Source organism: Babylonia areolata, chromosome 12 (genome assembly GCF_041734735.1).
Source record: "Babylonia areolata isolate BAREFJ2019XMU chromosome 12, ASM4173473v1, whole genome shotgun sequence".
Classification (NCBI taxonomy): Eukaryota; Metazoa; Mollusca; class Gastropoda; order Neogastropoda; family Buccinidae; genus Babylonia; species Babylonia areolata.
This window is the reverse complement of record NC_134887.1, coordinates 8,580,286-8,652,190: the sequence shown is the minus strand read 5'-3', so window position 1 is coordinate 8,652,190 and position 71,905 is coordinate 8,580,286. Positions and strand designations below refer to the sequence as shown.

The 71,905-nt window shown below is 41.1% G+C and overlaps 5 protein-coding genes across 5 annotated transcripts in view; 2 read left to right on the top strand and 3 right to left on the bottom strand.

The window, feature by feature from the left end:
- Positions 1–4,739: 4,739 nt before the first annotated feature.
- LOC143288043 (isochorismatase domain-containing protein 1-like) lies at positions 4,740–17,735 on the bottom strand. Its single transcript, XM_076596307.1, has 5 exons — positions 17,570–17,735; positions 11,984–12,031; positions 10,512–10,673; positions 8,601–8,717; positions 4,740–6,892 (listed from the first exon to the last, which is right to left on the bottom strand). Exons 1-5 carry the CDS (start codon positions 17,696–17,698, stop codon positions 6,746–6,748), a joined length of 603 nt encoding a protein of 200 aa, XP_076452422.1. The 5' UTR covers positions 17,699–17,735; the 3' UTR covers positions 4,740–6,745.
- A 206-nt stretch (positions 17,736–17,941) lies between these two features.
- Positions 17,942–32,056, top strand: LOC143288372 (SWI/SNF-related matrix-associated actin-dependent regulator of chromatin subfamily B member 1-like). Its single transcript, XM_076596772.1, has 10 exons — positions 17,942–18,075; positions 20,788–20,893; positions 21,491–21,617; positions 22,099–22,236; positions 23,052–23,179; positions 24,671–24,843; positions 26,387–26,495; positions 27,567–27,648; positions 29,581–29,712; positions 30,570–32,056. The coding sequence occupies exons 1-10, from the start codon at positions 17,947–17,949 to the stop codon at positions 30,607–30,609; spliced, it is 1,164 nt and encodes a 387-aa protein (XP_076452887.1). The 5' UTR covers positions 17,942–17,946; the 3' UTR covers positions 30,610–32,056.
- A 1,606-nt stretch (positions 32,057–33,662) lies between these two features.
- Positions 33,663–44,920, bottom strand: LOC143288042 (uncharacterized). The gene is made up of 3 exons (XM_076596306.1): positions 44,782–44,920; positions 39,495–39,667; positions 33,663–37,647 (listed from the first exon to the last, which is right to left on the bottom strand). The coding sequence occupies exons 2-3, from the start codon at positions 39,596–39,598 to the stop codon at positions 36,402–36,404; spliced, it is 1,350 nt and encodes a 449-aa protein (XP_076452421.1). The 5' UTR covers positions 39,599–39,667; positions 44,782–44,920; the 3' UTR covers positions 33,663–36,401.
- A 1,035-nt stretch (positions 44,921–45,955) lies between these two features.
- LOC143288041 (peroxisome assembly protein 12-like) lies at positions 45,956–61,699 on the top strand. Its single transcript, XM_076596304.1, has 9 exons — positions 45,956–46,060; positions 47,300–47,425; positions 48,307–48,415; positions 49,924–50,033; positions 50,993–51,073; positions 52,968–53,188; positions 55,435–55,606; positions 57,273–57,358; positions 61,090–61,699. Exons 2-9 carry the CDS (start codon positions 47,303–47,305, stop codon positions 61,205–61,207), a joined length of 1,020 nt encoding a protein of 339 aa, XP_076452419.1. The 5' UTR covers positions 45,956–46,060; positions 47,300–47,302; the 3' UTR covers positions 61,208–61,699.
- Positions 61,700–68,339: 6,640 nt separating this feature from the next.
- Positions 68,340–71,905, bottom strand: part of LOC143288040 (nucleoside hydrolase-like) — a 7,313-nt gene continuing 3,747 nt past the window's right edge. The window contains exons 4-5 of the mRNA XM_076596303.1: positions 71,289–71,422; positions 68,340–68,988 (exon numbers count right to left, since the gene is read on the bottom strand). Coding sequence (XP_076452418.1) covers positions 68,641–68,988; positions 71,289–71,422 — 482 coding nt within the window. The 3' untranslated portion in view covers positions 68,340–68,640. The remainder of the gene's footprint in view (positions 68,989–71,288; positions 71,423–71,905) is intronic.

Here is a 71,905-nt window from a genome sequence, read left to right as displayed (position 1 = left end):
CTTTTTACCACACCCACCCCCTTTAACATAGGCCACCAGGCTTGAACGTGCTGGCTTCTTAGTTGTACCCGTTCACCCTTCATTTTGTTTTGTTTTTCAAGAAACGCTTGTTCAGTTTTAGTCGCATGACTTCACCCTCTCGAACACCGAAAACCTTCAGAAATTCAAGACTCTAGTCCTGAACAACTTGGCCTTAAGGTAAAGGGCCTAAATCAATTGGTCGTCAAACTCAACTTTCTCCGGACTTCGTATTTGGGGTATTTTCAACGCTGTTTTTCTTTTTTAAGCGCCCAATAAAATTAATGCTGGGGTGCAGATAAGATCAATCTAAGTGGTCAAAGTCTGGGTAACTTTTAACTTTGCATGTCTGACACAGGCTATTGATGACTCCAGAAGAACGCAGGCCCTGAACGATACATACAATTTCACCTCAAAGCAAACGCCAATAGGTTGTTCAATGTTCATGGGGCCAGTTGTTTACGATCGCTAATGAGGAGTAAAAGGCCATCATTTTTTAAACACTTATCTCCCTTTTGAGGAGCAGCTGGCTTTCAGATGGCCCATTGGAGAGATTAATTCTCGTTGCCTTCTTAATTCCCTCTTGCGCAAGTCTGTTATTTAAGTTTACAAATTTGTACGAAGACGGAATGTTCCTTTGACCTTTTTTGTGCTGGGAAATGTCAGGGCCTGGGTCAGTTTACATCACATGACTTGCACATTAGGGCATTATATATATATAATTTACCTGGCTGTGTCAGAGCGGTACACATTTGTGGACCGAGTAAACTCAAATTTGTATCAGGACAGAATGTCCCTTCGACTTTTTTTTCTGGAAAATTTCAGGGCTTGGGTTTAAACATTACATGCCTTGCATACAGGGACGTTCTGGAAAACGTTAGGGCTTGTGTTTAAACATTACATGTGGAGTGATGGCCTAGAGGTAACGCGTCCGCCTAGGAAGCGAGAGAATCTGAGCGCGCTGGTTCGAATCACGGCTCAGCCGCCGATATTTTCTCCCCCTCCACTAGACCTTGAGTGGTGGTCTGGACGCTAGTCATTCGGATGAGACGATAAACCGAGGTCCCGTGTGCAGCATGCACTTAGCGCACGTAAAAGAACCCACGGCAACAAAAGGGTTGTTCCTGGCAAAATTATGTAGAAAAATCCACTTCGATAGGAAAAACAAATAAAACTGCACGCAGGAAAAAATACAAAAAAAGGGGTAGCGCTGTAGTATAGCGACACGCTCTCCCTGGGGAGAGCAGCCCGAATTTCACACAGAGAAATCTGTTGTGATACGAGGGTCATTCAATAAATAAGGTGAATTTTTCGGTATAAGGACTTCTAATACAGATAGAAGCTTACTTTTTTTTCTTTTTTTTTTTTTTTTTACTTCTTTTTCACATGGATTTAATTTGTTTTGCAGATTAAAAAAAACTTTGAGAGTTTTGGCGATTAACAAAGATGGCCGACCAAGAAGCATGCTCCAGGATTGAACAGCGGTCAGTTATCAAGTTTTTGGTTGCTGAAGGGTGCAAACCAGTTGAAATTCATAGGAGAATGTCAACTGTGTATGGTGCCACATGTTTCAGCCGAAAAAATGTCTACAAGTGGGCTAAATTGTTTAAAGAAGGACGGAGCAGTGTTGAGGATGAAGACAGGCCTGGAAGGCCTACAGAAGTGAGGTCTCCTGAGGTGATCGAATCAGTCAATGACCTCATTCAGTCTGACAGAAGGGTGACAGTGGATGACATTGCAAGGACTTTGAGCTTATCTGTTGGGACAGCACACAAAATTGTCCATGATGACCTTGGCTACTCGAAGGTCAGCTGCCGGTGGGTGCCGATGAAGTCAAAAGTGTTGTGAGCGACTGGCTGAGACATCAGTCCAAAGATTTTTACGCTGAGGGAATACGGAAGCTTGTGCACAGATGGGAAAAGTGTGTGACAGTGCTGGGAGACTACGTTGAAAAAAAAAGAAAAAAAAAAAAAGTAAGCTTCTATCTGTATTAGAAGTCCTTATACCGAAAAATTCACCTTATTTATTGAATGACCCTCGTACAAAGAAATACAAATACAAATGCCTTGCATACAGGGACGTTGTGGAAAACGTTAGGGCTTGGGTTTAAACATTACAGGGACGTGTTTACATAGCATTTGCCTGTCTCTTTCTGCCACAAAAAAATGCACACACACATTACTTTGTGGACCAAGTACACACAAATATCATTTAGCTCATAGATCAGTTATGGTGTCTTCAGTTCTTATCAAGAAATGGCTAGAGTTGATTAGCTGAGAGCACAATATAACTTACTTCTTTACTTAGCCTTCATCGTGCCCTGTGACACATGAGGCCGCCACAGGAGATCTCATCTGCTGTCTATCTTGTGCTAGCTTAGTTAGGTATACGAAGTGGGGATTGGGGGGGGGGGGGGGGGATTTTGTTTAATGTCCCGTCACACATATCGGTGATTGAAGACATTTTGTTAAAGTATTTATGAATACATTTGAGTATTATCGGTTAGAAGGGGTGGGAGATGTGAATGAATGGAGGGTTGGGGGAAACTGGGCAAATGAGGGTGAAATGTGGGTGAAATTTGAAAAAAAAGAAAAAAAAAAATCTAAATACAATTACAGGAAATTACTTAAAGGACTTCGTAAAAGAGAAGTCGTCAAACTGACAAGCGAAACAACTGATAATGAATGCAAAAAGTCAAAAACATCAACGTTCTCAGTCACTTGTGAAGACACACTTTCGTGTACATAAGGCTTCATCAAGCTACAGTCAAAAATTATATGCTCAATTGTCAGGTTACTAAAGCATATGCACTTGACATTAGAACAATACTTAGCCCGTAATGAATTTGATTTAGGTATACGGATTCCTCCTCGTATATTCGCTTTCCTGCTGATTGAAATAACGAAGCAGTGTTAATATAAAAAAATTTTAACTCACTCAGTACGGCCAGTCCTCTCTTCTCCTCTACACAGACCCCTCGGATGTCCAGTGGGTGTCTGAATGACCCAACCTTTAGCTTACGTCGTCAGAATCGTGGTATTCTTTGTCAACATTCACCTCTTCAGTATAAGAGCCTTCCGCTTGCAATATTTTGATGATGGTAATTGGGGTGAAATGCTGTTAACGTCGTCTCTTTCGCCGTTCGTATGGAGAGAGTTAAAGTGACTGAAGAAGTGACCACTGCCATGACTTTGTTGTCAATACGGTTGTGTCTTGGTTTTGCTTTGTTTCTAAAATCGGTTACTTGGGCCTATTTGCTTTCGTTTGAGATGGATTTCTGTTGAGCGGAATGTGCTTCCCCCCCCCCCCCCCCTTTTTTGACTCACTTGTGTAAACAAAGTGAGTCTATGTTTTAACCCGGTGTTCGGTTGTCTGTGTGTGTGTGTGTGTGTGTCTGTGTGTGTCCGTGGTAAACTTTATCATTGACATTTTCTCTGCAAATACTTTTGTCAGTTGACACCAAACTTGGCATAAAAAAAGGAAAAATTCAGTTCTTTCCAGTCATCTTGTTTAAAACAATATTGCACCTCTGGGATGGGCACAAAAATTTTTTAAAAAGAAGCCTAATTATATGCAAACTGCATTTACTGTTTTATATAATTATTTTTTTGTATTCTCTAAACTTGGCACTTTGACCTCTTATTCTGACACAACAACTAGAGGAGTCATTATTATCATTTTTTGTTCAAACAGGAACTTCTTTTGCTAAGCATGGAATTTTTATTTATTTTGCAAACGTTTTGGTCCAGATAGTAAAAAAGGGAAATTACTCTGTAATTAATGCTAGGGGACGTAATTTATCACAAGTGAGTCTTGAAGGCCTTGCCTCTCTTGTTTAACCTTGTTGTGGAGCAGATTCAGTACCATTCATCACCACGCTACCTCTTGATTCCAGGATCAAAAGGATCCACGGTCTGCTCTGGCACCATGAGCAGTTCTTGGGTTCACACTGTCACTTTCTTCTCTTCCCAACTCAAAGCGACTTTTGTGTAGCAGGTGTTTTTTGTTGCTGGTTTTTGTGTGTGTTTTTTTGTTTTGTTTTGTTTTGTTTTTTGCTGCTTTTACGATATTAAAAAAAGTTTTAATTCTGTATCATACAATTACACATATGCATTCACCAAATGCACTTTGACATTGCAAGCAACACACACACACACACACACACACACACACAGATGTGCGCGCATGCACACACGCACACACACACACACACACAGCAAACACATCTCAAGTGGAAACCTTGACTTATCAGCCATGCACCTGCTTCATGTGTATGTGTTAGTGTATGTGTGTTAGTGTTTTGGTGTGTGGGGGGGTGGGTGTATGTGCGTGCATGCTTGCATGTGTGTGTGTGTCCAATATGCAGAAAGACACATTAACACCATTTTGCTGAAAGTTCACAATTCCATATTCAGTATGAAGATAATCTCAGAGGAAAGACAGAGACAGTATAGGCAAACAAAAACACACTGATAGACAAACAGTACATACAGACTAACAACAACAAAAAATACAGGAACAAGAAAAGTCAAACCAACCACACTAAAAAATGCATGACAACATTTGCACGCTTTCATTCATCTCATGCAGATGTTGTGCTGTATACTCATTCATGAAAGGCATCAAAATGTCTTTATCAAAAGAAAAGAAACAGAAAATGCATGCATATCTGTGCAAAATACAGACTCATCATTTCATAAAAACTCAAGAGAGGAAATAAATTCATTTCAATGATCTGTTTAATAATATCTTTTACACAATACACAAAACAATTTTAACATCATCCATAACAGGCGTCTAAATGTCCTTTTTTTTTATAAAGATAAAAGGAAAAAAAGTGTGTGAAGACACAACATTTCATGAAAACTCAAGAAATGAAATATTTCAATGGTCTGTTTAATATCTCTTAGACATAATGTACAAACAGTTCATCTTCACATCACAACTAACATAACGTATGGAAATTTCAACCACAAATGCCATCCATGAAGAGATGTTGTTGTTTTTTTTTTTGTTTTTTTGTTGTTGTTGGTGGTTTTTTTTTGGGGGGGAGGTTGCATTCAATTTTCCAGTCACCACCCATATATATATATATATATATATATATATATATATATCTTTTCTTCTTTTTTCTTTTGTTTTGTTTCGCTTTTTCGAATTTGCTGCTCACCAGAAATCCCTCCAAACACATTCATTGCTGTGCTGTGTATAATAACAAAATTCCCCCACTCCCCCACCCCTTCCCACCCCCCCCCCCCCAAAAAAAATCATCGCTGTGCTATGTATACTTACAAAGTTATTTTCAGGTGTGTTTATTTCACCTTGTGGTGGTGGAATGGACCACACCAGATGTGTACCCATGGTTCTATCTGCTTGAAGTGTGACTGTGATTGCACCCAGTTCTTCCCCTCCAGGTCGTCTTTCCCCAGATTTAATCAACCTGTTTGTTTCTGTTGTCTGATGATGTTGTTTTGTTTTCTTGGTCAGTTCTGTGGTATAATGAGTGATGGCCTAGAGGTAACGCGTCCGCCTAGGAAGCGAGAGAATCTGAGCGCGCTGGTTCGAATCACGGCTCAGCCGCCGATATTTTCTCCCCCTCCACAAGATCTTGAGTGGTGGTCTGGACGCTAGTCATTCGGATGAGACAATAAACCGAGGTCCCGTGTGCAGCATGCACTTAGCGCACGTAAAAGAACCCACGGCAACAACAGGGTTGTTCCTGGCAAAATTCTGTAGAAAAATCCACTTCGATAGAAAAAACAAATAAAACTGCACGCAGAAAATTTTTTTTTTTAAAATGGGTGGTGCTGTAGTATAGTATAGCGACGTGCTCTCCCTGGGGAGAGCAGCCTGAATTTCGCACAGAGAAATCTGTTGTGATAAAAAGAAATACAAACAGAAATACAAATAATAATGTAAATTTATATAGCGCCCTTTCGCTCTAAGAGCTCAGGGCGCTTTACAGAAAAGAAACATATTACAAGTTACATAAAACATCCATGACCACTCTTTCTCAAAAACCCACCACAAACACTCCCTCCACCCCTCCCCCACCCCACTACATACATCCAAAGTGAGAGCTGACATGGGTGGTGTTGGAGAACAAGGAAGCTGAGGGTGCTTATAGATAGGTTTTAAAAAGATGAGTTTTAGTGATGAGCCAAAAGCAGAAATAGAATCAGATGCATGGATATGGTGAGGTATGTTTTCAGTCCTCATAATTATGACCCTGTGTACCATCAGCTGGGCTGGAACACAAGTATAGCTATCTAATTCTTATCTTTGCATTAAAAAATGTATATATAAATATACTTCTTTTTTTTCCTCTTTGACCTACTGAGCACTTCTTCTTTGTGTAAAATGCGCTGAACAAGCAAATTCACTGAGGATGTAGTGTCAAGGGAAAAAAAAATTATTCAAATGTCTATATAATCCTTTCTTTTTTTTCTTTTTTTTTCTTATATTATCATTATCACTAATACTATCATTATTAGTGAGGACTACGACGGAGTCTAACGGAACTAGAAGTGAATAGAAAATAGCAGCAGACACAGACACATACAGCAAAACCTCTCTCATGAAAAACGCTCTTCACGTTACCTCTCAGCCCTTGCAGATACTGTCAGTCATCATATAAACAACACTGGAGAGACCGGGGAAGTTAGATTTGGATTAGGGGGTGGGGGGGTGGTGGGGGGGGGGGGGAGTGTTGAGGCAAGGGGTGGGGTTACAAATTAGGGGTCAGTCCTGACTGGGGGGCACTGACTTTGATGAGCGCCTGCACCTCCTTGAACTTGGGGTGGTCTTTGTCAGCCACCAGCTGCAGCAGCACTGCTTCGCTTGTGGTCACCGTGGCCCCCATGTGTCGGAAGCGCTAGGGAAAACAAGAGAGGCAAGGCCTTCAAGACTCACTTGTGACTGAGAGTAAAACACACAAGCTTTTTATGTATTGAGTATAATTTCAAAATGTAATGTTTAAGATGAAAAAGATCAGTTTAAAGCAAATTAAGTCCCCTAGCATTAATTACAGAGTAATTTCCCTTTTTTACTATCTGCACCAAAACGTTTGCAAAATAAATAAAACTTCCATGCTTAGCAAAAGAAGTTCCTGTTTCAACAAAAAATGATAATAATGACTGCTCTTGTTGTTGGGTCAGAATATCAGATCAAAGTGGCAAGCTTAGAGAATACAAAAAATATAAATATTACAGTAAATGCAGTTTGCATACAATTAGGCTTCTTTTTTTTTTCTTTCTTCTTTTTCTTTTTTTTGTGCCCATCCCAGAGGTGCAATATTGTTTTAAACAAGATGACTGGAAAGAACTGAATTTTTCCTATTTTTATGCCAAATTTGGTGTCAACTGACAAAGTAGTTGCAGAGAAAATGTCAATGTTAAAGTTTACCACAGACACACAGATACACAGACACACGGACACACACACACAGACAACCGAACACCGGGTTAAAACATAGACTCACTTTGTTTACACAAGTGAGTCAAAAATGTATATATTATGATGTGGGCTTATTTTGCTCTTTTTTTTTTTTTCTTAGGTGTGTGTGTGTGTGTGTGTGTGTGTGTAAGGGGAAGGGGAAGTTTGGCGTGTGTGGGTGAGTATGTGGATGTGGATGTGTGGTGTGTGTGTGTGTGTGTGTGTGTGTGTTTATGTGTGTGTGTGTGTGTGTGTGTGTGTGTGAGTGTCTGTGTACATGCGCGCATATGCGTGTTTGTGTATGTGTGTATGTCTGTGTGACTGTGACTGTGTGACTGTGACTCGGTGTGTGTGTGTATGTGTGTGTGTGTGTGTATGTGTGTGTGTGTGTGTGTGTGTGTGTGTGTGTGACGGCACTGCTTCGTTCATGGTCACAGTGGCACCCATGTGTTGGAATCGCTGGAAGATAGTTACATATGATGTGGGTCTATTTCAGGGTTGTTTTTTGTTTTTTCTGTTTTTGGGGTTGTTGTTTTTTCACAATTAAGTGTGTGTGTAGGGGGAGGGGGGGGAGGGGGGTCTGGGGGAAAAGGGGAAATTTAGAGTGTGTGGGTGAGTTTTTGGATATGGATATGGATGTGTGTGTGTGTGTGTGTGTGTGTGTGTGTGTGTGAGTGTCTGTGTACATGCGCGCATATGCGTGTTTGTGTATGTGTGTATGTCTGTGTGACTATGACTGTGTGACTGTGACTCGGTGTGTGTGTGTGTGTGTGTGTGTGTGTGTGTGTGACGGCACTGCTTCGCTCGTCGTCACTGTGGTCGCCATGTGCTGAAATTGCTGGAAAATAGTTACATATTATGATGTGGGCTTATTTCAGGCTTCAAAACACACACATACGCACACACATGCATGCACTAATACACATGCACACACAAAAGTATGCATGCACACACTCAAACACACACATACGCGCACACACACACACGCACACACTGGCACAGTCACACCTTCCCCACCCCCCTCTCCTTCCCCCTTCCCCCTCCACCTCCACACCTCTCTCCCACCCATCCAAATATCACGGAAGACCGGGAAAGACGCAACACTAAAGACTACTGCTGCGTAGTGGAATAAGAATGTCAGTGCTCACCTCCAAGGCAAACATGCGGTCCATCTGGCTCCGGGAGCTGCATCCGTCCGCCACCACATGGACCTCAAAGCCACGGGTCAGCAGGTCTATCACTGTCTGCTGGATACACACGTGGGTCTGTACACAAACCACACACACAGCAATGTGACTATCGTTACACTTCGCCACACAAACCACACACACAGCACTGTGACTATCGTTACACTTCGCAGCTAGCCACGCAGACCACACACACAGCAGCACTGTGACTATCGTTACACTTCGCAGCTAGCCACGCAGACCACACACACACAGCACTGTGACTATCGTTACACTTCGCAGCTAGCCACACAGACCACACACACAGCACTGTGACTATCGTTACACTTCGCAGCTAGCCACACAGACCACACACACAGCACTGTGACTATCGTTACACTTGGCAGCTAGCCATGCAGACCACACACACAGCACTGTGACTATCGTTACACTTCACAGCTAGCCATGCAGACCACACACACAGCACTGTGACTATCGTTACACTTCGCAGCTAGCTACGCAGACCACACACACACAGCACTGTGACTATCGTTACACTTCGCAGCTAGCTACGCAGACCACACACACACAGCACTGTGACTATCGTTACACTTCGCAGCTAGCCATGCAGACCACACACACAGCACTGTGACTATCGTTACACTTCGCCACGCAGACCACACACAGCACTGTGACCATCGTTACACTTCGCAGCTAGCCACGCAGACCACACACACACAGCACTGTGACTATCGTTACACTTCGCAGCTAGCCGCGCAGACCACACACACAGCACTGTGACTATCGTTACACTTCGCCACGCAGACCACACACACAGCACTGTGACTATCGTTACACTTCGCAGCTAGCCGCGCTGACCACACACACACAGCACTGTGACTATCGTTACACTTCGCAGCTAGCTGCGCAGACCACACACACACAGCACTGTGACTATCGTTACACTTCGCAGCTAGCCACGCAGACCACACACACACAGCACTGTGACTATCGTTACACTTCGCAGCTAGAAACGCAGACCACACACACGGCACTGTGACTATCGTTACACTTCGCAGCCAGCCGCGCAGTTTTTGTTAATCTCTGTCACCACGAAATCAACAGGAGAGGGGTATGTGGGGGAGGGGTGTGGGGATATGTGCATGCTCACATAAACACACTCGGCACCTGGAGCATTACATACACAAACACCACATACACACATAAACATGTACACTCTACAGATTCTGTAATTACAGTGTATGGCTGTTTTTAACCCGATAACATAAGCAGCGACACTCTGTTTTTGGGGGGTTATCTCTAAGACACCCAGTCTTTCTTCTCTTACAAACTTTTCTGTTCATGTGTGTGCGTGTGCAGGTGTGTTTGTTAGAATGCTAGAGTGTGCAGATGCTTGTTCATGTATGCATGTATGTGTATGTGCAACTTTTTATTGTAAATCTCATGAGCTTCTTGCCTGGGATGTGTGAGCATAAGTTGGCATTGTTATTATTATCATCATTATTATTCCTGTCATTACTATCATTATTGTCATTGTTATATTATCATCATTATCATTATTATTGTTGTCATTGTTATTATCATTATAATTGTTACCATTTATTATTGTTATTATCATTATTATTTTCATCGTTATTACTATCATTATTACATCTTAACATATTCCTGTGGACTGACAACCATGGGACCGGACTGTGACAAACTAACCGGGTGTGTGTGTGTGTGTGCAGGGGGTATGAAGTGGGGGGAGGTGGGTAATCGGATTGTGCATTGTGGGAGTAATGCCACTGAAAGTAAATGATACAGATGATGGGGCAGCAGCAGCAGCAGCAGCAGCAAAAAAATCCACACACACACAGACAAAAATCTCACCTCGATGCCAAAGAGCACGATGTGCTGCACCTTCCCGTCGCACAGTGTCTTCAGCGTGCCCTCCACCTCTGGCAGCAGCATGCTGAACTTGGTCTTTGGCACTGTGCACACTGCGCTGCTGATGTCCAGCTCTGCCACCGTGCTGCCCAGGCCCTTGGGGTACTGCAGTGATAATCATGTCGTTGTTGTTGTTGTTGTTGTTGTAAGGTTTGCTCATTACATCCAGTGACCGTACGGTCGTAAACATAAAAGGTCACCTCAACCACATTTGTATTTTGTATTTGTATTTTGTATTTCTTTTTTTTATCACAACAGATTTCTCTGTGTGAAATTTGGGCTGCTCTGCCCAGGGAGAGCGCGTCACTACACTGACTACAGCACCACCATTTTTGGGGGGGTATTTTTTCCTGTGTGCAGTTTTATTTGTTTTTCCTATCAAAGTGGATTTTTCTACAGAATTTTGCCAGGAACAACCCTTTTGTTGCCGTGGGTTCTTTTACGTGCGCTAAGTGCGTGCTGCACACGGGACCTCGGTTTATCGTCTCATCCGAATGACAAGCGTCCAGACCACCACTCAAGGTCTAGTGGAGGGGGAGAAAATATTGGCGGCTGAACCTTGATTCGAACCAGCGCGCTCAGATTCTCTCGTTTCCTAGGCGGACGCGTTACCTCTAGGCCATCACCATAGTACCATTATCTATCTCCACTTATCATCCACATCATCATCAGGGTTCGAATCTAACTCTCTTTTTTTGAGTACCAGTCTGGCACTCTGGACAAAACATTTGAGTGCCCAATTGTGGTTTTGGGAGCCAGCATAATAAAATGAAATAAAATGTACCAAGGAAAGTCTTTCTGCCAGGCTTCACTGTACACGCGCTGGCGCTTTGATTCGTACTCCTGCTGTTTATTCTTTTTTGTTATCCTGAGCTTTCATCTCTGTTTCGGGAGCCTTTCTTTTAACACTGAATATGGCAAACATCGTTCGTTGCTAACGCGCCATGAACGTCAACCTCCGATCGCGCACGAGCAAAGATGCTGCTACGCGAAGCGAGCTGCAGCAGGTGACACTTTACATTTCGAGCTTGCTTTCTTGGTGTGTTTTTTAAATAATTTTCTTTCGCCTCTGTCAACTTTTCAGAGCCAACTGGGCACTCTCGACAGAAAATTTGCGTGCCCGAGCCAGCTTTTCGTAGCATTCGCACCCAGGCACCCGCTAAATCCGATCATGATAACAAAAGCACATGTATGCACTCACACATACCTAACTGAACACACACAATTTAGTCATGGACGTTGATTTTTTTTTCTGTATTCAAACACACTCTCACTCTCTCTCACACACACACTGAGTCACAAACTGAAACACACATAGTCATACACTCACACACACATAGTCACATACTCAGTCACACACACACACACACACACAATCTGTAATGATTTTTTTCTGCCCTCAGATCAATCAGTACCTGTTCAGTCACAACAAGTGGAATGTCCAAAATCCGTGTAGCAGCTATCTGAAACAGGGAACAACAACAAATTTACCAATCTTTTTTCCCCCCGTGTCAACAGCCTAATAAAGTAATTTTTAACAAACAAAATGTCATTTCTTCAAACTTCAAAAAATGCACACTGAAAGTTCAGTTTCTGGTGACAAAAACCTAACAGTCACAAGGCTTCATCACATGTCATCATTTTCGTTCCACTCCTACTGCATGGATTATTTTTCACCCTTCATGTATTTATTTGTATCATTGGCAAATCTGCTGTCAGCCTCTATTTTTACTTCATGGTTCAAAATGACCAACACACGATTACATAGTATACACGCAGGGAATTTGAGCAACAAACTTGTACTTAACGATCTTATAGTGATGAAGAATACTTGTACATGTGTGCATGTCAGTGTGCATAAGTCTATCCCGTCGAGTTTCTTCGCATTGCTTCATCGTTTCTTTAAAGCACAACAAGCAAGAGTTCTACACTGCATTATGGGAGAGCGCAAAAGAAATATTTCTTCATTATTATCATTTGACAAGAGAGAGAGAGAGAGCGGGATTCCGGTTTATTTTTGTCCTTCCTGTGTGTGCACTTGTCAAAACACTGCTGTGTGGTTATCATTTTCAGTTAGTTCCACGGGAGGTCTTTCCAGTCTGCTTTCCGTACTTTATGATTTGGCGATTATGTCATATAGCGCTGTCAGCACAAATCATGCTGAGGGGTAACAGGCGCTGTGGATTACGGTCTTATCTGTTAGTGTAAGCAGTGATGATAGCGAGTCATACAGGTGTAGCCCTGCCCCAAGGGAAGCAAACTGAGCACAAGTTTTCTGTCTCACAGTGTTACATGTTTACGGAAAGCAATATGATTCCCACAGTTTGTTTAGTTTTTGCTTCCATTGGCAGTACGGTATCTGATGGAATGTTGCTGAATTGCAGTGCACACACACACACACGTGTGCACACGTACATGCACATATTCATGCGCGCGCACACACACACACACGCGCGCGCGCGCACACACTTCAGCACACACACTCACTTTCATGCAATTTTCCACACTTTCTCCAACGATCTTTTGCACACAAACTTCCCTTCATGGAAACATGTGCACACTTTCTCTCTCATGTATACACAAACATATACACACAAACACATATACACAAACACATATACACAAACACACACACAAACACTAGAGAATGCACACTTCCCTTCGTGAATACATGCACACACTCATACACAGACACACACACAAAAACACACACACACTCACTCATAACCCCCACATCTACCACTACACAGACTCTTATCATAAAGCTGTAACCCAGCCCAAATATAAATAATCTGAACATGTTTTCTCTCTTACATGTTATTCATAAACAGAAATATTGATTTCAAAGGTTATTTTCTTACCCTCTTTTCTTTTTTTGTTTCTTTTAAAATGTTTTCATTATCAGGGTCACACCCCACAGGCAGTGGTGCAGAATAATATGTGTACATTTAGTGATACACACACATATACACAAACGTCACACACACACACACACACACACACACACACAGACGCATACAACATGCAACGCACAGACATACAAACTCCACAGCTGAAAGCTGTAGGAATGGAGCTCACTATTTTCTATGTTCTTTAACTGATCAACAAAAATAACTCATCTTTCAATAAATCATTTCTAAGTCTAACTTGTCTAAAACTTAAGTACAAAGAAAACAGATTTAATACATAAATATATACAAATAAAGAATAATTCTTACTCCAAAAGTACATTGAAGGCTAAACATTTTTGGCTTTTTTTTTGTTTTTTTTTTTTTTTTTTTTTTCAGAAGACAATAATTTTTCAAAAGAAATTTCCTGACTCCATGACAAACAAACAACAAAGATGAAACAGGGAATGACTGACTGACATGTCCTTAAATCCCTTCTTTCTTTCTTTGTTTCACTGTCTCTCATAATGATTCCCACTCAGAAATTCCCATGCAATATCTATATTTGCATTTTCTTCTCCTTTTCTTTAATGATACTCTTCTTGATTTTTTTTTTTCCAATCTGATACATTAAAATCAGCCACAGTAGAGAAGTACTTAGCATGTTACACTGGTGACCGAAAAGATGTGTAGGTCCAAACCCTGTCAGAGACATGTGTCATTGTGGGGTTCTTCAATCCCTGATCACCTTCTACCCAGGACTGAGTGTGCTATGGGCATAAACAGTAAGACTGGGACCACACAGTCAAGCAATCATCCACTTCATGATTGCATCTGTGGGTGTTGCTCACAGTTCCTAACCAACATTGCAGGTCACTGGAGGTCACTGGACGTCTCTGCATCTCTTGGAGCCTGGCAAACGCCAGGACATTACAAAAGTATCCGTTGAGTACAGCCTTTGTCGCACAGTCAATAACTTTAATGCCTGAGTGTATCTCCACACCAGAAGCGATGGCAGTCTCTTCAACCTGGCCCACCTTCGCGCTAAAACCAAAGTGCGACAGGTTCTCATACGCAAGATGCTTTTCGCAGACGACACAGCTCTGACAACTCACTCTGAGGAGGCACTCCTACAACTCATCAACCGCTTCGACCAAGCATGCAGAGAGTTTGGTTTGACTATCAGCCTAAAGAAGACCAACAACATGGGCCAGGACGTGAACAGCACCCCAAACATCTCCACTGGTGACTTCACACTTGAGGTCATCGAGGACTTCACTTATCTTGGCTCTACCATCTCCAGTAACCTCTCCCTGGACACCGAACTCAACAAGCAGATTAGCAAAGCAGCTATAGCCATGGCCCACCTGGCAAAGAAGGTTTGGGACAATCCCATGCTGACCATCAGCACCAAGATGCATGTGTACCAAGCCTGTGTGCTCAGCACTCTGCTGTATGGCAGCGAGACATGGACTCTCTACTCTCGCCAAGAACGCAGACTCAATTCCTTTCACCTGCATAACCTCAGGAGAATTCTGGGCACCACGTGGCCAGACAGTGTACCAAACAAGAAAGTCCTTGACCAGGCTGGCATCTCCAGCATGTCTGCACTCCTGACCCGGCGCTGTCTGCGGTGGCTCGGCCACATCAAGCGAATGGATGACAGGCAAATCCCCAAGGACATCCTTTATGGCGAGCTCGCCACTAGTTCCAGACCTGCAGGAAGACCTGTCCTACGCTACAGGGACATCTGCAAACGAGACATGAGGGCAGGCAACATGGACCCGGCAGGTTGGGAGGTGGTGGCTGAAGACCGTAAGTGCTGAAGAAGGACCATAAAGGCATGCATCCAGAGGAACGAGAAGAGAGAACAGCACTGGGAACAGGGGAGAAAGCGCACACAGCAGAGGGCATAATCCGTACCCTCTGAGCCAGACGTGATTTTCACCTGCAGCAACTGCAACAGAACCTGCCGATCCAGAATCAGACTGTACAGCCACAGCAGGCACTGCAACTCAACAACTTGACCGAACTAGGCGCAGAGTTCCATTGTCTCCCGAGACAGACGGACGCCAACAATAATTTTAATGCCATGGATCTACAAAGCAGCAGCAGCACCATCCACATCTTGACCAATCATCATTAAAAAATCTTAAGGTAAGGTAAGGTAAGGTAAGAATCTTTATAATCTCAAAAGGATAAATTACACAAGGTAGAGGAAAACAAATTAGGACAATTACTCAGCATGAGAATATTATGCAGGTAAAGTAAGGTAAGATAAGATAAGAATCTGTATTATCTCAAAAAGATAAATCAAATGCAGACAATTGCTTAACATGAGAGTATTACACATGACTTTCAAAAGCAACATTAAACATTCAGACATGTGTGCACATCATACAATTTATAGCATTGCATATCACTTTAAAACATCATAATAAAAAATACAATAATTTTGAAAGACATGAACCATGAGATTGCACAAGTCATATTGCACACTCATCATGCACATTGCCACAACCCCCTAGTTTGATGATATCAAAAACAGATTATTCAAGAAAATAAAACAATACAACAAAACATATGCATATTGCAAACACACACACACGCACACACACACATATGCAAACAGGTCTTAAGAAGTCAAAAGGTGTACTTACAAATATTGTCTTTCATGCCTTTATCTAAAAGTTATACATGTGTGCGATAGTCGGGTGTGATTTGTTTTCGCGCATGATTTAGCACTATGTAAATACATAAATCTTTATCATTATTTCTATTATCATTATCATTATTGCTACTACTGCTACTGCTGCTGCTGCTGCTGTTGCCATTATTATTATCATTATCAGCTCCCTATGGACTGTGAGCCATGACACGAACAAAACTGTCTGTGTGTAGCTGTGTGCATGGGATTCAGGATGAGCAGTTAAAAAAAAAGGTAAAAGATCCCAGCCTTTTAGCCTTTTATGGCTATTGGGGCACTGAATTTAAAATCCGCTGTGTCTATGGTTCTGCATAGGATGGCTGGGCCCAATCCTCTTCTTCCACCATTTTACCTTCCCTAACCAAAGTCCATTACCCATTCACGCCTGGGTGGAGTGAAGACCATCGGAGTAAAGTGCCTTTCCAAGGGACACAACACCATGCCTAAGTGGGGCATCAAACCCTGATCACTGGTGAACACTGGATCAGAAGTCAAACACCTAATCGATTCCGCAACGGTGCCTCCTGGATGAGCAGTATCAGTATGTGGGGCCAATGCATGAGAGATGGCTCAACAACAACAGCAACAGTAAAAAATATGAATCTAGTTCATGAAAGCACTGGACTGGCATGCCAATTTGGTAAAAACAGAAAACATGCATCACGCCAAGACAGAGATGCATGAATGGGGGGACATCTTGCTTAAGGGCTTTTCTCAAAACACACACACACACACACACACACTAAGCATGATACATTGTACAGAACCCTGAACCAAGGACTTGTACATTATGTATATAGTTCATGTGAAAAGACAAAGCTGGAAAGTGTCTCTTATTTTCATGCAACAATAAGTAAGTATGGGACATTCTCTTAACTGAAGTGGCTTAACTAAAACTATCAAGTTACCCTGAACATTAGAAATTGACTGACTTCAGTTCTGAGTCCATTTCATCCGTCCTTCCACCTGTCACTATAATATCAGTTCTGCCTCTGGGTTTGTCACTGGAGAGGAGAACTGGAACAGACTCTGTAAGGGGTTGGTTTGTTTCTTCTTTTCTTGTGCTTGGGGTCGGGGGACCAGGGGGTGGGTGGGTGGAGAGGGTCAGCAAACATAACCCTGTTTGTTGTCTTTCCTGATCTGAATGCAGTTACTGTAGTGACTGCATTTTGATTTTTAAAATATATTGTCTCCTGACATATCCATTAATAAAATTAGAAATTATGATATTCTTATGTAAACCCAGCGTGTTACGTTAAAAAAGGAAAAGAAAAAAAGAAAGAAGAAGTAGAAGAAAAGAAAATGACGAAGCGGTCTCGAACAACCAGTCAAGACTTCACTCCCCTTCCAAAGTCCACCCATCCATTGAAATGCAACTAGCGTGTGACAAAATAAACTACAATTACCAATCTTTTGGCCACTTCCAGAATATCATCAAAATACTTGATAGCTGGTCTAAATCTTTCTTGCATGTCGCACAAGAAAAATACTGTTTTGTCCACTTTTAGGTCTCCAAGCCTTCTCGGTTGAGCCATGATTGACCAGATTCGATTGCAGACGATCCACTCGTTGTTCCGGTCGAGGGAGTAGCTTAGTGTTTGATGCGTGATGTAACGTTGAAATTATGACAGATCCTCTTCTTTTCAAAGTCATGCATAACCAAAGTTATCTATTATAATTCTATGTACAGTCTAATAAAATGAAGCTGGATTAATTCTTCTATCATTAAAGAAATTATTATCTTAACGTAAAGTACAATGGATGGGGAGATTACGAATCAAATATGGCTTCCAGCAGTCCGTCTACACCGGTGGCAGGCGGCACATCTGGCTTGACACCTAAAACGTTTGGTGAAAGACCGAAGCCGTTTAGTTTGGAAGATGGAGGTGAAAAGTATTACATCGGTTCTGAGGTAATGTTCCTGTACTGCGCTTATAATAGAGTTCTAGATTGTTTTCCTTGTGTTTCTGTGACTCTCCATTTTTTTTTTTTTTTTAAACACACACAAAGGCTCAACCAACCAAAAAAAAAAAAAAAAAAAAACCACCTTTAGAACGGTAGTAAAATGGACGAGGTTCCAGTTAGACCTCTCTCTCTCTCTCTCTCTCTCTCTCTCTGTGTGTGTGTGTGTGTCTCTGTGTGTTTCTGAGTCTCTCATCAGATATGATCCCCTCACCATCTCTCCCGCCCCCCTCACCAGTCTGTTCTGTCTCCAGACGCCCCGGCCCAAACACTGCTTATTGTCTGTCTTTCACTTTTACAATATTACCAAAACACTTACCGTATAAACTGTATCAGCATTTGTAATTTCTTTTGTTTTTCTGCATGCATGTTTTAGTTTTAAGAAGATAAAAACTGAAAGGTGCGGGTCCACTGATCCATGACATATATCACATCTGCTAAAGATATTGAAAGAATAAACAAGATAAATAGAGATGGATATGGAGGATGTTTGATTCATGCATGGACCAAAGATGATCAGGCCTTGAGTATGAGAGCCTACCAAGTGCTTCAGGAATTAAATCATAAATTGTTATGTTTGTTATTTTAAAGTTGAAATTAAATCATTGTATTGTATGTAATATATTTGCATATTGATATTGGTTTGGTTTTTTTTGTCACAACAGATTTCTATGTGTGAAATTTTGGCTGCTTTCCCCACATAGAGCTTGTTGCTACATTGCAGCCCCACCCTTTTTTTTTCTGCCTGTAACTAGTGTAAGTGTATTTGTTTTATTTGTTTTCCTATCCGAGTGGATTTTTCTACAGATTTTTTTCCAGGGCAGCCCTTTTGTTGCTGTGGGTTTTTTTTTATGTGCACTGAATGTATGCTACACACAGAACCTCAGTTTGTTGTCTCATCGGAATGACTTGCATTTATACCTGCACTGATGGTCTAGTGAAGGGGTAGAAAATACTGCTGAGAGTAGAATTCAATTAAATGCACCCATGTTATCTGGATTCCTCAGCAGACATATTACCATTAGGTCACTGCACTAAAAAAAAAAAGGTTCAAATTTGATCACATTACTCCTCTCTTCCACTCTCTTCACTGGCTACCAGTTTCAAAAAGAATTGAATACAAGCTTTCTGCTCTGACGTTTACTGCCCTCTCAAGTTTTGGCCCTTGCTACCTCTCTGACCTCCTTGAAGTGTACATTCCAACTCATCACCTTCATTCTGCTTCTGATACCAGGCTTTTTTAAAACTCCCTGTTGTTAAAAAGAAGCAACAGGGTCAAAGATCTTTTTCTTTTCGGGCTCCATCATTGTGCAACAAATTACCAGAAAATTTGCATCATTCTGTCCCTCTGAAATCTTTTTAAGTCTGCTCTGAAAACACATCTTTTCCAGCAGCAGCAACAGCAGTTGTGGAGAGGCTGTTTGCCGTGTTTGTGGGGGTGTGGGGGGTGTTGGTGAGTGTCCGTGCATTCATGTGCCTGTTGCAGGGATGCGTTTTTTGGAGGGCATCATAGGTGTGGGTGGGTAGTTTACCAATGTTTAGTTGCATGAGTTTTTCATATGCCTCCGTGTGTGTGAATGGGTGGGGGAAGGGGGTGGAGGGGAGTATTGATTGAGGGGGGGGGGGGAGGGGGGGGGAATGAAATGTAGAGCACTTTGAGCAGTATTTCTGGAGAAATGCGCTATATAACTGTACATTATTATTATTATTATATTGTTATTATTATTATTATTATTAAAGAAAACATTAATGAACATAAACAGATTCAGAATGTTTTAAATATGATATTAGTTATAGAAAAAGATTGATAAAACTTTTGTCGTATGCAAACAGTGTACTCCGTCAAGTTAAAAGAGATAGCACACAGGATAAACATAAGTGTATGCTCGTATGGACACACACACATACACATTCATACCACACACACAAGTGACACAAGGGCAGTCACTACTCTTTTTCTTTTCTTTTCTTTTCTTTTTGTTTTGTTTTGTTTATACTCCACACATGTGAATTGTCATCCCTCTGCAGGCCCATTATAATCAGTTTTATTCTTAGATCACTTTTATTGTTTAGGCCCTGCAAAAAAAAATGTTTTATCAGTCATTCAAGAGTTCAATATTATTAATAGATCTATCTCTTTAATTGTTGAGGGCCTGCAGGAAATCTGTAGTTACTGTGTCAGGCAGAATTCAGTGTTTATTATCAATACAATAATAGATCACCTTTATTGTTTTGAGGAATGTTCGATTTGAATAAATGAAATAGATGTGCAGTGTTTCTTCTTCTTTCACTCCTATTTCATTTCAAAATAAAGTTTGCGAGAAGGGCCATTGTGGGTAGATGTCAGATAATGAGATATGTCTTAGTCGTGTGTCTAGTTTGCATCAGTTTGACATGTTAAGTATATATCACCAAACAGGAAGCATAATTCAGACTCTTCCTTTTACTTTTGGATGTACAGTTCACATGCCTTTAGTTCAAGTTTGTATTTTGCGTTCCAAACCCTTGTCTGACTATCACTCAGTATCAGTATATTCCCCTGGGCACCCTCTGCTATTGCTAAAGTATCCTGCTCTTTATTTCAACTAACAACATTATCTGAGAATTATTTGTTTTTACATTTTTGGATTGAGATTATTCTATGTTCCAAATGATTGCACAGGTTGGCACATACCTGCGCATGTTTCGTGGGTCCCTGTACAAAAAGTACCCGTCAATGTGGAGACGGCTGATCTCACTGGATGAGAGGAAAACTCTTAATACCATGGGTAAATTGTTCACTTACAGTTAGATTCTTTTGCATTGCCTCTGTTGATATATACCATTATAGTGCTTTATATTAATTATAAACATACAGTGTTGGAATTCATGTTGACAGCAATCTGCATCTTTCAGCTTAGTGGGGTTGTTGTTTTTTAATTATTGTTTTTTCTTCTGATAATACACAGGAAAAACTGTAACATTTTTTACTGTAACATTTTTATGTATATTTAATTTTTATGTTTACTTTGTCAAGATGACATTTGATAGTAAGTTAAACTGGATTAAGTTTGAATATTAGGCCCAAACTGTTCTCTTTTGAGGTGATGGCATTTGACAAGCTTGTTCAGTTGATGTTTGATCAGACTGCAGCCTCATCAGGAGTGCCAGTCCTACTAGACTATCAACAATTTCCGGGGAGGAAAAATCAGTCTTTCTTATCTTTTTGTTTTCACTCACATTCACAATGAGGTATTCTCTAAGATCTACAGTATCTGAAAGCGGTGTATTTTTTTTCAAGATTTATTGTTGGTTTTGCAGTCATATTAATTTTATGAAGCTTCTTTAGTTTTAGGGAAATAAGTCGATGAATAATGTCTATGCAGGCTTTGGGATGCACTCTCTGGCTGCAAACATCACCTTGTTGAGGGCTAATGAAGTGGATGAAATCTTGGATGGGAATGACGAGAAATACAAGGCAGTCTCCATCAGCAGTGATACCTCTTACTCCAGGTAACAAAAAGGGCTGGTAAAACACACGCACACACACACACACACACACATCAGTGCAGTAGCATTTCAGAGATTTTGTTTCGCAGCCTAATGGTGATATTGCTCCTTCTCATTCACTGAATGTATTGTTTGCACATCAGACCTGATTGTGGTCTTCTGTATATGTATGAAGAGGATTGAGGCCCAAGCAGGTCTGCATGTTTGTTGACCTGGAGATTGGGAATATATCTACTCTTAATTCACCAGGTGTGGACACCAGGATCAAACCCAGGACCCTTAAATGTAATCCGGTGTTCTGACAACTTAGCTATCACAACTGTGTTTGTGTCTTTGTGTATGTTTGTGATGTTTTTAGTTTGGTAGAAATCCTTGTAGTTGTAGGAATACTTGTCTAATTGTCATTAAATAATTGTTGTTAATGTGTTGTTGTTGTTGGGTTTTTTTGTATGTTTTTGCTGTATATTTGGAGTAATAATTTCAGAGATGGCAAAGCCAAGAGGGGAAATAGCTGGGCCCAGCCGTTGCCAACCAGTTCCCATCACTTAGATGCTGTCCCCTGTTCAACACACATCAACCGCAACCGTCTGGGAAAGCCCAAGATTCGGACATTCCCTATGTGGTAAGAAATATAGTAATGGTATGTCATCTTCAAATAGATACCCGCTCGTTCTTTTCTTTCACTCCAGTATTTGCATCATTGAAAACTTCATATTTGGTCATCAAAATCACTGGGGAAAAGGATTGATAAGGTTATTATGTTGATTGTTGCTATTTTTGCAACAGATCATTATAAATCATAATTGTTGAAAGAGATCTGAAAGTCAAGTATTTGAGACCAAGTTGGTGCTATCAGCTCAAGTCATATTTATGCATATTTTGAATAACAAAGTAATGAATTAAAAGCGAGTGCAAGTAAACAAGCTTTTAAAAATGACTGCAAATTTGACAGATGCTTCCAAGATTCCCCCTCCCTACAGTCATTTTCAGCTCTTTTTTTTTTAATTTGCACAACTTTCATGGAGTGAATATTCTGAGTGTGTAAAATATTTAACATACATTATCCAATATGATTGTGTGTGTGCTTGCGTGTGACTGAAGCCTGACTGAATGACACGGGAAATGAGGAATGATGGGCTATTAAAGGCGCCTGTTAGTCGGCACTACCCAGATAGCCAGCCTGTTTTGCAAATGACTCTATAAAGTGTTTAGAGCTTGAACTCTGATTGTAAAAAGGCTCTATATAGTGATAACTAGAAACTCAAGGGAGAGCTGGACGATACAAGGTCAATTGTTTCAGCCCTTAGCTCATAAATATCGGTAATGATAACAATGATATTAATAATGTGCGCAGTGGTTTGACAATTATTATTATCATAAACAGAGGGTGTGTGACTTGTCACTCAGTGTTGATGGGTCAGTGAAAACTGTGTGCAGTTTTGACGACACTGACCCTGCCCAGATCCACGAGAACGCCAGCCAGCCAGAATTGCTGATCCCCATCCGTCTGGACATGGAGCTGGAGGGCCAGAAACTCCGGGACTGCTTCACCTGGAACAAAAATGGTCCGTCGCTTGGTTTTGTTGCTTTTTTTTTTTTCCTCTCATATTTCATATTTAGCATGTAATATCATTAAAGGAAGTAGAAAACTTGCCAGTTTGGAAATGGGACAGCAGCTTTTTTAACAAACTGAGGTTGGTTGTGTTGGTTGTTTTTTTGGTGTTTTTTTTGGGGGGGTGGGGGGGTCTCTTTGTTTCATGTTTGCAAGGTAATATCTTTAAAGGAAATAGAAAACTTGCCAGATTGGAAATGTGACAGAGCTTTTTTAACAAACTGAGGTTGCTTACATAATTTTTTTTTCTTTGTTTCATGTTTATCAGGTAATATAGAAAACTTGTCAGATTGGAAATGCAATAGCAGTTGTTGTTTTTCAACAAACTGAACAAAATAAGGAGCAGCAAGAAATTTTTCCTGACACTGAAGCCGAAGTTCTGTAACTGGAATGTTCTATCCATGCTCCGCTACAGCTGGGAATGTTTGTAACTCAAGACGATGCATGACAAAAAACTGGATTCCTTTGACACCAAATGCCTCCGCAAAATGGCATGATTGTCCTTCAGATGAAAAGATCAGAGAAAGATTCTATCAGCCGTTCATGTCAGCCATCATCTCTGCTGGCTGGGATATGTATTACAGCTCCCCGTTACAAGAATTGCATGCCAAGCTGAGAATCGGACACCTGCAGGTTTTTTGATCGATTGATATGGATACTTATATAGCGCCTATCCTCGGTTGGAGACGGAGCTCTAGGTGCTTCACAAACACTGGGTCATTTACGCAACAGGCTGCCTACCTGGGTAGAGCCAACTGACAGCTGCCATTGGGCGCTCATCATTCGTTTCCTGTGTCATTCAATCAGATTTCAGGCACGCACACATGCACACTCAAACATGTAACATTTTAGGTAGGTTTTTTTTACAGGTTGTAGAAAGAAGGGACAGCCCAAGATGAACTGATGGTATACAGTCAAGAGAGACCCCAGACATATGGACAGGTGATGGGGTGACATCAGAAACTGGCTGAGGACCATGCACTATTGAGCTCTTTGACTGCTTCATGTATCCAACAATGCATGTGCAATTAAAATACCAGGCATAGAAAAAAACGCAGTTCGTTCCATAAATGCCAATATCAAACTGGAAACACCCTTGCTTCAGTTTTTGTATTCCTAGTTTTTTGTGTGTGAGTTTCCATTCTGTCTTCGGATATATCAGTACACCCTAATTATGGTTCCAAACAGTTTATTTGCTCTTTATCCATTCTGTCTTTCTTTTTTTTTCTTTTCTTTTTTTAATCTCTTAATCTCTTATCCATCGTGTCTCTGCTTTCTTTTTTCTCTTCTCATTTTCCTTTCGATAGTTCCTTTTCCATCTTGGATCGTTTTTTTCCTTATCCGCCTCAACTTTCTGCTCTTTTTGTTTTTTGTTGTTTTTTTGTTGTTGTTGTTGTTTTTATTCTTCACATATATTATCTGGATGTGTTTCAATGACCAACAGAGATGCTGATCACACCTGAGCAGTTTGCGGAGATCCTGTGTGATGACCTTGACCTGAACACGGTGCTATTTGTGCCGGCCATCGCGCAGGCCATCCGCCAGCAGATAGAGGCCCACCCCTCCGCTGACATGCTGCCAGAGGAACAGGCGCCTGACCAGCGCGTCATTCTCAAGGTGAATCTCGATGACGATAATAATGATAATGATGGAGTTGATATAGCACCTTTCCATGTAAAATATGCTTGAAACCCCTTGACCGCCGGGAACAAAACAGTAGAAAGAGATGTTTCCAGTTATATATCAATATCCAGAACGCTCAGCCAAAAACTGAGAAAATAGTAAGGAGGTCTACTACTCTAGATCAGTTTTGTGAATTTTCATCCTTCACAAGAAATGTCCCTTGTTTTGATGATGTCACTGTGGATGTAAGTGCTTTGTCCTAAGGCAGTCAAGGGGATGTGCTGTACAAGGTAAAAACTGATGAGTAAAACCTGTGTTTAAACACCAGAATTTTCAGAAAAATTTACATCTTATGAGCAGAGTGGAGGCCTAGTGGTAACGCATCTGCTCAGTAGAGGAGAGAATCTGAGAGCGTGGGACAGAATCCTACACTCGACAAGCTCTGGGGTTGCCACAGCCAGTTGTCCGACCCCCTTTTTTGAATCTGTGTGTGGGTCGATCAGCGAACACACACACACACACACACACACACACATTCACTCACTTTATAATGTCTGGTCACTTTGTGGAAAAGTGTGATCTGCTCATTGGTGTATCTCTCTCTGCTTGATCTCAGTGTGTCCTTGGGTTCTCAGACAGCGCAGCCAAAGACCGTTTGTAGCTTTTGTTTCCCCTCTTTCCGTCTCTCAGCTTTCTCCATCACTGTCTCTTTTCTTCTCACTTCATGTCTGAACATCTCCTTCGCCATCCCCCACCACAACTGCTCACCTGCTCTTTTTCAGCCTGCCATAGACTCTTAGTTGGAATGTTTCTTTCAGTGAGACTGTGTAAATGCATGTGTGGGATCCAACACTGGCCAGAATTTTCTCACTCTTCACTGGACCTTAAGTGGTGGTCTGGATGTCAGTCATTCAAATGAGACAATAAACCGAGATCCTGTGTACAGCATGCGCCTAATACATGTAAAAACAACTTTGCAACAAAAGCGTTGTCCCTGACAAAATTTTGTAGTAAACTTCACTCTTAACACAGATGTGTGTGTGTGGTGGGAGGGGTTGGGGGGGGGGGGGCATGCGTGTAAATGTGACTGAAACCTGACTGACACAGGGAACAAATTTTGAATGCCTAATGTCAGCTGTTAGTTATCTCTATCCAGATAGGCAGCCTGTAGTGCAAATGACCCTTTTTTTATAAAGTACTTACAGCTTGGTTCCTGTTTTTGTAAAGCCCCTAGAACTTGGTCTCTGACCGAGCCTAGGCACTTTGTAAGTATCAGTAATTTTATATTAATAGTACATGTACATGTTTGCATCACACTGCTGTAAGTGTAACATAAGGACACGTGTTGTTTTGCTATTGATATGAAACACACTTCTGTAAGTGTGACGTTAGTACATATTTTATTTCGCTGATATTGACTCGCATCACATTACTGTAAGTGTAACACAAGAATGTGTATTGTTTTGCTGGTGTTAACACGAATCACACTACAGTAACCATGACATAAGGACTTGTGTTGTTTTGCTGATGTTGACAGCTGAACATCCATGTGGGCAATGTGTCGCTGGTGGACCAGTTTGAGTGGGACATGGCGGAGCCTGAAAACAGCCCAGAGGAGTTTGCCACCAAGCTGTGCGCCGAGCTGGGTCAGACTCTCAACGTTGTTCCTCATTCTGTGTTTCTGTTGTTGTTTTTTAAGTTACTTATTTGACAGTTTGTTCATGTACAAAATACACACATTCACAAATATGCAGCCACAGCATACCTATACTTAGCTTTCATGTCCACATCACATTTTCAACACAGGATCTTCAGTTCAAACAAAGAACTCTCCTCGAGGAGCACAGAGCCAGAACAGCGCTCCTACAGAGGACTGTTCTGGGTTGTCCTCTTCAGCTGGGCCCATGTCCATCCAGCTGCCTTCATCTCATCCTCCGTGCATCTTCTCCACGCCTGCCTATGTCTGTCCACTTGTTTTTCCCCTGAAGGTCCCACACCAGTGCTTGTCCTTTTCCTTTTTCTGTTTCCTTGATGAAGGGAAGATGGTTAGTTTGTTTTTTCCCCACAGGTTGGTATTTGACACTGTTTCTGGCCACTAAATGCCTGTAATGCATCTCATACACGTGTTGATGAATGTCTGGAGTTTGTCAGTGTTTGACTTTGTTAGTCTCCAAGTCTCTGATCCATACACACATGTATGTTAACTATCCTCATCATTTTATGGCTGGAGAAGGCTGTGGTGTTCCTTATACTAGTTATAGGCAGCAAGATGTTGAGTGCATCCTTGCTCTGTGATTTTTTTAAATATTTTTTTTATGTCTTCATCTGCGCCTCTGTCTTTGTAGACTTCACTATCTAAGAAGACAAAACTTCTCTGTTTTGTTGATGTTATTATCTCACATATAGATTTGGTCTTGTCTATTGTTTATTGTCATGGATTCTATGGATTTTTTTTTATTGTAATAATGTTGGCATAAGGTAATCAGCATTATATGATTTTTGTGTGTGTGATTTTAGTGCAAAAAGAAACAAGGACAACATAACACATTTTCCCATAATGTCTGTACCAGTTCAGCTAAGCATTACTTCCTTCTCATATTATAAGTCTATAAGTTGTGTGTGTGCGTGTGTGTGTGTGTGTGGCATAGAGAGTTAGGGTCTGAAAGAATAAGGAGATAAACATTTTATCATCTTTTTTTCTTTTCCAATATCTTCAGGTCTGGGAGGTGAATTTGTCACTGCCATTGCCTACAGCATACGTGGGCAGCTGAGCTGGCATCAGCGTACATACGCTTTCAGGTAAATGTTTTGTCTGTTGTTGGTTTTTTTTTATAATGGATTCATTTTGCCGTATAAAAATTCTTGTTTCTTTGATTTTTTTAAAATCTATTTTATTTCATTTTTTGTTACCAAAAAACAAGGGGGTGCGGGGGGTGAATTAAATGGAAATTAAAAAAAATATACATACATATCAAGTTGTTTTCTTTTCTGCTTCTCTGTTCCTTGGCGCAATTCCCTTTTTTGCTCATACCTTTGCGTGGGCTTTTCTGTGCATGACAGTTTTTACCCCTACCATTTGGACAGCTATACTACTGCTTGACTATGTGGGCAGATGAATATATTATATAGTTTTTGTGTTTTTAAAACAAGCTCATCCCTGGAATACATATTACACAATAACACTAACTGTCAATCATTTTGAGTAAGTGAAGCTGTATGTGAGAAGGAAATACAGGTAAAGATGAATAGGGGAGAGAGAAGAGATGGTTTTAATTGCCTTTTTAATTACACATACTTAACCGTGACCCAACTAGTGCAGACTCCGGCAGGGGTCTGACATTCCTGTCCTGTGCAAACTACTATCCGCCTATGCGGAGCAGACGAAACTACGGCCGATAACCTCCCGGAAGTAGGTAACCTCCCCTTTGTCCCGCTGGTTATCGCCCTCTTTTTCCGGCAGCCATCATGACTCCTGTACCTGTGCTCTTCATACGGCTAAGTTTTTTCGTATTTTCTGTCTGTCTGTCGATCCTCTGGCGTTCTTGTTTGTGGTCAAATTATGTCTCTAACCAGGTCACATAATTATGTAGCTCGATTGGGGAATCGTGCTAAAATTAAGGCGCGATCGCAATCGATTCGCTGACACTCTGGGCCCTCTACTACTGGCCCTCTAAACAACGCCAACCCGCCGCCTTCTCCACTTCCTCCGCTCCCTCCGGTCGACTCCAGACCTCCGCCACCTCCTCTGGTGACTTCTAGAGGTTTGTGGTCACACACTCAGGTCAGTGTTACCTTTCATGTCATTTTTATCGATCCGCGAACTCACTCGACGCGATCCGCGTTTTCTCGGCCCTGCCAGTCGGCAGTGTACGAGTCGATCTCCTCTATCTCTTTATCATACCCACAGTTGCACCAATGGAATGGCCACAATCCCTTGGGGACAAAAAAAAAAAAAAAAAAAAAAAAAAAAAAAAAAAAAAAAAAAAGAAAAAAAAAAAAAAAAGAAAAAAAGGCAGCTTGTCTTGGATCCGCACGTTAGACTGGGCCCTATGTGCGATGCGTCCGTGGTGGCGGCCGTGACATCGGATCACGCGACCCCCCACGCGGCTTGCCTCGACCGTCTCGGATCCAATAGCGACCGAGGCGTGTAGGGATGCCCTCCCCTGGTGTAGGGAGGAAGGTGGACCACTAGGGGACACGCTTGCCCATACGCGTGCACCCCCCCTCCTTGTCCGGATCACCCGATCCAAGGGAGGCAACCCCTGCTTCGGCACCCTTGCCGGTGACTGCCGCAGTTATTTCCCTTGCACCGGCACTGCTCCTCGCCTTCAGTGCGAGCGTGTGCACGGTTCTTGGGCATGTTTTTATGTTTGTGTGTGTGTGTTTCTTTGCTGTTGTTTTTTGTTGGGTTTTTTTTTCTCTCTGCTCTGTTTTAACTGGCAGGTTTTTCTGTTGTTGTTGTTTTTTTTATACTGCCAATTGTTCTTAGATATGTAAAATGTTCTCAAATGTGTCAATATATCTTTTATGATCTCTTTGATTGCATAAACATTATGATTATGAGCAACATGACCACATGTTAATTTTCATAAAGAGATAATAAGGTTGACTTGAGCTGACATGACTTTAGCGGACGAGTGTGATGACGTCCAAGAAGAAGGAAGAAAAAAAGTGATAATGTCTTGGAAAGGAGGTGACTTTGCATTGTCAGCTGTCGTCATGATGTTTCAGCGAAGCTCCTCTCCCCACTGTGGAAGTGGCCATCCGCAACCAGAGTGAATCAGACGCCTGGTGTCCATTCCTGGAGACACTCACTGACGCCGAAATGGAAAAGAAAATTCGTGACCAAGACAGAAACACACGGTGAGCTGTTTTTTTGTTGTTGTTTTTTTCCGCCAGCTGCCAAGGGAACATGGAAAGAGAAAGGGAAAGCTGTGATAGAATTTAAGGCTGAAATTTCATACTGAAGCCATTTTAAAACTAGGAATATGTTATTGAAGTCAGGAATAAGCACACACATGCACACACAGAGTATGCATACATCTTTTCTTTCCTGTTTAAAATCACTTTTGTGAATAGATGTTCAAATAATGACCAACCAAAAGGAATATATGAAACACTTTTTGGAACTGTTAACAATTGAATAATTGGGTTGTTGTACATGTTTATTTATTTGCCTTGCTTGTTAATTTAAGGAATGTTATCTTTCGCTCTGTTGAAAAATACAATATTTCAGGCTGTTATGTTTATTTAACAAGTGACTCATCTTTTAAATCTGAATTTATGGAGAGAAAAATATATGATGCAAAAGAGTTTATTGGTTAGAGATGGGAGGAGGAGAATAACATGTGTGTATGTTTGAATATGTTTTAAATGTGTATACTTTCTTAACTTATTCTGAAATTGCTCAGGTTTAGCTTCTTTGAATTTTATTTTACTGATCACACATGTCGAACAGTAAATTTCTATACCCGTGTATAGATAATAAGCCAGTCTTGAGTCTTCAGGTTGCACTTTGCATTCAGTACAGCTATACAGAGAGCTGTGAAGAAGTTAAAACAGATGAATTTACGGAAATAGAACAGCCTTCTTTGCCTTCATCTCTTTGTCATCTATTTTACAGATGCTTGTGTATGTATGGGCATGTGTGTGTGTGTCCGTGCATGCACATATAATTAGTTATGTTCCCATCCTTATTCCGGTCCTGTTGCATTTTCCAGACGTATGCGGCGACTGGCCAACACAGCCCCCACATGGTGAGGAAGATGAGAGTGGGGGTGCCAGTGTACATATCTGTGTCGTCGCCAGCACGGCTCCCACACAGAGAAGAGGAACGACCACTGTACATATCTGTGTCGTCGCCAGCACGGCTCCCACACAAAGAAGAGGAACGACCACTGTACATAGATTCATCGTTGCCATCTTGATGTTGTCACCCAGCCAACTGTGTTCAGTCATTTTTTTTTTTAGAAAGTCAGCTTTTATTCTGTTTTAGACCCTTCATGTGTGTATGCGTATTGTGTGTGTGTGTGTGTGTGTGTGCGCGGGGGACGTGTCTACGCATCAGAGTTCAGCTTAAGCAGGCTTCGTTACTGGAGAGTCATGGAAGTCTGGAAAATTCATTTTCATTTTCATGGAGGTGTCAAAGTGTGCAGACTGATCCTTAATATTACATCTCATTTTTATAAAAGAAAAAGAAAAGGAGTAGATGCCTGACCTTTGCACAAACCCAACACGCTGGTCAGGCCTTGAGAGCCAGCCCTTTGTATAAACCATTAACATAAAGTGAAACAAAATCAATAAACAAAATAGACTGAATGAATAAGTAAATGCACTGAAATATAATATATACATATATAGATATAGATATATATACATATGTATGTATAAAATAAGTGAAAGATACGTAGTGATACATAGCAATGTATTGGAAAAATGAGAGGGCCACTTTCTGGGTTGAAAAGTCTTTGAAAAATATGTTTTCCCCATAATGGTCTGGAAAAGTCTTTGGAGTTTTTAAAAAACCATTAGCCATTACCATTCACCAAATATGTTAATGCATAAAAATTTTAAAAGACAGTATTGAAAAAAAAAAGTGCAATATAATACTGGCATATCTGCCAATTTGTCAGTTGTTTTGCAGATGAATTTTGGATTCAGGTTGGCCTTGTGTTTGGAATGGAAAATTTTCTGGTTTAGAAAAGGCTTGGAAAAAGTGAATTTTGTTTGCCACCTCGGCTAAAACAAGCACAATCTACTAACTCATTCAACAACCAACTGGACAATTCTACAAAATTCTTAACTATTTTTGGAGAGTTTGACAAATAAATAAACTGTGTATTAAGCGTCAAACCTTGACCAAAATCTCCACTAAAACATGAAACAAAAAAAGGGACTGTGTTAAAAGCTTCAAAGCTTGCTTTGTCCGTATCCTACTACTACTACTACTACTACATCTGTAGTCACCCTGGCATAAAGTATCACTAACGGCACAACTGAGGTCAACATCATTTCACAACAGACCTATGAAGGAGTGTGTTTTTGTGTGTGTTTGAGAGAATGCATGTGTGTTTATGAAAGGGTCAGTGATTTTTATACACAAATGTGTTTTATGATTACTCACAGTGAGTGCACATGTGTACAACAGCATGTCTATAGGCTTTGGAGAGCGTATATTTTAAACAATAAACAGGTTCATAAGCAGTCACCACAGTGAAAAGTGTTTTCTAAAACTGTCTTTCAAAGGAGCTTATGTGTTGTGTCTTGTTACTCTCTCCCTCTTGCTCTGTTTCCCTGTCTCCCTCTTTCCTTTAATCTGTCTCTGTCTCTCCCTCTCTTTCTGATGAAGTGGGGGATATTATTCAAAGATTCATTCTACTATGTGGAAGATGGCTTTTAGTGTATTTCCCAAAGAGCACAGCATTCCATTGGATGGAAGATAGCCATACCCTTGAGAACACAGCCTATCTACTTTGGCAGACAGCTGTATAACTCACATAGCACAGAATTTCTACTTTATGGTTTCTACCAGAGTAGATCCTGCACAGCTGATTCAGCACATTAGCACACAGAAAAGAACTTGTGGCGACCAAAAAAAAAGAAAGAACTTGTGGCTACAAAAAGGGCTGCCTGGCAAAATTCTGCAAAAGAAAGTCACTCTGATTGACTGTGTGAACATTTGTGCTGCTCTTCCCAGGGGAGAGTGTCATTACACTGAACTGCCACCCACTACCTAAAAAAATGGTATGATGTAAGTGAATTTGTGTTACTATCGAAGTGGACTTTCCTCCAGATTTTGCCAGGGAAAACCTTTTCGTTGACATGGGATCCTTTATGTGCGTGAAGTGCATAGTACACATGGGACTTTGGTTCATCGTCTCATCCAAATCACTCAAGGTTCAGTAGACAGGGAAAAAATTCTGGCAAGAGTGGGATTCAATCCTGCACACTCAGATTCGCATTTCATGCATGTTGAAAACAGAATGCTTTGCTGCAATTCTTTTAACAAAAATAAAAATAAACAAGACAGATAAAGTTTAAAAAATTTTTATTTTGCATCTTCAGTGCAACAACAGCTTCCACTGAGCATACTCATGAAAAAAATTTGAGCACAGCAAATCATTATCAGAATATCACATCCACTTGACATGCTTCTTATCACGAATGTGAGTATTGCATTCATTATCATCATATTCATATCAATGACGAAGTATTCAAGTATTGCTGAAAAAGATCCACACACACATACCTCAATGTTATGTGTGACAACATCAACTACATCAACACAAAACCCGTCACCTCTACCAAAAAACTCATTTGGACAAAGCCAGTTCATGATACAGTATCCCAACCATTTAACACCTGGCAATGCTGAGGACGCCATCAATTCTGCTTGATTTATCATCCCCAGATTACAAAAAATTGTAAAAAAGGAAAAAATATTTGAAAGCCAAACCAAAAATTAAAAAATCCACAAAAAAGGCCATATCAGAGACAAATTACACTGCAGAATGGGCAGCTAGTGCCCATCCCAGTGTTCACATCTCACAACCCAATCACCAGAGATTCTAGTCGTATATACAGATAGTCGTGTCAAGGCTTGCTTGAAAAAAGAAAGAGGAATGGGCTGGGAAGGCAGAAATAGCAGACAAAAGGAGACAACAGTGAAAAAAGAAAACGGACAGAAATAAAGAGAGTGATAGAAAAGAAGAAATTTCTAGCACAGAATTTCCAGAAGGCTGGGATGCTATTTGCACTGAAAGAACCCTGGTATTCCCAAGGGGAGGGGGGGGGTGGGGGTGGGGGGGGGGAAGAGTGACAACGATTTCCAACGCTCCTTCTCACACACACACATGCACACACACACACACGCATAAACTGAAGACAAGGGGATCTAAGTTCTAACTTCTACAATTTTTCCAGCTGTGTTCACACATGTCAATATAAATTTGGAGGAGAAACCTGCCGATTATATATTTTTTTATATCTAAAATTTCTGCATTTTTCTGCATCAACATGACAGGGCAGCCTGCAAAGGCTGGTATCTCCCTAGGGCTGAATGGGTTAAGATTAGCCAAAATGCCAATTTCTTTATTTTCTTTTTAAAGTTGGATGTCTGTGATTTGCATTCACATCAAATCGACTGTAAGCTTGGTGCTCACCCAGTTCAACCAGCCATGCACCTGTCATATGATTGCATGTCCAAACAGTGCACCTGTGTGTGAATGTAATGGATGCATTGACCTGTGCTTTAACCCTTTGAGCCCTGAGTTCCTCAGCAATTTTAACCCTTCTGCCTAAGCTCCTGAGCCAAAATTTGCAAATAATTGGTATTAAACCCTTTGAGCCCTGATCGCTTTACCGGTGGCAGAGAAAAATGACATAATGCCCGGCCACTGGTTGAGCGGTGCGTAAACACTTGAACTAAAGCGTGCAGTCTCAACCTGGCTCGTCAGGGCAGAAATCAGGGACAAAACGTGTGAGAAAACAACTGTACACAATGCAGCAAGTAATTGATATGCTTGATAATTTATCGGAAGTAGAGTATGACAATGATTACTCTGATAGTGAGGTGGAATTCGAATCGGATGATTTTGCTACAGATAGTGATGTTGAAAATGAATCTGAGCATGCAGAATCAGTTGATCAAAGGAGGCGTGTCAGGTTCAGACTCTGCACGCTTCATGGTGGAAATCGATCTTTTTTATCCAATCACATGCACAAAACACAGTGAAAAGGCGCAGTAATGTTGGTACTACGTTCACTGACGTCAGAATATTACGGTTTTTCTGATTGGCTCTTCAATATAAGTCAACCAATAGCAAAACATGACACAAGTGTTTACGCACCGCTCAACCGGTGGCCAGGCATTATGCCACCCCTCCCCACCACCGGTAAAGTGGTGGTCAGGGCTCAAAAGGTTAAGCTTCTCTGGCTATCGTGGGTTGTACACACCCAGAAGGGTACAAAAACACAAATATCTCAGCCAATTCTTAATATTTTTCTACGCAATTTCAGAAATGCTTCCTACACCTAGAAGGCCAACTTTTGCCAAAAAATGAAAAAAAATTCATTCAATGAGTAATTAAAGGTGGCGTTTTAACTACACACGGACGCTTGTGTGGGTCGTGTATGACCCATGCTTTTTAAAGAGGAAAAAATGTGGTCACCCCTCGAAAGCTCATGTGGGTCATGCACGACCCATACCTTTTTAATAGTGATTTCAGAAGCCTTAATTTGCAATTAGTGAAGGAAAATAAAGAAGTTTGACTTTCAATAGCCTCACTGCCCCACTACTCTCCCATTCCCCCCCACCTCCCCGTCCCATCCCTTTCACCTGTCTTTAGCTATAACCCCCTTCCATCCCTTTCTCTAACAGCATGTACCTGTGTGACTGAATATCTTTGATTGTGTGTGTACAGGATGCTATCAGTCATCTTTCTCTCTATGTCTCGCTGTCTGTCTCTCTCTCTGTCTCAGTCTCTCTCTCTGTCTCTATCTCTGTGTGCATAAGTAGGGTTTGTATGTATGTGCATGTGGTGTTATGCGTTGTGTGTGTGATCAGTTGTGTGTGCGTGTGTGTGAGTGTGTGTGTCTGTGTATGTGCATGTGTGTGAATGCGTGAGCATGTGTTTCTTCTGAGCGTATGTGTTTGTGCGAGTCTGTGTGTGCGTGTGCGAGCGCATGTGTGTGTAATCAGTTGTTACGATATGTTTTCCTTTTCTATATTTTGTTATAAGCTTTGGAGGAATATACAGGTTTTTGTCTCTTTAAAGGGTTATGGGTCGTGGACGACCCACATGAGCTTCCGTGTGTAGTCAAAAGCGACAGCCAGCGAAGGTTAAACAAACTTTTAAAGACTGTAATTTTGCCATGCAGTTTCATTTCATTCATCAGTTTATGAATGGTTTTGCAAGTGAAAGTCATTCAGGATGGGTTCATCATTTCATGTAGCTGTTAATCATACTCACAACCTCTCCCCCCAAAAACCCCACGCTAAACCTTGGCACTTAAACATCAAAGGCCATATATGAATGTGAACAGCGATTCTAGTTGGTAAGATTTTTTTTTCCCATTATTTATAAAATTATCTTACTTTTCATTTAAACTTAGGAGGGAGATTTTGCTGCTGCGCTTCATCACTGACAGAAATGGTGTATAGCGTTTTGTTTCAAGAAGACTGAGAGCCAAATTTTTAAACTTTTTAACAAACCAAGGTCATTTACAAGACTTTCAAGGACTTTACCTAAATTAAGAGTATGATGCTGATTAATTTCTCCTTTAGTATGTATACATACATATATACATATGTGTGAGGAAAGGTATTTTGAAAGTCTTTGTATGTATGGAATAAAGATGCCTAAATCCTTGCTTGTCTTCATTATTATTCAACGCTTGAAATCTCCACACTCATTTAAACAAATTAAAGGCCAAGTGCAGATGAGGTGTAAACGATGCTGCCATCCGCAGACCTCGAGGAGTACACCGGCACCATATGCACCGGAATCTCCAGCACCCCTGTGTCGGCGGCGGAGGCAGCAGTGGTGGTGGCACTATTCCTCAGTCTGTGCGTTTTGTTTCTTTTTCGCGCCATGCTTCTGCTTCTTGTGACTGTTCAGACTGCTGACAAAGGCAAACTTCTTACTGCAGACGTCGCACTGGAAGCGTTTCTCACCCGTGTGCGTCGTCATGTGCTTGTTCAGGTAGTCCCTGCGGGTGAAGGTGGAGGGGCACTGAGGGCACTTAAAAGGCCGCTCACCCGTGTGGCTGTACATGTGGTGTTTCAGGGTCTGCGCTTTGACAAAACACTGCCCACACCGGTTGCAGCGGAAGGGGTGCTGCATCTCCCCATGGCGAGATTGCCGATGCTTGTTCAGCTGAGAGTTCGTGCGGAACGAGCGGTTGCAGCTGAGCAGCTTCTTGTTCCTGTGCCGCCGGTGGTATCCACCCCCTTCAGTGTCAGTGTGTTCTTGTCTCCTGATGACGGCACGTCTCTCCCCCACAGCACGTCCGTTTTTCTGAATCAAGGCATCACACCTCTCCAAACTCACTTCCAGGCGCTTCCTTCTTCTTTCTCGACCAGTCATGGCCCACGCATTCTCCAGAGACTGGGGATGAGACGCTGCACAGGCAGATGTCTGCTCTGCCGAAGCTGCAGCTTGCTGCTGAACAGGCAAGTCTTGCTGCTGAGGCACAGCCAGATGAACCGCTTGGAGCACAAGTGTCGGGGTTTGCGGCAGACTTCCCACTTGTGGCACCAGCTGAAAAGAGGGAGTTGGATGCAACTGTGGATCTTCAGCCACAGCTTCAGTTCCACCCAGGAACCCAGGGTGAGGAAGCACTGGATCTTCTGGCACAAACACGGCCTCAGGGGTGTGTCGCAGAGACGACAGGTGTTGAAGCAGGTCTTCTTGGAGCTGTCTGCTTTCCTGAGTGCCTGGCAACAGCAGATCCCGCTCTTCGACAAATGCGGCCTGTGAAAGGGGTCCCTGCTGAGGGGCCTCACCCTCCACAGACGGCTTCGCTTCCTCAGGGGGCCCGCCTCCATGCACCAGCAACCTCTCCTCCTGCTGCAGGAGCAGCCCTTCCTCCTGGGCTGGACCCTGGGCCAAGGTGTCACTGTCCGCAAGGTGCGGCTGGAGGGTCTGTCCTGCCAGGTACCCTATGCTCAGCGTCACGGAAGGCACCGTGTTACAGCTGGCGCAGTGTAACGACAGCATGGAGTGACACTGTTCGCATGTCAACTCAGTCACGTAGTAGCACTCCCCCTGCTCTCTCGTCTCCATGCGGCGTAGGTAGCTGAAGCAGAATCATTTGAAAATGCATCATGCCTGAGCTGATGTAAAGGACATGTATAGTTTTAAATGTCAACATGTCTGTCACAAGCATGCCCTATGCTGTAAAACACATGGATAGTTTTGTTGTAAACATGTCTGTCATAATAATGCATGCCCTCTGGTGTAAAACACATGGATAGTTTTGTTGTAAACATGCCTGTCATATGCATGCCCTTTGATGTAAAACACATGGATAGTTTTGTTGTAAACATGTCTGTCATCATATGCATACCCTATGCTGATGAACACATGGATAGTTTTGTTGTAAACATGTCTGTCGTATGCATGCCAAGGCTGTAAACACATGGATAGTTTTGTTGTAAACATTCAAGGTAATACCTCAAACACCGAACGAAAACGTAACTGTGTAGACTTGAATAATTTTTACAAAGTATACATCAAATGGCAAGCAAGGATAGCCAATGCTCAACATCCACAGTAAGCGGCGCTGATTTTTGAGACAAAGACTCATCCATGATCTGTTGGCAGGCCATTTCAAACAACTTGCTCTTTTCCTTCTGTCAACCACAGAGATGTCTTCACCTTCTCCACTAACTCGTGCTAGATAAAATTCCATTTTTTTAGGGTGAACTGATTTCAAGGCACAAACTTTATTTCATGTACCCACTGGCCGCACTGAAACATTACACACATGCACCTTTTACACACCACATACAGAGCGGTCTCAGAAAAAAAAGTCCATTTGAGCAAACACAAATTGTCAAGTCACGTTTCACACTTAGCAACACCAACAGACAAAACTGTTTTCCCTGAACTCATGTCAGAGAGCAAACCAAGTGTTTGGGTACAAAGTCGCACAATGCTCATGTACGCACAAGAATGCAAAAGAGCACAACATAGTGAGAGAAGGAGTGAGTCAAGACAAGACACTGGAAGCGAACGGAGGTATAATTAAAGAGCGCAACTCAACTGCACATCTGTGTGTGTTATTTGTCTAGCACCACATGCCAACATTACACTCAATGACTGAGAAAGCAGAAAAAAAAGCATCATAATGTGAAAAATAGTCTCTCAGTTTTAATTATCCTTTTATGGAATATTTCTCCACCTCCACTGAGCTTTATTTAAAAACTGCACACACAAGGAGGAAAAGAAATGTAAGGTCTAACAAACAGATATATATATAATATATATATATATCTTTCTGGTAGAGTGTGTTTGTGTATGTGTCTCTGTGTGTATCTGTGTATTTATTTGTGACGCAAATAATGCAGTTAAATTCAGTCTCACTTCTGGCTTAAAGTTAAACTGTGACATATGAATTATGATGCAAGGAATTCCAACTTAGTTATTCGGATGAGACGATAAAGTGAGGAACTACATGCAGCAAGGAACTTAGCGCACATAAAAGAACCCATGCCAAGAAGATGGTTCTCCTTGACAAAATTCTGTCGAAAAATCCACTGTGATAACTGATAGAAAAACAAGTACAAAAAGTGTAAAAAAAAATTTTAAAAAGAAGGAAAAAAAGGGGGGCATCCCTACACTGTCACTGTCGTGATGTGCTTTCCCCAGGCAGAGCAGACTGATTTTCACACAGAGAAAATACATCGTCATAAGTGAAAAAAGTAACAGAATAGAATACAATTCAACACAAAACAATATAGTCCAGCCAAGTCAGTATCCAAAACCCAGTTCTATCTCCCATGTGGCAATCTATGCCAGCAGCTCAGCCAAGTTAATGGGATTTCAACAACAAAAAAAGAGTGGACACAAAACTTTTTTCTTTCCTTCTTAAATTCCTGTTAAGAATTCTGCAGCAAAACAATACTAGACCTGTGTACTTACTCAGCCACCAGAAATTTGGCGATCTCAAAATTCGAAGTAAGGTTCTCTGCCAGCCCAACAGCACGCCAGCCGGGCAACAAGGTGCCTAGCCCCTCCAACACCATGGCTCCAACTCTCCCACAGCAATCAGCCACTCAAGGAATCCAAGGCTTTGCAGCGTACAGGAGCACAGCCTGCAAGAAATCAACAAATTAACTAAGCACCCTGTCATTATTATCATTATCATTATTGTTATCATCCATTTTCACACACACACACATATATATATAGTACAAATCCTGAGTCAGGTACCAAGCTCTAAGCCCTTTACCAACATTGCAGCATTTGCACAATGGGATGCCTGCCCAGGCAGAGCCAGAGCAGATGATCATCATTCGTTTCCTGAGTCATTCATTCAGACTTCAGTCATGCACAAGCACACATGTACAGTCAGGGTATCGGTTTTGTGTCGGTCATCGGTAACTGACAGATACAATTTTGAAATGACCCATTAATGTGGCAGCCGGTCAGTCACATGACTGTATTTTTTTTTGTAAAATTGGTCATGCAAAAACTCAAAAGGACTTTTGCAGATTTCTCTTGTTCTCCTGCAAAACAATTGCAATAATTATTTTATTTTGTATAATTTCAGACTCAAAATAAAAAAATCAAAACTTGTATTCAGCCACTAAACGTAATGAGATACGTTTACATAAAGGCCTTTTTGCTTGTGTATTATCTGCGGCAGAATGCATTGCCAATTTTGCTTTTGGCTTTCCCACCAGTCTCCTCAATTTAAATTGAGAATGGCTTCGATATATGCAGAACATTTTTCCGTAAGAAATCATCTGCATCATTGAGCATGCTGCAGAAAGGAGCTGCCTAGTGTTGAAAAAGATTGAATCAGTGTTAAAAACAACTGCAGTCTCTTCCGTTCTGTACACCTCTGGACAGTCGGACTCTGAGAAATTTCTTCGGCGCTCTTGGGCAACTTGCAAGTAGGCCTGTATTTCAATGATGTAATGCAAGAGTGTGGCCATTTCTAGTAAAACCGAGATCCAATGAAGATATGTACAACAACGCTTACGTTATGACCCAACATACAAGCACTGACACAGATTATAATAATAATAATAATGGATACTTAGTTATATACCACTCTATCCAGAAACCTGCTCCAGGTGCTTTACAAAAACACTTTTGTTTACATAATACATTACATCAATGTTACATACACAAACCAAAATGTGACTTAACACACACACACACACACACTCACACACACACAATGCATACATGTATACATTTTAACATACATGTATACCTAACAGCTACCTTCAAGTTCAACACATATGCACTCTTATCTGTTAAGGGCATTTGATCTTTTTTCTTGAGCATACAGAATTAAACAGTTAACAGAATAATGTTGTATTTTCCTTGTTCATCATAGCACAGCAAACATTAGCATATAGTCTCTCTCTCTCTACACACACACACACATGCGTGCACATGGGGTTTAGGGTGACTGAAGGCGGGAATGAGGGTACTTTTTCCTGATCCATCAATTTTCAAAATGACCTATTCAGGCTATTGATTTTGTGGTGAACTGGTCAAATGGCCTATGGTGTCCTGAACCAAACCTTAATGCATGAATAATAATGGTTAATACCAATAACAATAATCATAATTAATAATACATTACATACACGTGCAAACTGTTCCAAAGGAAAACCACCCTATTTGAAAAAAAAAAAAAAAAAAATCCTCTAACATTGAGCCTGTGTTGGTTCTTCTGGAGCTTGAGGCTGTGCCCTCGTAGATCTCTCCTGCAGGCAAGCTCAAATTTTGGCCGGTCGACTTTGTAGCAACCCTGGAGGTAATTATATGCCTCTATCATATCTCCTCGGTGGCATCAATGTTCTAGGCTTGGCAGTCTCAGAGTTTTCAGTCTCTCCTGATATGATTTATCCTTCAGAGATGACAGCAGGTTTGTTGCTTGGCGTTGCACATCCTCTACTTCGCTGCACAATGTTTTCTGCTGTGGCTGCCAGACACAGTGACCATATTCCAATAGTGGTCGGACATGGGCCTTGTATAATTGTACAAAGGTCTGATGTGTCTGGTGGTCTAAGGATCTTCGTATAATGCCAAGAATTCTGTTTGCTTTTTCTGTACACTGTGCGATCTGTTCCCTGAAGGATAGTCCATTATCAATAAATACTCCTAGGTCCTTCTCAACCTCACTTTCTGCCAGGATAAACTGTGTCTCACTTCCTTTTGTGTCGCTGGCTTTCATGTTGTATTTCACATTGGATGCTTTCCCTCCCAGCTTGAGGACACAGCATTTCTGTGGATGGAAACTGAGCTGCAATTTGTTTGTCCAGTTCTGAACTTGGTCTAGATCATCCTGTAGGCCTTGGTCAGTGTCGGTGCTGGCACAGAGTTTTGTGTCATCAGCGAACATCTTTACGTTGCTTTTCAAATGTCTAGGGAGATCGCTAATGAAAATGACGAAAAGGATGGGACCAAGAACACTGCCTTGAGGTATTCCACTGGTCATGTCAGCTTCTGATGAATGTATTCCATTGACCACTACTTGTTGGTGTCTGCCAGTCAGGAAATCAGATACAGTCCAATACTTAGCCCCAGATTCCAAGAGCTGCTACTTTTGTCAGCAGTCTACGATGAGGTACCGAGTCGAAGGCCTTCTGGTAATCCATGTAGACGATATCTACGCTGCCACCATCATTTAAGATTTTGGTCCAGTCATCCATGGCTTCCAGTAACTGTGTTATACTGTCCTCTAGTTCTGCTATCTGTTCCTTGGATTTTGCTGAGATCATGTCTTCCACAGCAACCTTTGTTGTAGCCCTTTCTACTTCAGTACTTGGTCCCCATTTTGATGAACTTGGTCAGTACTTATTTCCTTTACTGTGTCAATCATTTCTGCTGTAAACTGACACTGCTCAATTGCTGTCACTTTATTTTTTCACTTCTGAGACCTCCATAGTCAGTTTTTCTGTCTCTTTCTCCAGCTTGAGAATGCTGCCGAGAAACTTGCTTGCTGCTTTATTGCATGACTTTGAGCAGTAGAAATGCAGCACATAGTTCTGTTTCTGACTGTCCTTTTTAAGTAGCTGGTATGTATCATCCTCAATGTCCTCACAGGCTGAATGGAACCATGTTTCACAAAGCTCACAGAAAAGAGCTTTTTGATTATCTGTACATGGAAGTCCACAACTACCACAGTCAGTGTCCACTGAGCACTTTGTACCATCTACTGACCCTTTTCTGCTCTTGTCCTGGCCTATGGATGAATTTTTTCTTCTGGCGGAACCCATATTTTGGTGCTGATCCACGTATGGTCACACTCACAGCCTATTTGCAATATGAATGGATAAGTGGACCTATGAAACACTTGCTGAAATCCTTGGACCTTATAGTTTGGACAATGTCAATGAACTTGCACAAATGAACACTCTTATGAGTGCACAACCTAAAAAGAAAATGTAAATTTATCTTGACTCAAATATCTACTCAGAAGAAGTTGCATGCCTTAGACCCCTACAAAGCACAAGGACCAGACAAAATACCCTCAAGAATATTAAAGGAACTGATCAGAGAGTCAGCTCTTCCTTTGAGTATGATTTACAATAAAACACTTGAATCTGCTTGCCTACTGAAAAATTGGAGGTAACAGCTATATATATATATATAAAAAAAGGGTCAAAACATGAATCAGGAAACTACAGACCAGTGAGTTTTTGGAGTCCTTTATCAGGGATGCTATAGTATCACACATGACAACAAACAATCTGTATGCAGACTGTCAACATGGTTTTAGACAGAGAAGATTGTGTACAACACAGCTCCTAGAAGTAACTGAAGATCTCACAAAAATGATAGATATGGGTAAACCTGGAGACATAATTTATTTAGACTTTAGAAAAGCATCTGACTCTGTACCACATCAAGGACTTTTATCAAAATTAGCTTCATATGGTATTACTGGAAGCATCCTGAACTGGACAAAAAACCTCTTGTCAGAAAGAACACATGTTGTTAGAAGTTGGAGAAAAAATGTCAACAAATGAAAATGTTGTTAGTGGTATACAACATGGTAGCATACTTGGCCCAGTGCTTCTTACAATATACATAAATGACCTTCCTGAAAGTATAGAAAGCAAATGCAAAATATTTGCTGATGATACTAAACTTTATGGCAATGCACAAAATAATACATCATTACAAAAGGCTTTTGTAAGTTCCAGGACTGGACTGATAGATGGAATCTGTATCAAAGTATCAAAGTGTAAAGTAATGCACATGGGAAGAAAAAATCCAGAAAACAAATACCATATGATAATAGATGACACCACACAGGACATTGAAAAATGTTAAAGTGAGAAAGACATTGGCATAATTTTTTATAATAAACTATCATTTGACATACATATACAGAATATAATAAATAAAGCCAACCAGATGATAGGAATAATCAAGAGAACATTTACCTATTTAGATAGAGATATATTTCTTAAACTGTATAAAGCATTGGTTAGATCACAAGTGGAATATGGTAGTATTGTGTGGCACCCATACCTCAAGAGACAATCTATGACTATAGAAAGGGTGCAAAGAAGAGCAACTCATTTATTAAAAGAATGCAAACCTATGAGCTATCAAAGAGATTTGTATACTCTCATATACGTAAATGTGCATTCATTAAAGGGAAGAAGGCTAAGACTAAGAGGGGATTTAGCAGAAACATACTAAACTTGCACAAAATACTAATCTGTTCAAAAATCTCCTTGACATGAACATCAATTTAAAAGAATAATTTACTGACTTTGACAAGTGATTTACAGAACGTGTAAAAGAAAACATATATGTATCCCACAAATAAAAGGAGACTGATATTGAAGGGGGCATAAAAAAGGCTGTGAGGCCCAGGCAGTCAAATGCCAGTCCCTACACTACTACCACTACTACTAACAGTTGCCGAAACCGGTGCCCACCGTCTTACCTGCCTTGTCAACAACAAATTAAACTCTAATAACTGGTCTATCTTGAAGTTTTAGCTAAAGAAAAAACCGTAAATTAACAAGTCCAGCGTGTACACTGTGATTTCTCCTGTTCTTCCTACTGAATAGTTCTCATTGAATGGAAATAAAATAGTTGAGCTCTGCTAAACTGGTACAGGCTACTTTTTACAAACCGGTGAAACATGTGCATCATGACACACAAAGAACCAGGAGCTGCCCTTTGATTACAGATTAGTTCGAGGAACACATTTGATATGACCTACCAGTAACGGAAATAAGGTGTCGATGCAAAACGTCACAGAGCGAAGATGGTGGATGACAAGCCCAGAGGAAGAATATCCACATATAATATGTTGTCAGACTTTTGCACAGTCAAACTCCAACAACGAGTTTGAACAGTCGTCCTTTGTCCCGGGGTTGTCTTCATGTGGAAAAGTCACCGTATGAGAACAAACAAATTTGGTAATCTGACATTTGGAGAATAATTCATTTTCAAGAATAGTTATTTGTTTAATTCTATGTAGCACTAATCAACTCTTTTGAATTAGTTCTACTGTTCAAATAATTAAATACGTTTTCAGTCCGATTTCCTTTTTTGTGTAGCTTTTTCAAAGGAACCAGTCGAAACTGTTGCTTACGACGTAGATCCTTATTTGGGTTAACTGAAAATGGCACGTTCCTAGTATTGTAGTGGTAGTAGAAGTGTATGGACTGGCATTTGACTGCTAAGGCCTCACGGTCTTGTTTTTTTATGTTCCCTTCAATATCGGTCTCCTTTTATTTGTGGGATGCACATGTTTTCTTTTACATGTACTGTAATTCACTCGTCAAAGTCAATAAATTTTTCTTTTAAATTGATGTTCATGTCAGGGAAATATTTTATCAGATTAGTATTTTGTGCAAGTTTATTTTAGTGCATTCCATATAAATTATGTGCAATTCTATTTTCGAATGAATTATTCCTGAGGTTAGTATTACAGTGCTCTTTACATATTTCCATCATTGTGTTTCTTGTACTCTCGTAACCTGACGTTCTAAAAATATTATTCACATTGACTTCATTATAGCAATTTAACATTTTGTACGTTTCTGTTGAATCCCCTCTCAGCCTTCTACCCTTTAATGAATGCAGATTTAAGTATATGAGTCTCTGTTGATAGCTCATAGATTTTCATTTTTTGGTTGCTCTTCTTTGTACCCTTTCTGTAGCTGTAGATTGTCTGTTGAAGTATGGGTGCCACCACATTTCGCGGGGGAAATAATTTGGTAAGTTAAAATAGTATTTTAAAAAAAAGAAAAAAGAAGAAGATTTTTTAACACGAAAAAGGACAAAAGAAGGAAACCAAGAAAAAAAAGCATTGGTCTGAAACATTGAAATCGGCAGTTGGATCAGACCAGAAACAATTCAACCATTTGAGAATATTTTACAGAGTTCCGGTTTGTTCAAGGGGCAGTTTCACTTTCTCATCAGACCTACAAAAAAATATTACTGTTCCCAAATAGTGTGCCATACAGGCGCTGTCATCAGTGCTTGATCAGAGAGTGAGTCATAACATCAGTGTGTTTATTTTTTCATCTGCATTAGTCCTGAATTAGTATTCATTCAGTCTGGTACAGATGTAAAATGTACACAAGTGGACACACTGCCACTCTGAAACAAACTTGCGAGTTCGATTTTATTTTTATAATATGTATATATATATATGGATATGTTTGTATGTATGTATGTGATAGTTCAGGGCTACTGTTACTGTTCCCTCTCTCTGTCCTATTACACAGCTAGGCCGACAACATATTCAGGTAGATGCCTATCGTTTTTGGAACTTGCATCTTCCTGAAAACAGAAAAGGCTGAATCCAAATTCCTCATTTGACAACCAGAGCTTTGCAGGTATCCAAAATGTGGGCAGATTGTGTATACATATGACTGAGTGGTAGTGCTCAACTGTGGCTGAGAGACTGTGTTGTGTAACCCACAAGCCTGTAGTGTTGATGCACACATAATTTCCAGTCAGGTTAATAAAGATGTATTGTAAGCAAATATGTGCTTGTAGCTATAGAGAATGCCAGTCATATACTGTGGACATTTGAATTTCCTAGAATTAGAAAATATATGTAGCAGTCATCTCTTTAGTAACCACCCCACACCCCCACCCCACCGCCAATTTTTGTTAACTTGTGGATACTTTTAACAATGCAAATTATATTTATGTATAGATTGATCCAAGACTTCTGACCTCCTGCAGTTTATGAGGAACACTTCAGAAGTGAAGAGATGCTCTGTGCAACAATGACATTTTAGCTTTAGTTTAAGGTCTTCAAGACAAAGACTTTCTGTAGAATTTGTGTCTCTTTTTGTCCACTCCTAATTAAAATTATGAAATGATTATATCTTGAACCCCATGACTCCTGAACTTTGGTGGAAAGATATCAGTGTGACATGATTTGAATTTGCAAATATTACTTATTCTCTAGTCTTATGTAATGTCATTGATTTTGCTGAACAAAAGTAATGTAATCCCAAGAGGAAGAATCCAAATAAACTTCTTCTTTTTTTCTTTTTTTTTAATAAAAGATGGTGACTAATAGTGAAGCTCAGTCAGTCTCAGTGAAGTAACAGCCCTTCACTGATGAGCATATTTATCAGCAGCAGTCAAGAGGTTAATATTCCTGTGCTTACTTAGGCGTTGGGAGAGATTTATACATAAACAGAGAATGAAAAAAATGAAAGAAAGGACTAGAAAAAAAAAAGAGAACATACTGTTAAACTGTTTGACTCCAGAACATGGCAGAACATGCCACCCATCTTACCTCAGCCACAGACGTTGGGCAACCCAGCATATTTGAAGTGCTCGCACAGGAGAATCTCATGACGACTGTCAGACCTGCTGGCAAGCATGCCATTAGGGTAAAGTGTGTGTGTGTGTGTACTGTAAGTTAGTGTGAGTTTGTGTGAATGTAGTTGTGAGAGAGAGTGAGAGTGTGTGTGTGTTTGTGAATGTGTGTCTGTATCTGTGTGTGTAAATGAGTGTGTATTTGTGTTCATGTGTGTGGAGGGGTGGGGAGGAGAAGTTACATGTGTGTTCAGGTGTCTTCATCCTTTTTTGACTCACTTGTGTAAACAAAGTGAGTCTATGTTTTAACCCGGTGTTCGGTTGTCTGTGTGTGTGTGTGTGTCTGTTTTCTGTGTGTCCATGGTAAACTTTAACATTGCCATTTTCTCTGCAAATACTTTGTCAGTTGACACCAAATTAGGCATAAAAATGGGAAAAATTCAGTTCTTTCCAGTCATCTTGTTTATATCAATATTGCACCTCTGGGATGGGCAAAAAAAAAAAAAAGAACCCAAATTATATGCAAACTGCATTTACTGTTATATTTATATTTTTTGTATTCTCTAAACTTGGCACTTTGATCTGATATTCTGACACAATAACAAGAGCAGTCATTGTTATCATTTTTTGCTCAAACAGGAACTTCTTTTGCTAAGCATGGAAGTTGTTTTGGGTTTTTTTCTTTTTATCTCCCTGCTAAATTATTCTTGTTGTCCTGTTCTTTGATATTGTTCAAAAGGATCAGTGGTATATGTTTGTATACATGTAGATTGTATTTTGTTGTTGTTGGGGTTTTTTTGTGTTGTTGTTGTTGTTTTTCTGTCTTCCAGTCTGTTATCTATTTCATATCTGTCTGTCTGTGTGGGTGTGGGTGTCTGTATAGATATATCACCCTGTTTATCCATTTGTATACAGAACGATATATAGACTTTCTTTTTTCAAATGGTGGTCATAGGTTCTGGCTGAGAGTCGCCCTGAGCGGTTTGGCTGGTTGCTGCAGTGGTACGATGAGATCTACACACTCTTTGACTTCATTCTTCAGCATCACTATCTCAGTCATTACAGTGAGCATGGACATTTGATTAAGAATCATTACTAACGTATGGAGAACTTTGTAAATTCAAACATTGCGCCTAGTTAGGATTCACTGTCAGTGCATTGTTTTTTTTAATGTTTTTTTGCATCATTTTTATGAGATATTCAATATTTACAGTGATGTATGTTACAGTATTAGTTTGCAATATTGTATGCAGTTTTGGTTTTTGCGACCAGCCTGTCTGATGATGTCTTTGTGTGTTAATGAAATATGTTGGCTAACACTGTTGTTACTGAAAGGAAATGGTGCCTGCTTTCAGTTTTTATTTCATTTTCCTTGCAGAAAGATCTGTAGATCATGCAGTAATAAGTATGCATTGTACCACTGCCTATCCGTGGTGCAACAGGTATGAACGAATGAATAGGTAGTCCTCAAACAGGAAAAAAAAAATTTTCATGAGTTTATAATGGATATTTTGTTTGTGCCAGGAAATTTGAGTAGATATATATGATTTCTGCATTTACTCCCTGTGTCTTACCTCTGCAGAACAACAAATAGTAAAGTCACTGTTTTGGCAAGTCTTTTGTTTAATCACTACCTGTTATTTTTGTTGTTGTTGTCGTTGTTGTTGTTTTTTCTGAGATATACAGACAATTAGAGAGAAGTTTATACATAATAAACAGACGACAGAGCAGGATGTTTTATCGAAATGTGAGATAGTTTTCAACCCAGGTCTTACTTCAGTGTTTTCTTTGACAAAATACTGTATAAAGATAAAGTAAGAGTGCAGAAATTACAAGGTGAGTGCAAAGTATAGGTGTATATTTCTCTTGAATGTGTTGTGGACAAAATTGATCTTGTCAGTGAGTACAGGTCAGTTTCTACATCATATCAATCAGTATTAGCCTTTTATAAATTTGGGGATAAGAATTGTTTTTCTTCATTTATGATTAAGGTATTCCATTCCATATCTGTATTCTGTGGATCCACATCTCTTTCTTCCATGCCTCTGTGTGTGTGTGTGTGTGTGTGTGTGTGTGTGTGTGTGTGACTAAAATATTATTGTAAAGCACTTTGAAAGGTTTGAAAGCGCTGTAAAAATGTAGTATTATTATCATTATTGTTATTATTATTACTATTACTGTTTTTATTATCATTATGATTATTCTTATTCTTGTCGTTGTTATTATTGTTTTTATTATGTTTTTTTGTTGTTGTTGTTGTTGTTTTGTTGTTGTTTTTTTTGCTGCCCCATCAACTGCATCGTTTCAGTGGCATTACTCCCATGCCGCTCATTTAGATTTCCCCCATACACGGCCACACCCGGGTTCGTCCTTCGCAGTTCCAGCGTCAGCAGTCCACAGGGAACCATTGATGTTAGGTCGCCAGGAGGCCACACACCAGAGGAGACCCTGCACTGCTGCTGAGTCACTTCGGTGGTGTTCAGTTATGTCTGTTTTGATTTAACGTACTTAGGACACCACTGAGTGAGCATCCCTCCTTATTCTGTTATTATTAATCTTTCCATTTTTTCAGGTGCATCCTTTGCGGAAAATTTTTATGACCTGAAGCGTGTGGTTTCTGAGGAGAAGGGCCCATCAGGCCAACTCAGCTGGGGAACAAAGTGGAGATCATTGATTCTCCTGGTGAGTTCCTACACATTTTTTTCCTTTGCGTCTCAGCTTACAAGAAGTGTGTGTGTGTGTGTGCGTGTGCGTTGAATGTGTCCGGTGTGTTGTGTGTGTGTGTGTGCGTGTGCATGTGTGTTTGGGGGGGGGGGGGGGAATCATGCCAGCATTTTCCTGTATGCAAATGTGAGTCATGTGCGCACATGCGCATGTGTGTATTTTTCCTCTTCATATATGCATTCAATCACATCTAATGGTCATGTATTCAACATCATCAAAGGTGTACCAGAGATGTATTCCGGATTTGCAATGTTTTACTCAGTGGACTCTCAAAACCTGATCAGTGCACTGGGTCTATGCATCGGTTAGGCAGCTGCTCCCCACCATCCCCCTCTTTTCTTTTCTTTTTCTTTCTTTTTTTTTAGGATAGATTTTAAAGCAGATGTGGTGCTGTCTACAAGGATCTGTTGATATTAAGCCTCCTCAAAACTAAAACTGTCCGAAGAGTTTTTAAATTTCCTATATTTGTTTTCAGTTGTTTCTTTTGTTAAATTAATGACTGCCTTTTTATGAATCCAGTTTTCTTCAAATTGTTCTTCTGCCTATTTCAAATATTTAAGATTGAAGAGTAAAATAGTTTATTTTTTCTTCAATTTGACGTCTTTTCACTTTGAGTTATACCAGACATTGGTGCAGAAATTCACTGTTCTTCTGTGGTTCCTCCACCCATCTGTCCTGAACCCTCCAACTCACTATGAAATTGCCCCCACCCCCCCACTACCCCCACAATCCCCCCCTACCCCCACCCTCCCCTCCTCCCCCTCCCTCCCCTCCTCCCCCTCCCTCATCTCCTAACTTTTTGTCGATTTTTAAATGATAACATGTAACAGTGAACGTTTTTACTTTAAGTTACTAGATATCTACAATCGCCAGTAAGCGTGACAGCACATTAAACAGAATTCCCCCTGTCCCTACAGGTGGGTGTACCCTATGTGAAGCAGAAGCTGGATCAGACTTTTGAAGACCTCAAGTACAGGGAAGACACGTTGTCAAGACGGGTATGTGTTGGAAGTCTTGAGGTGTGGAGGGAAATCACACTGATGTTAATGGGTATTCATCATGTGCATTAACTCCTTTACACAGGGGCTTTGAGCACTGACAGTTAACATCAACATGGGGGTGAGAGTGGGGGCGGGGCGGAAAGATGGTTACAAATATTAACAACCGAAGGCATTATAATCAAGATTTACAGTGTTACAAGAAAGACAAATGAAATGTGTCAATGACGGGCGCAATAGCCGAGTGGATAAAGCGTTGGACTGTCAATCTGAGGGTCCCGGGTTCGAATCACGGTGATGGTGCCTGGTGGGTAAAGGGTGGAGGTTTTTCCGATCTCCCAGGTCAACATATGTGCAGACCTGCTAGTGCCTGAACCCCCTTCGTGTGTATATGCAAGCAGAAGATCAAATACGCACGTTAAAGATCCTGTAATCCATGTCAGCGTTCGGTGGGTTATGGAAACAAGAACATACCCAGCATGCACACCCCTGAAAACGGAGTATGGCTGCCTACATGGCGGGGTAAAAACGGTCATACACGTAAAAGCCCACTCGTGTGCATACGAGTGAACGTGGGAGTTGCAGCCCACGAACGCAGAAGAAGAAGAAGAAATGTGTCAACGACAAAGCATACATGCACGCACACATGGTACAGATGTCTTTTGAAGCCAGATTTTGTTTCAGCATGACAAATTGAGTACTTGTTGTTGTTGTTTTTTTTCAGGTGACAGGTCCAAGATATGAAAAGGCACGCTTCTTTGTAATTTCTTTTTATGATGTGGAATACAGAGAACACGGATCAGCAGATGATTGTAATGAATGAAGTGGAACAAGATCAGACAAGTACTGAGAGGATGTGCGAGAAAAAGTAATGAGACACATGCAACAAATTTTGTCTTCAGTTCTCTGAGCTGTAGAAAGCCAATGGAGTTTAGCCAGCATCATATCAGGAATAGTTCCTGTGTCATGTGGGAGATACCATGGTTTTTTTTTGTTTTTGGTTTTTTTGGTTTGTTTGTTGGGTTTTTTTGCGTGTTTTTGTGTTGTTTTTTCTCCTGGCTTCTCTGATTATTTGCTGATACAGGTCTGTTTTAAATTTGGTCTTCAGTGAGAGATAAAAGGTGCAGAACTTTAACTCGTGCATCAATCAAAGCTTTTACTTGACCTGAATATGAGCATATTTTTCTTGCCTGGAAGGTAAGAATGGCCCATCTTAGGACCTGTACCAGATCGTAACTTTTCTGTACCAAATGTCTGTCAAATCTTTGTGATGAAAGTATGTGGACATTTCTCATATCACTCCATCAAATGACTTTTGAATTTTGAAAAATGTTTTTGCTTAGGCACCGAGCAAAAATCCAACCCCCAACAGAGAAAGGAAAGACAGGATCGACTTAGAGGTAGAGAAAAACGAACGAATCGAGGGGGCCGAGTCGAATCGAGTACACAGAATGTAGGAATACAATACAGACAAGCTGCATGCAGCAAAGTAAGGCCAAATGAATACGCTTAATAGCCAAAAAAAGCGTAAGACGAGACAGAGTGTAAACCTGACAAGATGGCGTGGAGAGCCTTGGCCAAAGGAACGATTCAGCGCTTATAGCTTTTAGAGGCGTTTGATTGGCTAAGAGCGGACTGGGCAAGACGGCTCGTCTTTTCACTGTTAGCCGCGTGAAATTTGGCCAAGCAGAGCAAACCGATAGGCCTAGTTTGCATCAGTTTGACATGGTACAGTATATGTAACACCAAACATGGTGTATAATACAAACTCCTCCTTTTGAATTCCTTCCTCCTCAGTAGGTGAACTCTTTTATTTTTCAGGAAAATGCAGTTCATATTCTTCTTTCCCCCCCCCCCCCCCCCCCCCCCCCCCCCCCTTTTTTTTTTTTTTTAGGCAGATGCTCCGCTGAAAGTGAAAACGTCCAGAGCCTTTCTGGCCCTGTACCCCTACCTGCACGCAGCTTGGGAAGGGACAGCACTCTACCACATGCTGGCCTACACCTTCCAGCACAGTCGCTGGCATTCTCTGCCCCTGAGGATGTCGGGAACAGAGCTCCGACACAACACGGACGATGAGAGCACCGGTGGTGTCCAGATGGCGTGGGAGGCTGCAAAGTATGTGTGTTCACAGGTTGTTGGTCATGATCGTGTACATTTGTATAGCGCCCTTCCTCTCCAGGAGCTCACGGTGCTTTGCATGAAAGGAGAAGTTACAAATTACATTAACCACTCATGACCACTCTCTCTTTCTCTCTCTCTCCCTCCATTCTGCTCTTTGTTATTAGAGAAAGACCCATAAAAGTATATATTTTCTGAAAGGTAAATGAATAAAGAATATAAAACACATGATGTTTTCCCATTTTATATATTTTCAGTGACATGCTGTTGTATTGAAATCAGTGTCTTATTTTTGTCACATTTTCAACTTGTTCATTACAAACATTAGTCAGGTAATTTGCACTAAGATATCATATTTTCTGGAGAAATGGATAATACCTGCACACACAAATTATACTAGAACAATCACAATAAAAAAAATAATAAATAAAAAGAGACAGATACACAATGCATTGTGACTTCTCCAAGTGATAATATGGATGTGAGGCCACGCCCTCTCAGTCTCCACCCTCTCCTCTTCACCCCTCTCATACGGTTACTTCATCCAGTTCTCACCAGACTGCACTGGCTGAGTGCCAAGAAAATTGCTCACACTGTGTCCTGCTAATAATTCGGTCACTTTCTGTCGTCTGCTACAGCTGTACAGCCTGCATCACTCACTGACTGTCGTATCTTGGCCAGTCTTTTCATTGCTCCTTTATTTTCTGTCAAATCGTCCTATAAGAGTTCATCATTGTCTTCTTCAAATTTACGTTTCAATTCTTTCTGACCATCAGCTAAAGAAAGCAATCTTGATTGATTTTGGGCATGATCGCATGTCTTGAGCACGGTCTGACATTTTATTGAGGGAGCGAGAAGAGCCAGGCAAACACTGCTGCAGTAACCCAACCAAAACGTTCAAATAAAAACTGCCCCATGACGTAGATGGGGTTTCTAGCTATGAATAGAATCTAGAAAGATTCCCCAAGCTAGAGCTACCAGTATTTTTTGTCAATGAGTTATCTTGTCATATAGGCAGCATAGGGGTTAAATAGGATCTGCTAGGATATGTGGTGATGGGGTGAACAAACTGCCAAGTACCAATTTTGTCTTCGTCTTTGGTACAACTGAATATTGCATGGTGGCATTGGTGATATGATAAAATCCATGTTCACTCTGTGAAAAAGAAAATGGAAGACAAGGCTAACGATGCTGACTGACACCCAAACAACCTCCCTCCTCCGTAGCCTTTCAACGGCACATCACCCAGCTAACAGGAGTAGAAGCAACAGTTTCAGGGCTACCAAGAAGGCTCAGGTTTGATTAACAAAACATGTAAAGACCAGGTTTAATTACACATACTTAACCGTGACCCACTAGTGCACACTCTGGCAGGGGTCTGATTCCTGTCCTGTGCAAACTACTACCTGCCTATGCGGAGAAAACGAAAGTAGCTACGGCCGATAACCTCCCAAATTAGGTTACCTCCCCTTTGCATCCCAGACTCGTGCCCTTTTTTCCAGCAGCCATCTTCCTGTTCCTGTGGTCTGCATACGGCTAAGTTTTTTTGTATTTTCTGTCTGTCTGTCGATTCTTTGGCGCTTTCGTTTTGTGTCTGATTGATTAACAAAACATGTAAAGACCAGGTTAGTGTATTCTTATGCACAGTTGGGAGAATCAGCAAATTGATGTATTCTTATACACAGTGGGAGAATCAGCAAATTAGTGCATTCTTATACACAGTTTGGAGAATAAGCAAGTGGTATCAAGTCAACCATGAGTTTCAGTTTCAGTAGCTCAAGGAGGCATCACTGCGTTCGGAAAAATCCATATACGCTACACCACATCTGCCAAGTAGATGCCTGACCAGCAGCATAACCGAACGCGCTTAGTCAGGCCTTGAGAGAAAAAAAAAGGGGGTGTGTGTGAATAAATAATAGATAAATACATTAAAAAAATTACTACTACCACTAATAATATGTATAAGGCATAAAAACTTGATGAAGTCAACAATAAGCGTACATAAATAAATAAATAAATAAATAATATAATATAAAAAAAGAAAAGTAGTAATAATAATAATAAATAAATAAATAAAAAAGACAATAATGATGATAAATAAGCAAATAAATGTAAAACATGGAGACACACATTCACACACACACCCACATATGCATAACAGATATGCACCAAACATGCAGTTTCACATGCAGTCAACCATGAACAGTGATGAAAGCACAAAATGGAACATGTCGTGCTTCCAGGGACTCGAACTGGTGGCACAGAGCGACCACAGGGGTGCTGCGTGGCACGGTGGCCGTGCTGTCGACGGGTCTGTCAGTGGGCGTGTTCTTCCTGCAGTTCCTGGACTGGTGGTACAACAGCGACGCCAACGCGCCACTGCTGACCGCCCTCCCCACGCCCCCTCCGCCTCCGGTGGGTGGTGCTAGCTTTGCTCTGCTGTGCTGTCTGTCTTGTATAGTCACTTGACGGGTGCAGTAGCCGAGTGGTTAAAGCTTTGGACTTTCAGTCTGAGGGTCCTTGGTTCGAATCTCAGTAACGGCGCCTGGCGGGTAAAGGTTGGAGATTTTTCTCCATCTCCTAGGTCAACATATGTGCAGACATGCTAAATGCCTGAGCCCCCTTTGTGTGTATACACAAGCAGATCAAATATGCACGTTAAAGATCCTGTAATCCATGTCAGCATTTGATGGGTTATGGAAACAAGAACATTCCCAGCATGCAAACCCCCGAAAACGTAGTATGGCTGCCTACATGGTGGAGTGAAAACAGTCATACATGTAAAAGCCCACTTGTGTACATACGAGTGAACGTGTGAGTTGCAGCCCACAAATGAAGAAGAAGAAGAATATAGTCAATTGTAATACATGCATGCATGGCCATACACACGCACACACGCACACACACACACACACACACACACACTTTACATACAATATGCGTTGGATGACACAAGCACCATGCTGAAACAAGGGGCTAAACCCCTGATCCCTGGTGATCACTAGATGATATACTGATGTTAATTATGATAATGATGTAAATTTGTATAGCTCCCTCTCTGTGAAAGAGTTCAGGGAGCTGTACATGAAAGAAAAAGTTATGGTAACAGTCTGAGGAAGAGCAGAGATTAATTGAGGGAGTGTAAGCACTGATAAAGATAGGTCAGTCCTGTGGAGGGGAAAGCAGAGACATGCAACTTTGTATATAATTCTCACCTCAGTGGGGAGCCAGTGCAGAGTACAAAGGAGAGGAGAAATGTGATCAGTATGTGGGACTCTTTGCATTTTGTTTGGGTATGCCCTCTATTTGAGAATATAAGAGAATGGATGGCTAGTTCCAGGAAATTACTGTATTGCAAAGCGATGTCTTTTCTGTCTGATTTTGCTGATGACATCATCATATGAATAAGTGTTAAATATTGCAGTATGATTTTGTATTGAGCTTTCAGAATTGGAGATATAATGCTTTTCTAGTTCTCTATCATTTTTAATAGATATATTTTGATAATGTCTATGTTTGTATTTGCAATTGTCCATTTTGTCCCCTGTTTTGAGGTTTTTGCCTTTACATGAATAAACCACTCCCCATTTCCATGCTTGGGATGAGTTCCTGTCAAGGTCTTCAGTGATGGCAGATTCATGGAAGACTGTCGATGGAGGGATGTGGTGGCAGTCTCCACTCTTCAGGGGCATTCATTCAGTCTAGCTCCATTACCAAGTGATTATTGCCATTGTCAGAAGGGGCCATAGTAGGTGGTGTCCTGCATATATTGAATCAGAACAGGTACTACTGAACACCACCGAAGTGACTCAAAAGCAGTGCAGGGTCTCCTTTTTGTGTGTGGCCTTCTGGCGACCTAACTAGTTCCCCATGGACTGCCAGCACTGAGACTGGGCAGACGAACCCAGGTGTGGATGTTGTATGGATGACTGATTGAACATTATGCGAGTAATGTCTCTGAATTGGTGAAGATGATGGGGAAGCAACAAAAAAATTATGTGCCTTGTGATGTCCTAGTTTCTGACCATAGCGCTGTCCTTGAAGTGTTCTAACCTGTGTGTGTGTCTGGTGTGTCCCACAGAGAGACTCCACAGAGACGTCTGCGCCCCATGTCTGCCCGCTGTGTCAAAGACTTCGGACCAATGAAACGGCTCTCTCTGTATCAGGGTAATTGTGCCATGTCCTGTGTGAGAATGATCAGCTTCAGTTTGTCCTCAGCCATTGTCTTCAGCATGAACTTTAGAAACTGCACTGTCTGCAGTACAGGTACAGGTACAGAATTTGGGACTTTTTTTTTTTTTTAAGCCTCTTTGGCTTTTCAACGCCCCTTCTTAATATAGAAATAGTTTAGGGTTGCGTACATGCGTATGAATTTCTTTAAATCTTCATTCATCAAAATCGAATGGTTTTATTAATGATTTAGAGTCATTGTCTAGAAGATTCTTGAACTGGTCAATAGTTTTAGCTGTTTTTGTTGAATTATTCAGTGCATTCCATCCTTTAACTGCTCTAAAGCTAAAAGAAAACTTACGAATACTTGTTCTACAAAATTTTGTGAAAAGGTTAGTATTTGAACTTCTGGTAACATGGAGTTTGTTAGTAGAAAAGAAGACAGGTTGTGGTCTTCATCAAAAGCATGTTTTTAATTACACATACTCTACCGTAGGCTCAATGCTCAGCTGATGTTAGCTTACAGCTGGGCCAGCAGCTAAGTGAGAGCTGTATGATCGATGGTTTCTCCACTGCAAGGGGAAGTCATTTACAGCTTAGTACTAGGACTCTCTAACTAGGAGGCAAGATTGCACTGGTTCTTTGTGCTGCAGCCTTGGGGGTGAGTCAGCCTTTGGGGCCCGGCCCAGCACTGCCTGTCCTAAATCCCTCTTGGCTTAGAGAGTGGGGACGGAACTTGGGCAAGACACTCTCCACAATGATCGAATTCTAGCCCAGATAGTCGGAACAGCAGTTACCTCCTCTGCTGTTCTGATGGTCATTGTCATGACTATTTGTATTTGTTTTTTTTGGGGTTTTTTATCACAACAGATTTCTCTGTGTGAAATTCAGGCTGCTCTCCCCAGGGAGAGCGTGTCGCTACACTACAGCGCCACCCATTTGTTTGTACTTTTTCCTGCGTGCAGTTTTATTCGTTTTTCCTATTGCAGTGGATTTTTCTACAGAATTTTGCCAGGAACAACCCTTTTGTTGCCGTGGGTTCTTTTACGTGCGCTAAGTGCATGCTGCACATGGGACCTCGGTTTATCGTCTCATCCGAAAGACTAGCGTCCAGACCACCACTCAAGGTCTAGTGGAGGGGGAGAAAATATCAGCGGCTGAGCCGTGATTCGAACCAGCGCGCTCAGATTCTCTCGCTTCCTAGGCGGACGCGTTACCTCTAGGCCATCACTCCACATCTGTCATACATACTATACAGTGACCCACTGGTGCAGACTCTGACAGTGGTCTGATTCCTGTCCTGTGCTAAGTACTGCTCCACTCAAGCTATTCTGCAGCCGAGGGGCATGGTGTAGTGTGTATAATAAAGGTTTTTTGTTGTTGCTTTTTTTTGGTTTGAAATTACGTTAAATCTAACACATTTACCATGACCCACATTGTTTACTCCTCTGAACTCGATACTTTTTCTGATTTCTGGATGCTTTGATTCTGTTATTTGAAATTGGTTGCAATATATATCTTCAATTTTTTTTTATTTTTTGGGGGGGGTATGTTCTGGATGCAGTCATTTTGCTTAAATTTTGTACAGAGGACCACAATATGGATACAATTTATTAAGAAGTAGCCACTCTGTGTAGCTTGCATGATTCATAAGTTATTAGTGATAATTACTTATATTATTGTGAAGAGTATCAGTGAATCAAATTCTTTTCTATTAGACTTAGAGAAGAAAATATAACAAATCCAAAATGTTTTTTTCTCCTGCATATATGTTATAAAGAAGGAAACACGGTTTTCTTCTTCTGCGTTTGTGGGCTGCAACTCCCATGTTCACTCGTATATATGCGAGTGGGCTTTTACGTGTATGACTGTTTTTAACCCGCCATGTAGGCAGTCATACTCCACTTTCAGGGGTGTGCATGCTGGGCATGTTCTTGTTTCCATAACCCACCAAACACTGACATGGATTACAGGATCTTTAATGACCATATTTGATCTTCTGCTTGCGTATACATACGGGGGGGTTCAGGCACTAGCATGTCTGCACATACGTTGACCTGGGAGATCGTAAAAATCTCCACCCTTTACCCACCAGGCGCCGTCACCGTGATTCAAACCCTGGGACCCTCAGATTGAAAGTCCAACGCTTTTACCATTCGGCTATTGCTCCCATCAGACACGGTTTTAAATGTTTGCCGTTTGTACTTTTGTGTTTCTTTAACCCCTTGACTGCTGCTGTATGTGAGACAGATGGAGTTCACAAGTCAGGAAGTCAGTCACCATTATATCTTGGGACTTGTTCCTCTTGGGACTGCGTTACTTTTGTTCAGTAAAATCAACACAGAAAATAGTGACTGCGCTTAGAATCTGTGCTACGCTGATCTCTTTTGTACTTAGAATCCATTCCACACTGTTGGCATGATATCTTTTGTGCTTGGAATCCATGCTACGCTGATCTCTTTTGCGCTTAGAATCCATTCCATGCTGTTGGCATATCTTTTGCGCTTATAATCCGTTCCATGCTGTTGGCATGATCTCTTTTGTGCTAGGAATCCATCACATGCTGATCTCTTTTGCGCGTAAAATCCATCCCACGCTGATCTCTTTTCACCATGACTCAGCAGTCTAGAGGTTAAATCTGAATAAATGAAAATATCATTATCTGAAGAAAACACTGCACATATCGCTTGCCAGTTCTCATGCCCAGTTTCAAAGCTTTCAGTGAGTGCATATTAAACAGAAGAAATACTATGAAAAATAAAATGTAAAAAAAAGGGGAAATAATCATTTTAGCCCTTTGTATGTAAATGTCAGAACTGGTAAACTGCCACAAAGCATCCCTTGCCTCTTTCCCTCCAACCCATATTTCAAGAAAATAATCTGAAAAAAGTCTGGGTTATTTTCAAAGATAGATACAGATAGAAGATCCGTGAAAAGTTTGGTGCTTTTTTTTTTTTCAAATGTATTGTGAACTAATTGTTCTTGGGAGTTCAAGAAAGTTTCTTCTTCTATCAGTACTGTGAAACTTTTAATTGGGGAAGAAAATTCTTTAAGTTTATCATTTTCTGCATTTTCTCCAGTTCTGTTTCACTCCCATTTTCAACATCTTCCTGGTCTATCAGCTGGTTATTTTCATTTTCCTTCCGAGTTTGTTTCCAATACATAATACTTTTTTTCTACTTTTGATGAAGTAACATAATATGTGAGTGTGTGTGTGTGTGTGTGTGAGTGCACCTGTGTGGAAGTGTGCACATTCAAGGTGTGTGTGTGCACTGGGGTATTTTATAGATGGGATTGTGTACATGCTCTTGAATGTGTTTCAGTATATTGAGCATTGTTTTATTTTTGTTATTTTTTACATGGACCAAGTTTGTTTTGTTTTTTTACATGTATAGATTTTTAATCTTCTTTTTGTCATTATAAAGCAGATGGTACTCTGCTGTTATGTGCTATAAAGATATCCTTCAAAAATAATAATAATCTTTCTTGTTTTCTTTCTTCACTTTGATATCATTTCATTGTTTAGCGATATCAAATGAAGAGAAAAAACATTGGGGTGGATGGGGGGAGGAGGCTATGAGAAGAGGTGGTGGGATGACGAAGACAAGGAAAGAGAAAGAAAAAGGTGAAGAGAACGATGGATCGGACTGACTGGGAGTCAACTACAGCTGTGTGGAGCATCCCTGTGACAGTTGTAATTAAGCATGCTCATGTTTTGCTCTCCGCAGGTATGTGTTCTGCTTCCCCTGCATCCACGAGTACCTGAAGACACACGGCTGCTGCCCTGTGACCAGCTACCCGGCCAGAACACAGCACCTCATCAAAATCTATCAGCCCACCTCCTAGCAGCCTGCAACAAAGAGCCTGCTCCCCCCCCCTCCCCCAAACACACACACACAATCCACTGTCGCGATTCGATTGCCATCGCGCCTTAATTTTAGCCCGATCTCCCAATCGAACCATATAATTATGTGACCTGGTTCAAGACAAAATTTGACAAAAAACAAGAACACCAGAAAATCGACAGACAGACAGAAAATAAGAAAAAACTTAGCCGTATGGATAGCACAGGAACAGGAGTCATAAGGGCTGCCAGAAAAAAGAGGGCGCTAGCCAGCGGGAGGTTATCGGCCGTAGTTTCGTTTTCTCCGCATAGGTGGATAGTAGTTTGCACAGGACAGGAATGTCAGACCCCTGCCGGAGTCTGCACTAGTTGTGTCACGGTTAAGTATGTGTAATTAAACCAGTAGTTACCACTGTTTACAGTTATTTGGTGGGGAAGGTGCATTTGTGTGTGAGTGAGGGGGTGGTTTGTGGAGATGGATAGGGGGGAGGGCGAGGGGGGTGGGAGTTGTTAGAGGAAGGGAGGGGGGTGGGGGCTTGGTGGAGAGCATGTGCAAACCGCCCTTGTTTTCTGTGATTTTTAGGTGTGGAGTTGTTGGTGATTTATGTCATTTTTTCAGTACCCTGTGCGCATGCTGAATTCAGTTTGAAGCCAGTGAAGTTTTTCTTGAGACTGAGTATCTATTTTGGACCAGATTTTTTTTTCCAAATGTGTTAGATGTTCAGTATAAAGAAAGTGAAATATTCAACATGGAACAGAACTAAGGATTATTGATTCCTAACAAGACAAAGCGTTAACGTAAAAGTTTTGCGATCAGTCAGCTTGCAAGAAAACTACTATATATGAAGGAAGAAAACCAGAAGCCTCATACCATCCTCCGTCAAAATCTTGTGTGTGTGCACACGTGAATGTGCATGTGTATGGCTGGTAAGCGTTTTAACTTCGCCGCAGCCCAACTCGCGGTAGGCGCCCATCAGTCTCGGGAGACTATACAGTTGTACTGTGGGTGGTGATTATTATTACAGCATGAGAGTGGCTGGACAGAGCAGAGTGGGAGTGACAGTCCCCTCTCACACTGTGCACAGGTGAACTATTTGTATTTCTTTTTTATCACAACAGATTTCTCTGTGTGAAATTTGGGCTGCTCTCCCCAGGGAGAGCGCGTCGCTAAACTACAGCGCCACCCATTTTTTTGTATTTTTTCCTGCATGCAGTTTTATTTGTTTTTCCTATCGAAGTGGATTTTTCTGCAAAATTTTGCCAGGAACAACCCTTTTGTTGCTGTGGGTTCTTTTATGTGTGCTATGTGCATGCTGCACACGGGACCTCGGTTTATCATCTCATCCAAATGACTAGTGTCCAGCTGAGCCATGATTCGAACCAGCACAGATTCTCTCACTTCCTTGACAGACGCGTTACCTCTAGGCCATCACTCCACTCCAAGTCTAATTCAGGTGTGTCTGTCTGGATAGAAGTCAGAGCTGTTTTGGTTTGGAAAGGCATTTAATTGTTTGTGTATGTGCGCGTGCTTGTGTGTGTTTCAAGCATTATGGTTTGGAAATGTATCACGATTGTGTGTTGCCAGTTTGCAGTCAGGGCCAGAGGTGTGGGAAAAGTGTTATGTGTGTGAATATGTGTTTTGATACTGGAATCAGGGCCATTTTGGTGTGGGGAAAGTGTCATGTATATGCTGCAGTTTGTCTGCGTGTCAGTGCGTCAGTGTGTATGGTATTTCAGAGGGTTTCATTGTTGCATGAGAATTCGTTAATCAGAAAATGGGTATTGTGACAGGCTTACATATTGATCTCTGTGTGTATGATTATTTAACCCCTAGGCTGCCTGCATGACGAGATAACTCGTCATGGCAAGCATGTATGCTTCGCTGCCTGCAAGACGAGATAACTCGTCATCGAAATATTCTGACTTTTCCCTGGTTTGCATTCACTTCCTTGGCAAAAATAGTGGTAGCTTTAGCCTGGGGAATCTCTCTAGATTCTATTCATAGCTAGAAACCCCATCTACGTCATGAAGCAGTCCTTTATTTGAACGTTTTGGTTGGGCCACTGTCCAAGTGTTTGCCTGACTTCTCTCCTCGCTCGCTCAACAAAATGTCGGACTGACGCCTTGCTCAAGACATGCGATCGTGACGAACTAAATCAACCATGATTTCTTTCTTTAGCTGATGCTCAGAAAGAATTGAAGCGTAAATTCGAAGGAGAAGATATTGATGAACATTTATAGGACGATCTGATAGAAAATAAAGGGAGTAATCAAGAGAGTGGCCAAGATGCGACTGTCAGTGAGTGATGCCGGCTGTACAGATGTTAGCAGACGACAGATGACCGAATTAGCAGCAGAGCGATATTCTTGGCACGCAGCCAACGCGGTCTGATGAGAACTGAATCAAGTGACCGTGTGAGAGGGGTGAGGAGGAGGGGGGTGGAGACTGAGGGGGCGTGCCCTCACATCCATCTTATCACTTGGAGAAGTCACAATGTATTGTGTATCTATCTCTTAAAAAATATATATATATATTGTGGTTGTTCTAGTATGATTTTGTGTTTGCAGATATCCATTTGTCCAGAAAATATGATGTTTTTGTGCAAATTACCTGACTAATGTTTGTAATGAAAAAGTTGAAAATGTGACAAAAAACAAAACACTGATTTCAAAACAACAGCATGTCACTAAAAATATATAAAATGGGAAAACAGCATGTGTTTTGTATTCTTTATTCATTTACCTTTCAGAAAATATATACTTTTATGGGTCTTTCTCCAATAACAAAGAGCACAGAATTTTTTGAAAATTTATACCCGTTTTTTGGGAAAAAACCCTGGCAAATAGATTTCACTTAAATCTTATTTTCCTGGCAGCGAAAGGGTTAATGAGTATCCTGTACCAGAAAATGCAAATGGTTACAGGTTTATCCTTCTTTAAACAGACTTGAGTTATTGTGTCTTAATTTCCTTGTCAGGTGCACTAGTGATATGGAAAATGCAGTAATTGCATACAGATTGTTCATTGTTTTAAAAATGAGCATGTTTGTGTTTGTATGTGGATGACTGTGTGTATTGGTGGTTTTGGTGTGTGTGTGTGTGAGAGAGAGAGGCTATTCAGGTGTGATAATCATCTACACTTATGTGACTGAAAAATAAACATTTGAATAAAAAAATATTTATCATGTTATAATTTCAGAAGGTTGTAGTGTATGTGTACATGTGTCAGGGAAACTGACGTGTAATAAAATGCTTTTTAAACAAAAAGAGGATACATATGCATGCCCTCTCCTAGTTTTTTTTTTTTTTTTTCCACTGAGCTCAGGATTGCACCACAGAATGCATTTAACTTAAATGTTCACTTTCTGCGCTAAAACATTGCACATGCGCAGTGAAAATAATTGCAATTTTTCATCAAGAAATCACAATGACAGAGGGTTTGATACACAATAGCCACTTTAATAGTCGAAAACACAGATATTAAAGCTAAACCAATTATTCAACCATGGAATTAACATAAAAGCAACATTCAAATCCACAAACAATGAACCCTAGAAGATAGGGATAGATGGGGGATGTGGGAGTGTGGGGAGGGGAAAGGGGCTTGAAGTGAATGACAGGATGGGGGAGTGTGGGGAGGGGAAAGGGGCTTGAAGTGAATGACAGGATGGGGGGAGTGTGGGGAGGGGAAAGGGGCTTGAAGTGAATGAGAGGATGGGGGAGTGTGGGGAGGGGAAAGGGGCTTGAAGTGAAAGAGAGGAGTGTGGGGAGGGGAAAGGGGCTTGAAGTGAATGACAGGATGGGGGGAGTGTGGGGAGGGGAAGGGCTTGAAGTGAATGAGAGGATGGGGGGAGTGTGGGGAGGGGAAAGGGGCTTGAAGTGAAAGAGAGGAGTGTGGGGAGGGGAAAGGGGCTTGAAGTGAATGACAGGATGGGGGGAGTGTGGGGAGGGGAAAGGGGCTTGAAGTGAATGACAGGATGGGGGAGTGTGGGGAGAAAGGGAAATGAAAATATACATGTATTCATAACAGTCATATAATTTTGTATGCATGCACACACACACACACTCACAGTCACTCACACAAACTGATCTTCCTTTTTTTTTTCTTTTTTTTTTTGAAACAAAGATCTTACACTACAGTAACAGAAAGCTCACCAGTCTGTTTTGACAGGATGCTGTAATTTTACCAGTTTACTGCTTCGTCTGTTGTTTTGTTTTGTTCATATACATATATATGTATAACCTTATTTCCATTGTTCTAGCAGCTTGGTTAGTGATAAACACACACACAAATATGTGACACAGTAAGCGAGTATCATTTTCAACATTATGTACTTTCACAAAGTTTAAAAGACACAGATTCACATACAAAAAACAAAATTGATCTGTCATAGTGTCATAGTGTCTTTTTTTATGTTGGTGTGCCTGAAAAGAACAAATGGAGAAATCAGCTCATGAAAAAAACATACATCTGCCTGCTTGTGACTTTGAAACAAGAATTGTCTTGAACACTGAAAATGGCATCAAAAGATTGAGAAATAAGTAAACCATAAATTTCTAGATGAAAAAAGGACAGGAAAATTCATATTTTCTCTCTGTACTCAAATGAACTCAAGAATGGTGAGTGGAGGAGTGATGTCATGCCAGGAGAGAGCAGAGTCAATGGCGACAGTGAATCTTCAAGAGAGAGACAAAGGCTGCATTTGTGTTTGAACAAAAAATATTTCCTGCAATGCTAATCAATTTTCTGACCTTCGTCTTTAATCCCTGATCAAACTAACGTTCACTAACTGCGGTCATTAAGTGCCTCACTGCATGCATCACTGGCTGACGTGAGAGAAAGAGGGAGCATGCATGTGAGCTTGTGTGCATGCGTGTGAGTCCCATTAATAATAATAATGGATACTTATATAGCACACTATCCAGAAATCTGCTCTAGGTGCTTCACAAAAACGCTTTCGTTAACATAAAACATTATATCTATGTTACAAACACACACACACACACACACGCACACACACACACACTGCATACATACATTTTAACATACATGTGTATCTACAGCTACCCTAACACATACGCACACATAGGCAGGCACAAACTTGCATAAACACACGCACACACAATACACATTCATATACATGCATGTAGTTATGTGCACATACATATGTATACACACATAGTCAAGCACAGCTGACGAAAAGGAAGTGGACCTGCCACAATTGAACTTATTGCTGAGGGAAAAGGTGAGTTTTGAGACGAGATTTAAAAGATGCAAGGGAATCACAATGACGGAGGTTATCAGGGAGCTTGTTCCACGTCTTTGGCGATTGAAAAGAAAAGATCTTCAACTCATTACTATGCAAACACTTGTGCACACACACACAGTTGCAGAAAGGGTGGAAAGCTAATTTTCTAATTTTCCTCACTCCACACTTCACTCTAATTTTCCTCACTCCACACTTGACACTAGTTTTCCTCATTCCACACTTCACTCTAATTTTCCTCATTCCACACTTCACTCTAATTTTCCTCACTCCACACTTGACACTAATTTTCCTCACTCCACACTTGACACTAATTTTCCTCACTCCACACTTCACTCTAATTTTCCTCACTCCACCCTTGACACTAATTTTCCTCACTCCACACTTCACTCTAATTTTCCTCACTCCACACTTGACACTAATTTTCCTCACTCCACACTTCACTCTAATTTTCCTCACTCCACACTTGACACTAATTTTCCTCACTCCACACTTCACTCTAATTTTCCTCACTCCACACTTGACACTAATTTTCCTCACTCCACACTTCACTCTAATTTTCCTCACTCCACACTTGACACTAATTTTCCTCACTCCACACTTCACTCTAATTTTCCTCACTCCACACTTGACACTAATTTTCCTCACTCCACACTTCACTCTAATTTTCCTCACTCCACACTTCACTCTAATTTTCCTCACTCCACACTTCACACTAATTTTCCTCACTCCACACTTTCACTCTAATTTTCCTCACTCCACACTTCACTCTAATTTTCCTCACTCCACACTTCACTCTAATTTTCCTCACTCCACACTTCACTCTAATTTTCCTCACTCCACACTTCACTCTAATTTTCCTCACTCCACACTTGACACTAATTTTCCTCACTCCACACTTCACTCTAATTTCCTCACTCCACACTGACACTAATTTCCTCACTCCACCTTCACTAATTTCCCTCACACTTCACTCTAATTTTCCTCACTCCACACTTGACACTAATTTTCCTCACTCCACACTTCACTCTAATTTTCCTCACTCCACACTTGACACTAATTTTCCTCATTCCACACTTCACTCTAATTTTCCTCACTCCACAGTTCACTCTATTTTTCCTCACTCCACAGTTCACTCTAATTTTCCTCACTCCACACTTCACTCTAATTTTCCTCACTCCACACTTCACTCTAATTTTCCTCACTCCACACTTGACACTAATTTTCCTCACTCCACACTTGACACTAATTTTCCTCACTCCACACTTCTCTCTAATTTTCCTCATTCCACACTTGACACTAATTTTCCTCATTCCACACTTCTCTCTAATTTTCCTCATTCCACACTTGACACTAATTTTCCTCATTCCACACTTCTAATTTTCCTCATTCCACACTTCACTCTAATTTTCCTCACTCCACACTTGACACTAGTTTTCCTCACTCCACACTTCTCTCTAATTTTCCTCATTCCACACTTCACTCTAATTTTCCTCACTCCACACTTGACACTAGTTTTCCTCATTCCACACTTCTAATTTTCCTCATTCCACACTTCACTCTAATTTTCCTCACTCCACACTTGACACTAGTTTTCCTCATTCCACACTTCTAATTTTCCTCATTCCACACTTCACTCTAATTTTCCTCATTCCACACTTGACACTAATTTTCCTCATTCCACACTTGACACTAATTTTCCTCATTCCACACTTCACTCTAATTTTCCTCACTCCACACTTGACACTAGTTTTCCTCATTCCACACTTCTCTCTAATTTTCCTCATTCCACACTTCACTCTAATTTTCCTCACTCCACACTTGACACTAATTTTCCTCACTCCACACTTCACACTAATTTTCCTCACTCCACACTTGACACTAATTTTCCTCATTCCACACTTCACTCTAATTTTCCTCACTCCACACTTGACACTAATTTTCCTCACTCCACAGTTCACTCTAATTTTCCTCACTCCACTCTGGTCACAATGGGTACCGGGCTTTGGTCAGGAAAGATTTAAACAGCTGAAGGAGAGGACTGAGCCCTGCAAGCGGATCACAGCATGGCGAGCACGCCACAAGCCCCACCTTCCTACGGCGGGCCCTCGACACGGCGGACATGAAATCACTTCCCCCCGGACGGCTGTGGGACCTGAATAAAAACCCTCAGTGGGAAACAACGGACAGCAGCAGCTGCCGAACCCGCGCCATGTCCAAGCCCAGGACGAGGCGAACGTTCTTCTCCTTGCCCAGCGTCCCAGCCCAGTCGACCACCATCTGGCCCCGGGTCAGCTGCCCGCACAGCTCCACTGTGGCGTAGGCGTCCTCCCCTTCCGTCACCACCGCCTGCCCCTCCTCGTTGTCCGCGGCCACAGCCACTGCCATGGCCAGGCCGTCGCACGTCCGGAACCCCGGGCGCCCCGAGGTTTTCCCCGTCGTCACGTCAAACTCCAGCGAGTCGCGCAGGAAGTTGGACCTGGGCGTGCCCTGCCCTGTCCACTGCTCCATGAACTCCTGCAGCACAGTCAGCACTTTACAATAACACGTCAGACAAAAAGCACGCAGGAACACACATACACACCCCCATGCAAGCGCGCGTGCACACACACACACACACACACATACACACAAAACACGCACATACGAAACAGATGTGGATCCATAGAATACGGACATGGAATGGAGTGATTCAATTAAGCTGAGGCTGCTTGGAAACAATTTTTTTTTTTTTAGATTTCTTTGTGCCAGGAATGAAAGAGGAAAGATACTGTGAAAACAAATGACTAAATAAGGAACTAAACTGTGGTCTAACGAGGGCAAAGCAATATATTCTAATCAGCTAAACAGTTGAGAATGAAGAAACTTGCAAAAATATTTCAATTTTGTAATATTTAAATGCTGGCATGCACGACTTATGTCTAAGACATCCCAGCAAAATTCTTTACCACAAGCAGCTTGTTCTTTAGTGACTGGGAACTGAACCACCTCAACATTTTCAGCTGATTTGTTTAAGACAATGGTCAGATTCTTCCAAACTGGCTGAATAAACATGGAAGAAGTTATGAGGGAGTGTGTGTGTGTGTGTGTGTGTGTCTGTGTGTGTGTGCAAGCATGTGCACAGATGTGAACGATGAATAATATGGATACTTATATAGCACCTATCTTCAGTCGGAGACCAAGCACTAAGCGCTTTACAAACTCGGGGTCATTTGCACAACAGGCTGCCTACCTGGGTAGAGACGACTGACGGCTGCCATTCGGTGCTCATCATTCGTTTCTTCTTGCCATTCAATCAGATTTCAGACACACACACATACACACTCAGACAGATATGTTACTTTTTTTTTTTTTTACTTGTGGGACCGTTTTGTTTATTTACCCCACCATGTAGGCAGCCATACTCCATTTTCAGGGGTAGGCATGCTGGGTATGTTCTTGTTTCCATAACCCACCGAACGCTCATATGGATTACAGTATCTTTAACATGCGTATCTGATCTTCTTCGTGCGAAAACACACTAAGGAGGTTCAGGCATTAGCAGGTTTGCAAATATGTTGACCTGGGAGATTGGAAAAATCTCCACCCTTTACCCACCAGACACGGTTAATGAGATTTGAAATGGGGACCCTCAAATTGACAGTCCAACACTTTAACCACTCAGCTATTGCGCTCGTCTGGGTGAGTAATGAATTTCTTGTGCATGCATGCGTCTGTGCATGCACATGTGGGTGTGAATGAAAACTGTCTGCGTGTCTTTACACTGTGCATGCACAAATGTGGTGTGCAAAATTATTCATTTCACCAACATGTTGATGGTTCCCTGAATATGGCCATGTTATGCCAATCACCTTGCACACACCACACTCCAATAACAGGGGCACATACAGCAGGTCAAGAAAAAACCCACAAACGTTTGGTTACAATCTCCGAACAATAAAACATACAAGATTATAAATGTCCATGATTAACTCACTCAGTACGGCCAGTCCTCTCTTCTCCTCTACACAGACCCCTCGGATGTCCAGTGGGTGTCTGAATGACCCAACCTTAAGCTTCCATCGACAGAATTGTGGTATTCTTTGTCAACATTCACCTCTTCAGTATAAGAGCCTTCCGCTTGCAATATTTTGATGATGGTAATTGGGGTGAAACGCTGTTAACGTTGTCTCTTTCGCCGTTCGTATGGAGAGAGTTAAGCTCCCACACAAACAGTGTAATTTGGAAAATTGAATTGTGCTTCCTGGATCACTTAAAAAAACAAAAAAAAAACAACTATTGAAGAATTATGATGGGAACTGAGAAGAAATTACTCCGGGATATCTTAACTGACAGTACTGAACCTTACGACAAAAATGAAATGGTACAATAACAAGAATGATAAACTATTTATACTGCGCTGAATAATGACAAAATAAAAATGAAATGGTACAATAACAAGAATGATAAACTATTTATATTGCGCTAAATAATGACAAAATAAAAATCAAATGGTACAATAATGAGAATGATAATCCGTTGCGACGATGGCCTTATTGGCCTCTGTGATGTACAGATCCAGATCGAGATCCAGATTTATATTGCACTGAATAATGACAAAATGAAAATAAAATGGTACAATAACAAGAATGATAAACTATTTATACTGTGCTGAATAATGACAAAACAAAAATCAAATGGTACAATAAAAATGATAAATTATTACACTGCCCCAATTCCTGTGCAGAAACAAATCAGAGCGCTTTCACACCAGTCGATCACACACACAAGCACAACTCTGACTCAGAGGGATGTCGAATAAGGAACTCCTCACTAACCCAGGACAAGTTGTGACGACAGCACACCTCAAAGGGCAGAAGACGAATGCTCTTCATACTGCCCAGCACAATATGTGCTGCTTCGGGGTCGTGGAAAAAGTTGAACTCAGCGCAGGGACTCACACGTCCCCTGGCTGCAATAAAGTAATGGAAGGGCAAACACTGTTAATTCAAAACTTTTTTTTTATGTCTAAGTATGAAAGTAAAAAATACATAGTCATGTAAAAGAAAAATGACACATACTGGATTTATAGTCAGCTGGCTTTATTACAAACCTATAGCTGAAACATAACATGGAATACATTTTACAAAAGCGTTTTGATTACACAGACTATTCTAAACATTTCTGTGTTTGTTTGTTTTTCAAATATACCAAGTGCGACTGCAATACTTAGAATGGATGACTTTTTATTCTTTGAAAAATTGTACATACTATCTTTCATTGTTCTCACTTTATATGTATTATCCTGTATGATGTACAATGGTTTCAATTTCAATTTCAGTCTCTCAAAGAGGTGTCACTGCATTCAGATACATCGGTCATCCATATACGCCACACAACATCTACTAGGCAGACGCCTGATCAGCAGCATAACCCAACGCACTTAATCAGGCCA

Bases quoted from the DNA above. Each gene is read 5' to 3' on its own strand.
- LOC143288042 (XM_076596306.1), bottom strand. From the start codon at position 39,598: ATGGTGTTGGAGGGGCTAGGCACCTTGTTGCCCGGCTGGCGTGCTGTT. The intron at 37,648-39,494 runs GTAAGTACACAG...ATTCTGCTTCAG, and splicing joins GCCAAATTTCTGGTGGCTGA to CTACCTACGCCGCATGGAGA.
- LOC143288372 (XM_076596772.1), top strand. From the start codon at position 17,947: ATGGCTTCCAGCAGTCCGTCTACACCGGTGGCAGGCGGCACATCTGGC. The intron at 24,844-26,386 runs GTGAATCTCGAT...TGATGTTGACAG, and splicing joins ACCAGCGCGTCATTCTCAAG to CTGAACATCCATGTGGGCAA. The intron at 27,649-29,580 runs GTAAATGTTTTG...ATGATGTTTCAG, and splicing joins CAGCGTACATACGCTTTCAG to CGAAGCTCCTCTCCCCACTG.
- LOC143288041 (XM_076596304.1), top strand. From the start codon at position 47,303: ATGGCAGAACATGCCACCCATCTTACCTCAGCCACAGACGTTGGGCAA. The intron at 51,074-52,967 runs GTATGTGTTGGA...TTTTTTTTTTAG, and splicing joins AAGACACGTTGTCAAGACGG to GCAGATGCTCCGCTGAAAGT. The intron at 53,189-55,434 runs GTATGTGTGTTC...TCGTGCTTCCAG, and splicing joins ATGGCGTGGGAGGCTGCAAA to GGACTCGAACTGGTGGCACA.
- LOC143288043 (XM_076596307.1), bottom strand. From the start codon at position 17,698: ATGGCTCAACCGAGAAGGCTTGGAGACCTAAAAGTGGACAAAACAGTA. The intron at 8,718-10,511 runs GTGAGATTTTTG...GTTTGTGTACAG, and splicing joins TCGTGCTCTTTGGCATCGAG to ACCCACGTGTGTATCCAGCA. The intron at 6,893-8,600 runs GTGAGCACTGAC...TGTTTTCCCTAG, and splicing joins ACCGCATGTTTGCCTTGGAG to CGCTTCCGACACATGGGGGC.